Source organism: Salvia splendens, chromosome 14 (genome assembly GCF_004379255.2).
Source record: "Salvia splendens isolate huo1 chromosome 14, SspV2, whole genome shotgun sequence".
Classification (NCBI taxonomy): Eukaryota; Viridiplantae; Streptophyta; class Magnoliopsida; order Lamiales; family Lamiaceae; genus Salvia; species Salvia splendens.
The window spans coordinates 27410773-27477723 of record NC_056045.1 but is presented as its reverse complement, the minus strand read 5'-3'; the positions used below and the strand labels follow the sequence as shown (position 1 = coordinate 27477723).

General features: G+C 38.1%; 10 protein-coding genes and 1 long non-coding RNA gene across 20 annotated transcripts in view; 4 read left to right on the top strand and 7 right to left on the bottom strand.

The window, feature by feature from the left end:
* The window catches only part of LOC121765704 (splicing factor 3B subunit 4-like), a 5083-nt gene extending 976 nt beyond the window's left edge, over nt 1-4107 (top strand). Inside the window, exons 2-10 of one of the 2 annotated variants that reach the window (XM_042161909.1) lie at nt 163-211; nt 330-418; nt 509-565; nt 709-771; nt 930-995; nt 1552-1638; nt 2333-2426; nt 2536-3047; nt 3827-4107. In XM_042161909.1, the coding sequence (XP_042017843.1) occupies nt 163-211; nt 330-418; nt 509-565; nt 709-771; nt 930-995; nt 1552-1638; nt 2333-2426; nt 2536-3005 (975 nt within the window). In that variant the 3' untranslated portion in view covers nt 3006-3047; nt 3827-4107. Of the gene's footprint in view, nt 1-162; nt 212-329; nt 419-508; nt 566-708; nt 772-929; nt 996-1551; nt 1639-2332; nt 2427-2535; nt 3152-3826 lie in introns of those variants that run through there. The other variant, XM_042161908.1, reaches the window with a different exon arrangement.
* A 9625-nt stretch (nt 4108-13732) lies between these two features.
* LOC121763897 (transcription repressor OFP7-like) lies at nt 13733-14787 on the bottom strand. The gene has a single exon (XM_042159993.1). The coding sequence runs from the start codon at nt 14679-14681 to the stop codon at nt 13869-13871; it is 813 nt and encodes a 270-aa protein (XP_042015927.1). The 5' UTR covers nt 14682-14787; the 3' UTR covers nt 13733-13868.
* Nucleotides 14788-18154: 3367 nt separating this feature from the next.
* On the bottom strand, nt 18155-20671 carry LOC121765973 (E3 ubiquitin-protein ligase RNF170-like). 4 transcript variants are annotated; one of them, XR_006042876.1, is made up of 5 exons: nt 20378-20667; nt 19627-19799; nt 19038-19113; nt 18710-18782; nt 18155-18595 (listed from the first exon to the last, which is right to left on the bottom strand). XR_006042876.1 is itself a non-coding variant. In XM_042162278.1 (5 exons), exons 1-5 carry the CDS (start codon nt 20508-20510, stop codon nt 18563-18565), a joined length of 498 nt encoding a protein of 165 aa, XP_042018212.1. In that variant the 5' UTR covers nt 20511-20671; the 3' UTR covers nt 18155-18562. The 4 variants fall into 4 exon arrangements, 3 of the variants coding, with proteins under 3 accessions (XP_042018212.1, XP_042018213.1, XP_042018214.1); XM_042162278.1 differs by having other exon boundaries at nt 19028-19113; nt 20378-20671; XM_042162279.1 differs by having other exon boundaries at nt 18731-18782; nt 19028-19113; nt 20378-20668.
* A 1393-nt stretch (nt 20672-22064) lies between these two features.
* On the bottom strand, nt 22065-27089 carry LOC121763584 (E3 ubiquitin-protein ligase RNF170-like). Of its 3 annotated transcripts, XR_006042452.1 has the most exons (7): nt 27013-27089; nt 24913-24981; nt 23319-23500; nt 23129-23215; nt 22834-22896; nt 22501-22552; nt 22065-22354 (listed from the first exon to the last, which is right to left on the bottom strand). XR_006042452.1 is itself a non-coding variant. In XM_042159635.1 (6 exons), the coding sequence occupies exons 1-6, from the start codon at nt 23941-23943 to the stop codon at nt 22263-22265; spliced, it is 579 nt and encodes a 192-aa protein (XP_042015569.1). In that variant the 5' UTR covers nt 23944-24741; the 3' UTR covers nt 22065-22262. The 3 variants fall into 3 exon arrangements, 2 of the variants coding, with proteins under 2 accessions (XP_042015569.1, XP_042015568.1); XM_042159635.1 differs by lacking the exons at nt 24913-24981; nt 27013-27089 and adding an exon at nt 23841-24741; XM_042159634.1 differs by lacking the exons at nt 24913-24981; nt 27013-27089 and adding an exon at nt 23833-24200.
* Nucleotides 27090-27109: 20 nt separating this feature from the next.
* On the bottom strand, nt 27110-29819 carry LOC121763582. Of its 3 annotated transcripts, none has more exons than XR_006042450.1 (4): nt 29642-29819; nt 29247-29422; nt 27404-28124; nt 27111-27250 (listed from the first exon to the last, which is right to left on the bottom strand). XR_006042450.1 is itself a non-coding variant. In XM_042159633.1 (3 exons), exons 1-3 carry the CDS (start codon nt 29793-29795, stop codon nt 27741-27743), a joined length of 714 nt encoding a protein of 237 aa, XP_042015567.1. In that variant the 5' UTR covers nt 29796-29819; the 3' UTR covers nt 27110-27740. The 3 variants fall into 3 exon arrangements, 1 of the variants encoding a protein (XP_042015567.1); XR_006042451.1 differs by having other exon boundaries at nt 27466-28124; XM_042159633.1 differs by having other exon boundaries at nt 27110-28124.
* Nucleotides 29820-30301: 482 nt separating this feature from the next.
* On the bottom strand, nt 30302-32647 carry LOC121763803. The gene is made up of 3 exons (XM_042159890.1): nt 32234-32647; nt 31577-31801; nt 30302-30512 (listed from the first exon to the last, which is right to left on the bottom strand). Exons 1-3 carry the CDS (start codon nt 32504-32506, stop codon nt 30468-30470), a joined length of 543 nt encoding a protein of 180 aa, XP_042015824.1. The 5' UTR covers nt 32507-32647; the 3' UTR covers nt 30302-30467.
* A 1197-nt stretch (nt 32648-33844) lies between these two features.
* LOC121764443 (proline-rich receptor-like protein kinase PERK5) lies at nt 33845-36853 on the bottom strand. The gene is made up of 5 exons (XM_042160457.1): nt 35635-36853; nt 35223-35309; nt 35068-35138; nt 34575-34651; nt 33845-34507 (listed from the first exon to the last, which is right to left on the bottom strand). The coding sequence occupies exons 1-5, from the start codon at nt 36851-36853 to the stop codon at nt 33982-33984; spliced, it is 1980 nt and encodes a 659-aa protein (XP_042016391.1). The 3' UTR covers nt 33845-33981.
* Nucleotides 36854-37754: 901 nt separating this feature from the next.
* LOC121764698 lies at nt 37755-38376 on the bottom strand. The gene has a single exon (XM_042160715.1). The coding sequence runs from the start codon at nt 38313-38315 to the stop codon at nt 37857-37859; it is 459 nt and encodes a 152-aa protein (XP_042016649.1). The 5' UTR covers nt 38316-38376; the 3' UTR covers nt 37755-37856.
* Nucleotides 38377-41803: 3427 nt separating this feature from the next.
* On the top strand, nt 41804-47681 carry LOC121765914 (ATP-dependent DNA helicase DDM1-like). The gene is made up of 16 exons (XM_042162202.1): nt 41804-41940; nt 42101-42180; nt 42566-42814; nt 42890-42979; nt 43129-43475; nt 43569-43758; nt 43876-44051; nt 45084-45153; nt 45237-45426; nt 45742-45840; nt 45918-46012; nt 46093-46212; nt 46555-46674; nt 46786-46884; nt 47003-47110; nt 47187-47681. The coding sequence occupies exons 2-16, from the start codon at nt 42112-42114 to the stop codon at nt 47421-47423; spliced, it is 2259 nt and encodes a 752-aa protein (XP_042018136.1). The 5' UTR covers nt 41804-41940; nt 42101-42111; the 3' UTR covers nt 47424-47681.
* Nucleotides 47682-50448: 2767 nt separating this feature from the next.
* On the top strand, nt 50449-53424 carry LOC121763677. The gene is made up of 2 exons (XR_006042461.1): nt 50449-50782; nt 52998-53424. It is a non-coding gene; the product is annotated as an uncharacterized LOC121763677 (long non-coding RNA).
* A 4124-nt stretch (nt 53425-57548) lies between these two features.
* On the top strand, nt 57549-63664 carry LOC121763278 (succinate dehydrogenase [ubiquinone] flavoprotein subunit 1, mitochondrial-like). Of its 2 annotated transcripts, XM_042159269.1 has the most exons (19): nt 57549-57749; nt 58013-58180; nt 58339-58426; nt 58992-59138; nt 59216-59356; nt 59560-59645; nt 59744-59836; nt 59945-60008; nt 60122-60265; nt 60957-61144; nt 61221-61395; nt 61483-61653; nt 61739-61808; nt 61922-62042; nt 62218-62255; nt 62757-62775; nt 62887-63064; nt 63141-63268; nt 63366-63664. In XM_042159269.1, the coding sequence occupies exons 1-17, from the start codon at nt 57672-57674 to the stop codon at nt 62890-62892; spliced, it is 1797 nt and encodes a 598-aa protein (XP_042015203.1). In that variant the 5' UTR covers nt 57549-57671; the 3' UTR covers nt 62893-63064; nt 63141-63268; nt 63366-63664. The 2 variants fall into 2 exon arrangements, with proteins under 2 accessions (XP_042015203.1, XP_042015202.1); XM_042159268.1 differs by having other exon boundaries at nt 62757-63064.
* Nucleotides 63665-66951: the final 3287 nt, after the last annotated feature.

Below are 66951 nucleotides of genomic sequence, written 5' to 3'. Positions count from 1 at the left end.
TGAGCTGCTATTCTGCATTTTTGTCCACCTACTCATTGTATTTTGCTTATTCTGAGAGCTTAATCGTAAGCTGCCAGTTTTATAGTGTTACCAACCAATATATGATCTTCGTTGCTCTTGATAGCTGAAGACTTATGGTTTACCTCTTATGTGGGCATACAGGCAGGTGAAGAGTTATTATGGGAGCTGTTTGTGCAAGCCGGTCCAGTTGGTACGTCTCTGCTTTCTTTATAGACCTTTTTCTGTAAACCTAAGTAACTTAGTAGATTCTGTTGCTTCATTACAAACTCTTTCCTTTGTCTTTATCTTTCTGTTTTTGCTTGTTCCAGTTAATGTATATGTGCCCAAGGACAGAGTTACAAGTGCTCATCAAGGCTATGGATTTGTGGAGTTTAGAAGCGAAGAAGATGCTGATTATGTAATCTTTTTTACTTCCAACATTATCAATACCACATTTTTCATTTCCTTGTCTTGTTTCCTATGTTTTGATCATTAATTCCTTTTGCAGGCAATCAAAGTTCTTAATATGATTAAATTGTTTGGGAAACCTATACGAGTAAATAAGGTATGCAGTATGCATCTATGCTTTCGTTCAGCCAATTGCATTTCTCCATTATTCTATTAGGTTATGACATATCTTACTGGTATTATATAATAAGTACTGGTGTATAAGACCCTCATTACATGATCTTATTATTTGGACTATAGGCTTCACAAGATAAGAAAAGTGTGGATGTCGGAGCAAACCTTTTTATCGGAAACCTCGATCCTGTAAGAATGATTTTGCTTTCTCTGCCAATTGCTGTATGTTCTATAAAAGTATTTATTTTAACTGGTGTAATGTTGTAGACATATATTTTTTTTTCTATGAATTTCTTTGAGATTTTGGTTGATCCACTGCTGAGTGCTGAATGGTCTTGTATTTGCAGGATGTTGATGAAAAGCTTCTTTATGACACTTTCAGTGCTTTTGGTGTTATTGTTGCTAATCCAAAGGTTTGGCCTCTATCATCTCTTGGAGTCATCCATATATTATTGCTGTTTTTGTGTGCTCTGTGTGGAGGGTGGAAATATATGTTTTGTACTATAAGACAATCGAATGGTATAAGTCTGTTATGCACTTTCTCTCTACAATGGCCTATCTGAACTGGAGTGCATGCTTTTTTTTAAGAAATGGGGATAGTGACCTCTATGTGTTATTGAGATATATATTGACTTAAGGCCACCACCATTCTAGATTTCGTGGTCCCTGCCTCTTTATGTTAAATTCTTTATTGTTGAAGTTTATTGGTCAGTTAATAGTAAATTCTTTTATTATCATTTTTTGTATTACCATTTGTAGTAAATATTTTTTCTTCTTCTTTGTTTACTTGTTCAATGTTCATAATCCTCCTATTGCCTCAAGTTGCATATTTCACTGATTCTGTTGTTGCCATATTAGTATATTACTGCCTCGTGATGAATGAGATAATCTTTTTCGAAGTGTCACCTGTGAGCGTGCAGTTTGGCTTTCCATTTTCTGCTGGGTTTTAAGTTTTGGTGCCATTTGCAGATAATGAGAGACCCTGAAACTGGAAATTCTCGCGGTTTTGGTTTTATCAGCTATGATTCTTTTGAGGCGTCTGATGCCTCTATTGAGGTAATATTTTCTGTCTGATCCTGTGCTTGTGCTGCTGCTGCCTAAGTATGAGTATTGTGCTGATCCAGTACTTATTATAATAATTGAACACAGATGTTATTTTACTGTTAAACAATTATTCATTGCTCTTTATGAATGAGCATAAGATGATTAGGTATTTCAGAATAAATTTAGTTATGCATTTTATTTAACAAATTATGTTTCCATAATTTGTAAACATTTTAGTATAAAACTTGTGGAATTCTTTGCAATATATATTTGTTATTATTGTAACATGTTTTTGCCACACTCATTTTTTATATCGGGTTAAAGTTAAGCATCCTGTTTTGATATGATAATGAATAGTTCAGAGTGGCAGAAACAATATCATGTATAGAGCATGCCAGCATCCTAAATTAAAAGCTCGAACCCTGAGGTCATCATCATGCTATGGTGTCTCTGTCTTCGGTCTTGTGTGATGCCAGTGTATAATGTTTGTTAAACATTGCTTTTGTGCTCTCACCCTAGATTCCTTGAGGTATTGGTGCTATGAAAATGATTGATTCTCTCCTAGGAGGATGTGGCAAATGTTTGCTCCTGAATTAAGTTATTCTACCTCTGATAATTTATAGAGTACTTGGGAAGTTTTTTTTCTCTTTCAAAATGGCTCAAATATTTGAAAATTTTGAATATCCTAATATTCTTCATTCCACAGACGATGAATGGCCAGTACCTCTGCAATCGTCAGATAACAGTGTCTTATGCATACAAGAAAGATACGAAAGGAGAGCGCCATGGCACCCCTGCAGGTGAGTTCTGCTTAAGACTTTGAAGCTCCTACTTCTCGCAACTAAGGCCTAATAGCCTGAGTGTTTGAGTTCATTACTGAAGCAGTTTCCCCTCCATTACAAATTGCAGAAAGAGTTCTTGCTGCTAGTAATCCTACTACCATAAGAAGTAGGCCCCACACCATGTTTGCAAGTGGACCTCCAACAATACCTCAGCAAAACGGTGGTGTCAACGCCCCAGTCGCACCAAGGCCCTTCACAAACGGCCCTGTTCCTCCACCTCCGATCCCAGCACTCAGTGTCCCGCCCCCACAGAACATGTATCAGCCTATGCAGATGCAAGCGCCATCTTGGCAGGGTCAGCCACCACAACCTGGCCACGCTGGCATCCCTCCACCAATGCAGCAGTTCAGAAGCATGCCGCCTCCGCCTCCACAAATGGCCCCAGCTCCTATGAGACCTCCACCGCCTCCATCTGGAATGGCTCCTCCTCCTGGTTGGCGACCACCGCCGCCGCCTCAGCATCTCGTGGGTGGAACCCATCCCATGCAGCATATGTCCATGCCCCCACCTCAACATATGCATATGCCGCCACAATAAATTTGACATTGCTGGAGATGTCATATGCCTCTTTAGATATTGGTACTGTTCTAACCTGCTTTTCATTATGCCATGTTCAAGTAGTTACAAAATATATTCTTGTTCAACTTTTTTTGTTGATGATTATACAGTTAGAAGTTCATGTTTGCTTTCAGCTTTCACCTTCAATTTCGAAATAACTTAGTCTATTATGATATCTTGTTTCGCAAAATACTCCCTCAGTCTGCGAATAGGTGTCCCATTTTTCCATTTCGGTCCGTCCACAAATAGGAGTTCCGATTCATTTTTACTATAAATGGTAATCGACCCCACATTCCACTAACTCATTATACTCACATTTCATTTAAAACTAATATATACAAATGAGATTCGTGTACCATTAACTTTTTTCCACTCATTTTTCTTAATTCTTAAAATCCGTGCCATAAAGAAATGGGATTCCTATTCGGAGGGAGTAAATGTTTTTTCTTTAAACTTGATCTGTTAGTGAAGCATGCATGCATATGCTGCCATCATGATACTACAGCCTCAAGATCTACTTTTCAGTCTCTCTCTCTTCATTGTCTGGTCTAACTTCTTGAAACTAAATTATTTCCCCAACAACCAATAAAGCTTGTCCATTCACCAATTAGCAGTTACTCCCTATATGTTTGTCTCCTCCTCATCAACTACGATTCATCTAGGATTTACCAATACTCTCTTAGTTTCCTTCTCAGTTTTTTCTTTTTCTCTATGCTAAATTGTGCATTTTGTTTATCTGCACTTTTTTTGTGATGTTTTTATTCATACTAATAGATTTTATATGCATGTGAATTGCCCAGTTGTGTCCTTTCTGATGGATATATGCTGTGGCCAAGTTACTACAACTATTCATCAATCACTTTACTTTCAAGAAAGACAGGTTAAAGTGACATTGCTGAAGCTCACAATTTAGGAATCTTGAAATACTTGTCCTTTTCTTTTCAAGTCCTAATTGCTATCTTATTGTAGTAAGCTTTTATTAAGAGATTCATTTAGACATTTCCACCCTTCTTGCTTATGCGAAGTTTATGGCCTTGTTCGATTCCACTATTGTCTATGATTAGGTTTATGTTTATTCTTATCTCTTGTTCGACTGGCATTTTTTTTTTCAAATACTTGACATCTGACGATATAGCTCGGCACATTTTCATGGTGCTAAGATTACAATGTATTTCACGATTATCGATCAGACCACACTCCAATTACTAATTTAATCCTAGATTAAGTCTATTTTAGCTTATGTTATGTAGTAGTGGAAGTGGAACAGTTGATGTAAATAAGTAGCATTATACACGGGTAAGTGAATACACTGGTAAAAGAAAGATATGGCAGCAATCACAAATATAATTGGCTGTATTATTAAATTATTCCTGTTAATCGAGTAATAGAAACAAACATATAACAAACTCCCATATGAAAACTTTATTATTTCCACACAAAAAACAGTGCCCTAATGTCAGAATTTAGATTGAATACTATGTGAGAGATTGCATATGTAAATAGATAGATTTGGGAAAGAGGATAGAAAGGTAGAAGAATCTCTGATAGCGTGAGAAAAGAAGCGCTCTGTTGGGTCTTTTCCATTTGTAGCAAACTGAATTTTCATCAATATTGAAGATTGCAAATGATGGATCCGCGAATTTCTGACGTTAATAAATGCTGGTAGAGAATGAAGATTGTGACACAAAGAAATTACGTGGTTCGATTTACTGAGGTAAATCTACGTCCACGGGAAGAAAAGGGGGCAGAGTTGTATTGCTTGATCTGTTTTCTACAGCTTACAAATACAAACTTGCTATTTGCTATATGGTCTTTTATCTCTAGAGAGCTTAACCTTCTTCTATCAGATCTAAGTTCTATTTATATCTTGAACTAAGATCGTGGCTTGCATCACCACCCCAAGTCGTGGATGTCGTGTAGGTCATGGCCTAAGATCGTGGATGTAGCGTAGGTCATGGCCTACGATCGTGGCCTGAGTTGACACCACGTGGTAGTGGGTGTGTTGGACATCCTGTATGGGTCCACTAACTCCTTGTTCGGTCGAATACTGAGACCGAACTGCTTTGGTTGCCGATCTGAGAGTAGAGCTTGATGCCGACCTGAGAGCAGAGCTTGATTGGATGGCTTTTACCGAGCTGTAGGCTGAGGCCGAACTCTTTGGTAATGCCGAACTCATACTCCTGCTTTGGTTGCCGATCTGAGAGTAGAGCTTGATGCCGACCTGAGAGCAGAGCTTGATAGGTTGGCTTTTACCGAGCTGTAGGCTGAGGCCGAACTCTTTGGTAATGCCGAACTCATACTCTTCCTTGGGCTTTGGGCTGATGGGCCGTCATTGCTGTTGGGCTTGTTTAGTACGCACCCCATCACTACCCCCCCCCGAAAAGCGAAGTGAATCACTTCGGCGAAGCGAGTCACTTCGGCATTCTGGAAAAGGGTACGGGGGAGGCTGAAGTCAGGGGACGTGCCCTGCGCGTGACTGCATTAAATGCGGCATTAAATGCGACAGTAAAATCCGGCCGTCGAATCCTGAAAAGGTGGGATATGAAACGGTGCGATGATTTGAAATCTTTTCCAAATCTGATAAATACCGCCTTTCTTCATCATTTGAACACCTTTGCTATTGGCTTATTCTGCACTCTCTATCTTTTGCGTGAAAAATTTCCTTCCGCTTTCAAAAATTTCCTCAGGATTTCTTCAAACTTTCAAAGAGTAAGAACCATGTCTGCTTCTTCTTCGTCTGAGTCTGGTAGCGGTAGAAAAGGGGGTAAGGGGTCTTCTAGCCGGAAAGAATCCGGGGAGAAGACCGTAGAGTATTTTCACAGTATCTTGAGTAAGGATACTGTGATATCCCTTTACGAAAAATACTCTTTTCCTGAACATGGCACGTCTCCAACCTCAAGAAGTTCCACTTGTAAGAGACAAAAGTCCGGTCAGTCCGTCTGGTGTCTCGTTCGGTCATAGGGGTATGTGTTTTTATTTGTTTGTTTTTTACTTGTACCTTTTACTTGTCGTTTTAAAAAAAAAGGTTTAAAGTTTTTTTTCGTCTTTTTCATTTTTTCTCTATGTGTTTTGTCTCTATGTGCTTGTCGTCTCTTACAAATGGTACCAAGGTATATCGTTCTTTAAAGACTGATCCCCTTTTTAGATCGATTATTAAAGACTATTGTGAGTCCAAGCTTCTAAGGAGGATATAAGACCACAATTCAGCTTAACAAGCAGTCCGTCTGAAACGAACTGCAATAAGCCAACGATTGTGAGTCCAAGCTTCCAAGGAGGATACAAGACCGCAATTCAGCTTAATAAGCACTTCGTCTGAAGCGAACTGCAATAAGGGAAAGTCCGATCCACGCGATAAACCTCGCCGAATTAGGACGACCAAGCTCGGTCAAAGAAGTTTACCTCATAAGGCCGGGGACGACCACGTCTAGTCAAAGAGGTTTACTGCATAAGACCACTTCGGTTAACTGGGAAAGTCCGATCCACGCGATAAAACTCGCCGAATTAGGACAAGGGAAAGTTCGATCCCGGCGACAAAAATCGCCAAATTAGAACACAAACCAAGTCCGGTCAAAGATGTTTATTTCATCAGACCAAAGACGAGTCCGGTCAAAGATGTTTATTTCATCAGATCAAAGACGAGTCCGGTCAAAGATGTTTATTTCATCAGACCAAAGACGAGTCCGGTCAAAGATGTTTATTTCATCAGACCAAAGACGAGTCCGGTCAAAGATGTTTATTTCATCAGACCAAAGACGAGTCCGGTCAAAGATGTTTATTTCATCAGACCAAGGACCAAGTCCGGTCAAAGAAGTTTACTTCATAAGACCAAGGCCCAAGTCCGGTCAAAGAAGTTTACTTCACAAGACCGAGGACGAGTACGATGAAATTTTTTCGCTAAGCTGTAAATACAGTGTTAGAAGCGAAAACAAAATTTCATTTTTCAAATCTTGTTCGGCATACAACTTAGCTACCCTACAAAATGGCGTTACGCTATTACAAAGGACTATTCTACTGTCCAGGGTTGCTGAAGTTAAGCCACCTATCTGCAAAATCCTCTGGAAGCCGAGTTCGGTTGTTCCGAGCAGATGAAGAATAAGCAGGTCGACGAGATGCTATCCTCGACCCAACGCCTCTTCCCCGAGCCCGAGAAGTCCTAACACCTCGGCGATGAAGAGTCTCGGCAATAAGCATCTGCTGATCTTGCTCGCTCATAGTCACAACTCCTCGGCGAATTTCAGTCCGTCCCTGTCTTGACGATTCCGGTTGCTCCTGAGCCCGTTCTCGTCTTGACGTTTCCGGCTGTTCCGGAGTTCGTTGTTGGCTGGGAGTAGGATTTTGAACAAGGGAACCAGAGGTTTGATCTGGAGTGCGGGCATCTGTTGGCGCGATATGCCGAAGGAATCTTTCTATGGAGGGGCGCCGAGAAAGAACAATGTTGTACCGAGAAGCCCAACGCCGCAGTGATGTCACAACTTGTTGGCAAGCCGGGCTCTCCAGCACATTGTTCATACGGAGTACATGATATTCCTCCCACAGTTCGTCAACTCGACTCTGAACATCTGATATGGTCATTCCCCCGCGCACACGGATGTAATCCTCATACGCAGTCCTCTCAGCAATGGCCGTATTCAGCTCGGCCTCCAGATCTTTCTTATCGGACTCTAAGTCCTTGATATCGGCCTCCAGCTTCACTAAACGAGCCAGAAGCTCGTCATTCTTCGTCTGATCGGCTATAGCTCTTCTCTCAGCTTCGTCCAAAGCCGAAGAGTACAGCCGTTTCCAGTGAAGTATCTCCATCTCCTTGGGTACAAAGCAGCTATATTAGTTCGGCAGCTGTACCGAGCAGATAGTAAAATACAACAGGAATAAAGGCAAGTACGAAAAGCTATACGAAGACAAGTGTAGAGAATTTTTCATTCACAAGGAAAATTTTTTACACTAGGGCTTCAAGGCCATTTTACAAGGAAGAAACTAGACTAAGAGAAGGGAGACGAAATCATACTCCGCCAGCTTCGTCTCCGGCTCCTCGGTCTGGTACAGCTTCTTTCTCCTGGGCTACCTCAGCCTCGGCCTCGGCTCCTGCCGGCCTCGTCTCCGCCTCCTGATCGGCTTCCTTCTCCGGATGCCCGGCCCGCTCGACTTCGGCCTCCAGCTCCAGCGGCTCGGCCTCACCCTCTCCGTTGTAAGTCGAAGCGGGTGAAACGGGTCCCACGGAGGCAAAGATAGCCTCCAGGTTCTCGTCCCGATCAGCTCGACAACTCCGGACTTGGTCTGCAGAAAGCAGGACCGAGGATGAAGCGAGCTCCTCAAGGAGCGGCAGATTCTGAAGCCGAGCTGCTATCTCTCGGCTGTACAGAGGCAGCACGACGTCGGCCCCCTGCTCGCCCTTATCGGCAATTAGCCTTACCAGACTACCGACAAAGGCCGAGAACTGGCTGCTCAAAAAGAGTTTCTCCGTGTAAACACGGAGAGCCTCCCCTTGGGCAACCACGGCAGCAGCATCCCTCCTTTTCGTCTGCTCCCGCTGGATGACGAGCTGGTTTTTGGCAAACTGAGCTTCATCCTGGGCCGAAATCCTAGCAGCTCTGGCCTTCTCAAAGTTAGCCTCAGCCTGTTCGGCCCGATGACAAGCAGCCGCCAACTTCCTCTGCATCTCAGCATAGTCATTGGACGCTTTGGAGAGTTCGACGGCGACGAGCTTGGAGAGCATATCGTTCCTCTGAAAATGAATAAAGAAAAAGTCAACAAAGGGACCACAAAAAATACAGGAAAAAAGCAAGGCCAGAAAATCAAGAAGAGAATTCACCTCGGCGAAGTCCGTGGGCCATAAAAACGGCTCACAGATATGTTCCGAAGGAGGCGCCAAGACCACGTCTTTCTCTGGCGCTCTCGGGGGCTTCTGGGCCTTCCCCCTCCCCTTTGCCGAAGTTGACTCCGGCTTCTTCGGATCCGAAGAGGTTTTTTGCCTTTTCGGAGTCCTCTCGGCATCAGACGCCGAGCTGGTGGTTTTCGGCCTCTCCGGCTCCTTGGACTCCGAAGATTTTCGGGTAGCCTTGTTCAGCATGTACACTGCCAAAAAGCAAGAAAGCAAGGTTAGTTTTCTTCGTTAAAGCAGTACAACATAAAGGTAAAGAGAAATCCTCACCCTCGGCCTCTTCGTCCGAAGACGAGATGTCGAACACGACGTCGCCCTTGACGAGCTCAGACTCCGTGTATTGTTTCCTAACTACGGGAATCTTGTTGAGCTCGCCATCGAGCTCGTCCAACGGTTCAGGCCGAGGGTGACGGATAACGGACTCCGGCCCTCTCCAGGGAAAACTGGGAGCCGCTGTCCTATTATAAAAAAAGAAGCGGTTTTTGCCATTTCGGCCACTTGGTTTTGCAGAATGCCCTAAAAGGCTGTAAGGGATCAAGTAAAACCAAGATCCCTTCCTTTTAAACTGGAAAAAATTAAGGATTGCCCTCAGAGACAGATCCTTATCTAACCTACGGAGTTCGGCAGCAAAAGCCGACAAGTGCCTCCAAGAATTCGGAGTCACCTGACCTAAAGGGAGTTGAAAAAAATCAAGAAGCTCTACGAAAGGTGGGGGAAGAGGGAAACGAAGCCCGCATTCTAAGCAGGCTTCGTAAACGGTGGCATAACCCTCCGGCGGGTCGTTAGCCCTATGATCATCATCGGGAACCACCGCCTTCCCCCCAGGAAAAGAGTATTTTTCGTAAAGGGATATCACAGTATCCTTACTCAAGATACTGTGAAAATACTCTACGGTCTTCTCCCCGGATTCTTTCCGGCTAGAAGACCCCTTACCCCCTTTTCTACCGCTACCAGACTCAGACGAAGAAGAAGCAGACATGGTTCTTACTCTTTGAAAGTTTGAAGAAATCCTGAGGAAATTTTTGAAAGCGGAAGGAAATTTTTCACGCAAAAGATAGAGAGTGCAGAAGAAGCCAATAGCAAAGGTGTTCAAATGATGAAGAAAGGCGGTATTTATCAGATTTGGAAAAGATTTCAAATCATCGCACCGTTTCATATCCCACCTTTTCAGGATTCGACGGCCGGATTTTACTGTCGCATTTAATGCCGCATTTAATGCAGTCACGCGCAGGGCACGTCCCCTGACTTCAGCCTCCCCCGTACCCTTTTCCAGAATGCCGAAGTGACTCGCTTCGCCGAAGTGATTCACTTCGCTTTTCGGGGGGGGTAGTGATGGGGTGCGTACTAAACAAGCCCAACAGCAATGACGGCCCATCAGCCCAAAGCCCAAGGAAGAGTATGAGTTCGGCATTACCAAAGAGTTCGGCCTCAGCCTACAGCTCGGTAAAAGCCAACCTATCAAGCTCTGCTCTCAGGTCGGCATCAAGCTCTACTCTCAGATCGGCAACCAAAGCAGGAGTATGAGTTCGGCATTACCAAAGAGTTCGGCCTCAGCCTACAGCTCGGTAAAAGCCATCCAATCAAGCTCTGCTCTCAGGTCGGCATCAAGCTCTACTCTCAGATCGGCAACCAAAGCAGTTCGGTCTCAGTATTCGACCGAACAAGGAGTTAGTGGACCCATACAGGATGTCCAACACACCCACTACCACGTGGTGTCAACTCAGGCCACGATCGTAGGCCATGACCTACGCTACATCCACGATCTTAGGCCATGACCTACACGACATCCACGACTTGGGGTGGTGATGCAAGCCACGATCTTAGTTCAAGATATAAATAGAACTTAGATCTGATAGAAGAAGGTTAAGCTCTCTAGAGATAAAAGACCATATAGCAAATAGCAAGTTTGTATTTGTAAGCTGTAGAAAACAGATCAAGCAATACAACTCTGCCCCCTTTTCTTCCCGTGGACGTAGATTTACCTCAGTAAATCGAACCACGTAATTTCTTTGTGTCACAATCTTCATTCTCTACCAGCATTTATTAACGTCAGAAATTCGCGGATCCATCAGCAAACAAAGTGAAAATCTAATCTAAAAAGAAGAGAAGTATACACATGTTAGTAATTAGAGTCTGCATCTCGACCTCTCATCGTCTTCAGTAGTTCCAAATTGAGAAACATCCACACTCATACTGTTTTTTTAATATAATCATTATGTCCACTAAATATTGTCCACGTTTGTCATTTCGGCCTATCCATAAAATATTGTCCACTTTAGTTTTTTTTCCTTTTCGTAAGTAGACTTCACTTTCTATTAACTCATTACACTTGCATTATATTATAAAACTGATATTATGCATACACTCTATGTGAGACACTTGTCCACTTTCAAACCTCAACCGAAGCCAATAATGAACTAAATGGCAAATTCAAGAAACTAAACTTGTGAGTTCAAACGCTGTCATTAGCGGCTCACAGGGCAAAGGTGGTGCGAGAGTAGTTGATAGCAATGAATACAACGGAAAATGAAAGTGATCAGGGTTGGAGTGGTGCTTCGGCAGCTCCAAAGACCAAGTTTAATGGAATTTTTTGTCATGATGGATCGACAGTGAGATCGGTCAAACCACCGACACTATCTGGATTCGCCATTAAATTCTATTTATATGGTGTTATAAATTATAATATCAAATAGGACTATAACAGAACAATATAGAAGGACCAGGGAATCATTTCATAAAGCCTCATCGATAGCAAGAATTAAATGATCACATACCTAATTAATCTCAAGAAAACTTGATTGATTGATACTATAGTTAAATGATGATTGTGTAATTCATTGTCGTCGTTGACTAGGTCAAAATAACATACTACTACCACTACTACTTTGTTTTAGACATAGCAACTATAGTATAGCACATTATCTTGGAAGTTTATTTAGACCACTAGCTAGGAAAATTAGAACGAAAAAAAAGAGTAATTTTATTTTGTCATATTATGACTAATCATAAATATTTTATCTAATTCTATGAGAATGTGCACAAGATCATATAATGCAAATGTAATTAGTATATTACTTTTGAATTTAAATATATGTCTCAAAATAACAATGTGTTTTATATGTGTAGTGAAAAATTTAAACTCGACCTTTTTATTCTTGGTCTCAAAAGTTGGTAATTGGGATACATAGTCAACCTGATGTTACACAAATATACTTATATTGTAGTGACAAATAGGCAACAAAAAGATTATTGTAATGATATGGGGAAGCGAATGATTTCCATAACATGTGCAATGGGTGATTATTCATTCAAACTTCAAAGGTCATAAAAAGTGGTTGATTTTAAATAATCACTCCCCCTATCAAATCATGCTCCAAATAAGATTTGACCAAAGCTTGGTTTGATACATAAAAAAGGGTATTGTTCGATTAAATAGACAATGTCGATATTAATTCTAAGATTATATCAACATACAATACGTTTTGATTTATAAGACTTGGTCTTCCCTATCATACACTCACAAGAGATGCAATGTAACTTCCGAATTAATGCATTGGTGCAAATATTAAGAATCATTACTATCTTCGTCCCTTATTAAGTGAGTTGTTTTTTTTATAAAAAAAATAAGGAAGTAATGTTTAGTTAGGTAAGTAAAAAAGAATAAAGTATGAAAAGAAATAAAATTGAGAGAATATGAGACAAATTAAAATAAGAAAATTAATAATGTTAATTTCGCAAAAAAGTAAAATACTTATTCAATTATCATGAAGGGAATGGAGGGAGTAGTGTGTATGGAACTATCGTATGGTTTGCATAATTGAGATGGAAAATATTCTCTCCATTTTTTAGAAATAGCAACTATTTCCATTTTGGATCGCTTCCTTAAAAATAGAAACTTTAAAATATTTCTATTTTAGGACATGGACCTCATAATCCACTAACTCTACTTTCACTACTTTTTCTCCTAATTCATCTTTCTTACTTTACTTCTTTTTTTTCCTCTCTCTTATTTTACTAATTTTTTCCACTTATTTTAACAATTATGCATTAAAACTCCTGTCGTTTCAAATATTTAGTAATTAATATAGAGAGTTTGCACGTGACATAAAACATACACAGTAGGGGTCTACTCCATTCAAATCGAGTCTTTTCATTACTTTTTCCCCCAAATCCATCACATTGCTTATTTCCGTATAAAAAATTTAGGCACGTCTCAAGAAGTAGAAACATTTCTCTAAATTGGTTGATTAATAGTGGTTTGCATAATTGCCCACCAATTTTCTTGATTTTGCAAGCGCTAATCCATCTTTTTGTGATCAAATTTTCGTTAATCCATCTTTTCGTAAACTAAAGAAAATTGTTTATTTTGGTCTTTGCAAATATTCTTTAAGTTAATTAAAGGAGTTTCGTACGAACATTAAACATGTAAAATTAAAACCATCTAAAGCATGTCATATTGAAAAATTGGCCATTGGGTTTAGGCTTTTGGTGGAGCAATGTGTTTTAATAAGTTTAATATAAGTGTAGTAGAAGTAGAGATGTCGCTAGTTCAAGAACCGCCAATTTTGGTTTGAAATCCGATGTTAAATATGAACAACGTAACCAACTCGGGTTCTGATTTAAAAGGTGATATTTTAGTGTTTTTCGATAATCCCACCATTTTAATTCTTTGTTTTTTTTTTCAAATTTGCATCACTATCGACTATTAACTGCCAATTATTGTTCTACTAATATTTTTGGGTACATGACTACAATTTGAAAAATGGAACCATCGGTCGGATTGTTATCGTACTGACAATTCCGATTAACCCATGCATTGCAAAAAAAAAGGTTAACTAAATTAAATTCTTACTTATAATACAACTATATATATCTAAAATATCTTACATTAGCCGTAGAGAGTGATAGCGACATATATATCTAAAATATCTTACATTCGTAATACAGAATTACAAATTCAAATAAATTTAAAACGACGAAGCGACTCGCGACACTCGGCGCCGGCGCCGGTAATGCCCCACAGGCGGCGGTGTAAACATCGCGGCCCAAATCTCGGAGAAAGCCTCGACGATAACCCCATGGTAATTCCTTGAATTCAAGGAGAGAAAGCACTGCAGCAGCTGCTCCAAATCCTTCTTCTCGAACATCTGCTTCTCCACGATCATATCTACCATCGACCTCCTGAAATCCCCCAGCGGATCCTCCGATTTCTTCACGACCGCGAAGCTCTCCTTCACTTTCCCATCCACCGTGCACGGAATCAGCTTCTTCAGCATCGACAGCCTCGCCGGCGCCGGCGAATTCCCCTCCGCCGCCGTTCGATTCGACGATCGCGTTGGTCTCCGGCTCCGGCGACGGGAATTTCTAGGGTTTGCGGCGTGCGATTTCTCTCCGATCGGATGCAGATCGGAGGAGGATCGCGGAGATGAGGAGACTAGGGTTTCGGTTTCCTCGGTGCTGAACCAGCCGCTGTCGGCGGAGGAAGTGCTGAGGCGGAGGCGGAGGCGGCTGGGGATGTATCGTTGCTTCTTCTTCTTCGAGCGGCGGCGGATCTTCTCCGGCGGTGGTGGCGCGGGGATTTCGACGACGACGTGCCATTTTTCTTCGTTTTGGCAATTGAATTGCGGCGGGTGGTTGGCGGGGTGAGGTTGGGGGAATTCGGAGGGGTGTGAGAGTGAAGGGGTGGGATCTGTTGGGAGATGGGAAGGATGTTTGGAGCGGCAGGATTGCAGAGTGGTGGCGATGGCTCTGCAAATTCTGAGCTTCAAACGCTTCGCCATTGCTGTTTTAAGCTGCTGTAGAATGCAGTGTAATAGGCTTTATATATACATGAGGGAGAGGGAATTGAATGTCTCTCTCTTTTCATCTACTCTGTTTTCTACTTTTATCTTATTGGTTGGGATAAATACACCATACATACAATATGTTTCACCAATATTTTAAATAAGTACAAAAAATTTTAAGTTAGCAATATTATACAAAAAGTTTGATTGATATTTCAAATTAGTACATCTGTCAAATAATAACTTTTTCTTATTTTTCATCCTTCACTCCACTCCAAATTATTTCTTAGTACTATTTTTTCATCGTATTTGCATGATACTCCTGGAAATAAAAATCGTGATGAACACCTAAAATGAATAATCCCTGCATTAGTGAAATAAAAATCATGATAAACACCAAGAATGAAATTCCATTTTTATTAGAATAATGATTAAAAAGAATAATATTTGAAGAATGATGGAACACCATTGCTGCTGGTCTAAGTTGAACAGCAATGAAGATGGATTTTTTTGCCACATCCTGCCCCGTTGTTGTTGTGTGCATTTCTTCTTTTTTGTCTTGTTGCTTTGGTTTGCCTTGTTGTAGAGTCTCACTGTCGATTTTTTCATTGTTTCAAATATTTAGTATTGAACTGAAGCAGATGCAGCGTAGCATTACACTCCTCTATTCAGAATGAATTGTTGGCCCCAATGCTTTCTGATCTAAAAAAATCCCATCATTTTTTTCTTTGCTTGTTTCTTGTTTCTGATACCGTCGTCTCCATTGCTTCTCATCTTTCTTTGAAAATAAGTTCTCATTGGATTTGATAAATATAAAAATAAGAATTTATGGGATGCCAAACATGAGAAAAGTGGTCTGCTTAATACTCATTAACGGTGTTAGTATTATTTGACGGAATGTACTAATTTAAAACACTAATCAAACTTTTTGTATAATATATGCTAACTTAAAACCTTTTGTACTAATTTATAACGTTGATGAAACATTTTATATGCATGGTGTAATTACCCCTATTTGGTCACATTTTCTAATGTCTTGACAAACACTGTAACTCGTTGAATTAACAACTAGGTTCATGGACATGTGTCGGTCACCCATTGGCTGGCGGATTTGCATGCATACAAGGAATTGAACGTGCTCAGGGTGGGTCGTGCTTAGAGCAACCACTAAGCAAGCTGATATTGGTGCTTCGATAATCTAAAAATACGAAGGAATGAGAGATTGTTTCTTTCATCATTTCATATTTACAAGCGTAGAAACAATGTAAACACTATGTATACATTAAAATGATAAAACTTTATTATATAAACATGTAGAACAATTTCTTAATGTATACTTATGACTAAAAGTCATAACTTATCTTATGACTAAAAGTCATAGCTTATCTTATATCTTGTTCTATTGTCTTTTACTCAAAAGTTGAACTCATGATAATATATCTTGGTTCCTTTCCACAATATCAAGATTACATTGTTTTTATATCCTTTATAGTTTATATTACATAGAGAATTAAAGAAAGAGTAAATTTAGGGGGAAAGGATCTTCCAAAAAAATATTGTTCTTATATCCTTTATAGTTTATATTACATAGAGAATTAAAGAAAGAGTAAATTTAGGGGGAAAGGATCTTCCAAAAATTTAATCATTAGTATTGCAAACACGTAGAAGAATTCTTTCTACTTATATTATATTATATATATATTCATTAAAACATAGAGAATGAAACAAAGAGTTGGTAGATTGAGGAGAAAAGAATCTTCGCCGTATGTATGATGGTTTTGACAAATGTAGACAAGAATTTAAGCTTCCGTGCTTCTATTTCCATATAATCAATTTTGTATTATGTGATGTAATATAAAAATGAACCATTCAGCATCGTAAAAGAGTAAAAGACCTTATAAGAGGACAGGTTCATCCGAACTTACATAAATGAAATATGATGATCATTACTAAATCGATAAACAATAAGAAAAATACTTTCTATGTCCTTAAAAAAATAGACAACTTTTGAAACGGCACATGTTTAATGCACAATTGGTAAAGTAAGACAAAGATAGAAAGAAAAAGTTATTGAAGTATTGTTAGTAGAGAAAGAAACTCATCTCATTAGAGAGACAAAAGTTTTTAAAAATAGAATTGGTCTATATATTTCACTACTATTCAAATTTCAGCATACTCTGATTGCACGTTGGTATTGATTAGTCTGAAAATATGATGTGAAAGTTGTGAACTATTGAATGAACATTGTAGATATGTGTACTTACACACTTATCTTTATAATTTTTCAAATTCAAACTACAAAATCACTTCAAGTTTAAACTTGGGACTATAATTTAAGGATAACCCTAAAAACTACGCGATAACATGCACGCTCGTATTTGGCTAACTAGGGAGCGGAACTCATGTGCAAACGTTCGTACGGTCTAGACAGATCCAATATTATCATTTTTATATGTTAGCATGGTGCATCCGTTCGCACGGATTTTGTTCATTACAAGTTGTCCATGGGCCACATTTTGCCTGTCTCCAATATTTAAAATTGTTGATAAGTCAATTTTATGTATGTCCCAACAACAATACAAGTAGTACTATTTATAAATTCTTCAATTTGGTTTTGGAACCATGTTGTTTTTGTACCTTTTCACTATATTGGTAAAGAGTTAATGTATGCATATAGATTTACTCTCCTTTTTGTTGGTTATTATAAGTGCTAACCACATAGAATCTTTCGATTTGAAATCTTGCTCAAACAGTTCAATCTGGAATTACCCTATTCACTACGTAATAAAATAAGTTAAGCTAAACATAATTTCGAACTAATCAAAATTTAGCCAAACTTCTTATATAGTCTTTTCTTTTGCTCTCTCTCAAGCATTAATCTATGTAAGATTTTTAGTTCTTATCTCAAGAATGAATCTATGTTAGATTTTTAGTTTTCTGGACTTTACATGAATATGATATTGAAAAAAATATATATGCTTGAAAGTACATATTGTGTATGTTCTGATAATTACAAGAAACTGAGTATCTTCATGTTTAGTATTCAAATTAGTTGCAAGTAAATAATGTAAAATGGTTTAAGTTACTAACAACTAACTAACCTAACACAGTCAACTGATATATTGATGAAATCTAAATTAAGAGTAACTTCTAACTCATGCATTGTTGAGGAGATAAGGCTATTGCATTTTATATGTTGGCGCAGAAATGCTCCAAAAGATGAGTTGCAGGTAGACAAGACAAAGAACATCACTATCCACAGCAAGCATTTGAATTCTCACATTTTCCTACAACAGAATCGATTATCGATCTCCATCATATTCAGCGAAATGCCTCAAATTCTATCCCGGCATTCTTCTCCATCTCATTCAAATAGCAAGTATAAGCAGAGCACACAGATAGAAAGGAAAAATCGAGACACCTAATTGCGTACAAAGGTATACTATAATTGTGTTTGTTTAGAGTCCTAGTTTTGTCAAGAAAATTCTTATAAATGGATATGAATTCATGAATTACTCATATACAACATCATTTGAAATGGTTGAGTAACTAACAACTAATTAAACTAATCCATGATCATATCAATCCAGAAGCTGTAAACAGTCGAAACTGATCCATACAGATACAAAAAGAAAGATCAAGAGAGCTTCAATAAAGTAGCTAGAGCTTTTGGTATTTGTATATGGTTTTCATTCTCCATCAGCATAGCAAGACATTTCACAAAACATACTAGCATCCTTCTGAAATCTTGCTCAAAAACACATTTTCCAGTAACAGAATCCATTATCGATCTCCATTCTATTCCGCCAAATGCCTCAAATATTCCCGTATACGCCGCCTATACATGAAAATAGTACCAAGTACAAGCACAGCACATCTCACCATTTGACATAGTCGGAATTCAATCCCTTCTGTCAAACAAATCAAGCTGTAAGTAGCCAAACTACCAACTTGCTCTTCAAACATGTAGCTTACACTAAACTATGAAACAAACGAACAAGAACCATAATACGATACAGTCTAACCTGAAGCAAAGAGGAACATACCATTTGACCACAAACGGAAGTCATATACTGCATCAGCATATTGTATAAGCGTCTGTACACAAGGATTAGAAGGAAAGCAAATGCATTAGAAAAAAAACAGTTTCTTTGTAGTCATACATTATCGAACTTTGCAGATAATGTGCTTTTAAATTTTCATAAATGCATGCCTGCATTTCAGTATATTTTTTAACAGTTGTATGTATACTATTTTGGCAGTCGTGCACTGATTATATACTGGCATAGATCATAAATTGTAAATGCGCGTAACAACGAGTTAGAGAAGCAAAATAAGCTCACAGAGACGAACTTGCATAAACAAACGGTAATTTGTCAATCAAAATATCCGGCATTCTTCTCACGCTCTGGAGCAGATCTACGTCTTTCTGCAAAATAAATTGAAACAAAGAACGTAGTTAACTTTTGCCAATTTGTCTTTAAATAGCAAGAATGAAGCAGATCAAAGTTGACTTCATGGAGGCCCCAAACCAATAGATATATACATATAACTTGAGTCACAGGGAATGATACAACAGTTTAGAAACTAGAATTCTAGAATTTGTATGAATGAGAGAAAACCAAGGCACATCCTCACACATCGCATACAATTCAACTCAGTGCAGTTTCATATACAAGAAAGAAAACTGTTGGATAGAAGTAGCTCTTGCTAAAGTAAAAGTGACAGCAACACAAGACAATGAAACTTACAAATGCATGTAAAATGGCAATGATTCTTCAATTAGCAGATAATCAGATCAGTAGCACTATAACAGTTAGCTTTGGATATATCCATCTTGAAGAAACATGTCATATTGTGAACAATTGTCTTGTATGAGAGACTAAACAGAAGCACTGAAATAATTAAATGAACGTGCCATGAAGAAGCAAAACCACCCGACCTTATGTTCACGATTAAATTGCAGGATCTCTCCAAGGACCTCAGCAACTTGTCTTCCTGGCTGAATCAGTACAGGTGAATGGGGAACAAGATTATAAACCTGGGATTCACACTCAGAACACTTGAACTTTCGGAAATCATCCATGAGTATTGAAAATCGAAGAACGCAGGTGCCTGCAAAAGGGCAAATATCTTATGTTTATAATAAGTCCGTAAGTAGGTTTTCTTGTGGATGAAATGATGGCATTTAAGCAAAACAATAAACCAATTGGAAAGTAAGAAGCACACGTTGTGCAAAACAGAGTCTCACAACAGCATGTTTCAACTAGCTCAATCTTGTATGATCTATCATTATACTCCATGCTGATTCAGGATTGACAGCAATTTGGCCAAGAAACACATAAAACCTAATTCATTTCCTCTCACATTCAACTCAACTGCTAAACCCTAAAATTTAAAATTCCAATTTCACATTGTGCAAAACAGAGTCTGAGAAAAGTAATCACAACAGCATGCTTCAAGTAGCTCAATTTATCTATCATTCCTCTCCATCTTGTTCTTAATTGACAGAAAATTGACGAAAAACAAAAAAAAAACTAATTCATTGCCTCCCACACTCAACTCAACTGCTAAACCCTAAAATTTAAAATTCCAATTTCTTCAATTCAAGTAAGTTAGAAGCAGAAAAAAAGGAAGGAGGAAAGAGAAACGAAGAGAGAGAGAGAGAGAGAGAGAGAGAGGGAGAGACTTGCCGCAAAGCCAATGGCCACAGTTAGTCCGGCAAGGAAAGTGGAAGTCATTAAAGCAGAGGTCGCAGCGCGAATGTTCCGGCGGCTTATCCTTGGTATATCTCAAATTCTTGCGGTTTCTGAACCAACCCAGCATCGTCGTTTCTTCTCTTCCGTTTCAACAATTTCTCAGGCTGTTAAAGTTGTGTATATTTCACATTTATTGATCATGCTTTTTTCAGCATATACGAATCGATGATCATCTATCTATCCTGCCATGGCAGAACGAATTCAGCCTTTCTATTGATGTTACGAAAATATCCCTCAGCATTTCCGCAAACACCGTTTATGTACGAAAATACCCTTACCATAGTTTGTTACTATCCATGTCTTCTATTCAAGAGGTGTCAATGGTCAACTTACATCAATATTAATTTTAATAGAATAATTATAAAAGAACAACATTCCACTATGAAAAGAAAAAAAAACAAAAATACTTAAAGATAAAGAACCTTTAAATATACATCTTTTCAATTGATTGTAAAATTCATGGTCCTAATTTTAGGGATAAACTAATAACTTTTATAAAAAATTGATTTTAAAATAAATTGGCTCTTGTAAAATAAAGTGCGAAACCAAAATATCGGCCTAGAACCGCCAAAATCAGTAAAACCTTCGATTCAAAACTGAAACCGGACTTGCAGTTCCAAAACTATGGGCACGTCTTTATACAATAGTACTCCCTCCGTCCCCTAATAGGAGTCGCTTTTTGACCGGGCACGAGTTTTAAGAAATGTAGAGAAAAGTTGATTGAAAAAGGTAGTGAAATGTGAGACCCACATTTTTATATTGATTTTATAATAAAATGTTAGTGGAGTGAGTTAGTGGAATGTGAGGCCTACTACCATTTATGGTAAAAATGAAGAGCGACTCTTAATGGGGGACGACCCAAAATGGAATTTAGCGACTCTTATTCGGGGAAGGAGGAAGTATTTTTTATTGCTCTATTTGCTACATATATGGATTGAAATTACACATTTTTAGGGGCAAAGTTCAAAAGTTGTATTGCCTGTAAAGAGGCTCCTCTTTATGGTATGGAAATCTCACTATCAAACATAAATAATGGGAAAAAGTTATCTTGAGAGTAAAATAGAGGAAGTTTCGTTTTTAGCTTCTGTGCTTCATTTAATTCTATGTTCTCCACTTCAGGAAATAAAGGTTGTCTCATTTATCTACCAACTTACAGTATGTTGTGATATTTTTCAAGAAAGTGGAATTCCTCAATGCTTGGTTATTCAAATGGTGTTTCATCATCTACTCTTATTTTGATTAATTTTCATATTCTACTTGTGTCTTTTACTAATTCACATGATTTAATCCTAATAAGGAAAAAAATGTTAACATACTTTTGATTTTTATAGGGGAATTATTTGGCATGGCTCTTTTTATCACAACAACAATAACATCACAAATATGAGACCATCCGCGTTACAAAACGATAATACGTGAGAGAAACGCTAAATTACAGCAAAATTATTAGTTAAATTACAAGTATAGTGGTAAATGGTTATGATTATTATGAACTACTACTACTACTACAAAAATTCAAATTAATTGCAATTATAAAGTGTGAAATGGTTAACTTACAACCAACTAAACTATCCCATGATCATATCCAACTAAATTCAAATTAATTGCAATTCATGCATCATAGAGAAGATAAGTCTATTGCATTTGATATATTGATGAACTCAATTAAGAAAAGCTCCAAATGATGAGTTGCTGTTGGACAAGAAAGACAGAAAATCACTCTATCCACAGCAAGCATTTGAATGTTCACAAAAAACACATTTTCCTGCAACAGAATCCATTGTCGATCTCCATTCTATTCAGCCAAATGCATCGAATTCTATCCCCATATATGTCGCCTAAACATCCAAATCAAACCAAGTACAACAATAGCACATCTCAGCGTTTGACACAGTCGGAATGCCATCCCTTCTGTTAAAAAATTAAGTTGTAAGTAGCCAAACAACAAACTTGCTCTTTCAACATGTAGCTTACATTAAACTATACAAGACTAAAATAAAGTTGAAACGAAGAACCATAATACGATGCAGTCTAAACTGAAACAAAGAGGAACATACCATTTGGCCACAAGCGGAAGTCAGTTATTATGTTGACAAATTGCTTCAGCACCTGCAAACAAGGGTTAGAAGGTAAGCAAAAGGATCAAAGCACATTTTCTTTGTAGTGATACTGGAACACGTTAGAGTGGCGAAACGCTATCAAAATTTGCAGATTTTTTTCTTTTGAATCTCACAAATGCATGCCCTCGTTTCAGTGACCAGTATTTTAAACTGCTATTGTATGCATACTGTTTTGGCACTCGTGCACCAACACTGATAAACTGACATAGATCATGAATTGTAAATGTGCATAACAATGAGTTTAGAGAAGCAAAATAGAATTGAACTTACAAAACTAAACCATAATAGACAAACTAGAGCTTTTGTCACACCCTCGATCAGATCTCCATATTTCTGCAGAATAAATTGAAACACAGAAATTAGTTTAGCTGTAGCTAAAAAATGTCTTGAAATAGCAGGAAAGAGGCAGATCAAAGAGTGAAGAATTATCTCGTCTTCTCAATTCTCCATTTCATAGAAACGAAGGAGTTCTAAGAGTGAAGCATATGTCTGTAAAATCAGCATAAACCAATATATACTAAGCAAAAGTAGTTGAAATCATAATAGCTTCAGCAAAAGAACACACCATGAAGATGCGAAATACAATCGAGTCTTCACGATTTTTCTTCCTCTCTCTGAGGAGCTCATTGAGCTCACCAAATTGTCTTCTATGCTGAATGAATACAAGTGAATGGGGAACAAAATTATATATCAATGGTTGAAATCATTATAGCTTAAGCAAAAGAACATGCCATGAAGAAGCGAAACCATCAGACCTCGTCTTCAGTATTAAATTGCTCGATCTCCCCGAGGATCTCACTAGCTTCTTCTTCTCTTCCTGGCTGAACCAGTGCAGGTAAAAGGGGAACAAGTTTATATATCAAGGATTCACAGACAGGGCACTTGCAAAGGTGGTAGTAATTCACAACGGATCTCAAAATCCCAAGAAGGCATCCACCTGCAAAAGCGCAAAGATCTCATGTAATCCCATTTCTTGAAGATGAAATCATGACATATAAATCAATTGCAAAGGAAAACATGAGAAGTGCAAAACAGAGTCTCACTAAAGCTGTCACAACATCATGCTTTTTCAAGTTTTCCTGACTAAACATATCCAATTGAACAATATGTATATCATTTCCTCCCACATTCAACTGCTTAACTTTTTATAGACAAAGGCAACAACCAAAAAAACCAAAACCCTAAAATTTGAAATAACAACTTGTTGATTTAAAGTTGAAATTGAAAGCAGAAAGAGGGAAAGAAAGGAATGCAGAGAGAGAAACTAGCCGCAAAACCAGTGGCCGCAGTTAGTCCGGCATGGAACGTGGAATTCATTGAAGCAAATGGGGCAGCAGTCATCTTCCGGCGGCAAATCCTTGCTGGTAACTCCGCTCTCATTCTTGCCTTTTCTGAACCAACTCAACATCGTCGCCTCTTCCGTTTGATCAATTTCTTAAGCTGTTGAGTTGATTACATTTGTCGATTGTAATTTCCCATTTATTGATCACGGTGCTCTTCTCAGTGTATACGTGCAGCAGTCTCACCGCCATGACAGAAAGAGATGAATATTTATGTGGATGTACGAAAATACCCCTACGCATTTCCACATCACTGTTTCCGTACGAAAATACCCCCTCTTTGTCTCATTCGAATGAGCTGAAATCACTCGTTTCCGTGCGAAAATATCCCCTCTATATTCTATTTGTTAATTACTTGTTCGTCCCTTAATAATTATTACTCTTTTCTATTTAGATTCGTCCCATAATAATTATCCTGCTTTATTTTTCATAAGTCTCACATTCTACTAATTCATTTCACTCACATTTTATTATAAAATCAATATAAAAAAGTGGGTCTCACGTTCTACTAAAATGCAATCCGTCTATATATAAAATGCAAATTAAACAATCAATATTTAAAACTCAATTTCTCCAATCTCTGCAACGATGTCATCAATTTCTTCTCTTCCTAGCTGAATCAGTACAGATGAATGGGGAACATAATTATATAGTATCGAGGATCCAGACATCACATTAACATAAAACTCAATTCAATTCAGTTTGACATGGAAGAAATAAAACAGTTGGAAAGAAAGAGAACCCGACATAAGTAAACTATATAACAGTTAGCAGTGAGCTATTCCATTCAATTTCGATACCATCCCTTATGAAGAAACATGTCAAGCCAACCCAATATTTTTAACAGTTATCTTGTTAATCCTCCATTCTATAGAAACAAAGATGTACGAGGAAGGGAATGAAACAAGAAATGACACCAAATATTTACCAAATATTTTCTTTTATGAGAGACTAAACAAAAGCACTTAAAATAATTATAGGTTTAACATAAGAAGTAACACAGCCTGACCTCGTTTTCACGATTATATTGCTCCATCTTTGCAGTGATCTTATCAACTTCTTGTCTTCCTGCCAGAATCTGTACAGGTGAATGGGGAGCAAGATTATGTATCGAGGATCCACACATCACATTAACATAGTACATGATACGATTATATCTTCCGAAATATCTCTCATATCTCTATTATTATGGAAGAAATATCTCTCATATCTCTATTATTATATTATCATATTTTTTCCATATCTTTATTATCTTGTTCACCAAGTTAGGTTATTCATAGGAGTATTATAAATATGACGTATTGTTATTCTCATTATTCAATCAACGAAATCATAATTATTGTCTTTTATCTTTATTTAGTTTTTCAGTTTAGAATTTCCGATTGTCGACAGAGCATAGTTTCTCTGCGACTTTCTTTATCTTTTTTCACTTGATAAGGGTCTTTCCCTTATCAATTGGTGCTTTCATTCGGTTCTCATCCTCCGAATTACCTCCATCATGTCATCCACCTATGCTGCCTATTACCATCACCAATTCGACTACCGTTAGCCGCAATTCGCCCACCACCCATCGCAGCCCATATATCAGTCACCACACCATCCGATTGGATCATTAGATCTGCAACAATCCTATCCACAGGATAGACACTTCCACCCACAATATCATCCCTACCAGGCCCGACAGCCCACTTGGGTGCGCACGCAGCAGAGTTCTTCAACCTATGATCAGTCGCCGCCTCACAGCCCGTACCTCGCCTATGGTGAAGCGACATACCAGGGTTCTGACCCCAATAATCCTGACCTCATGGCTCGATCGTTCTCCCCTGCCCAACTAGCCGCCGTAAACGATTACAACGAGAAGTTACGTGTGTATAGATTGGACCAAGCCGCTCTGCTCGCCCATGTGACCGCTTGGTTTGTGGAGAACACTGATGATGAAAATATAATTGAGGAGAACATTGATAACACTTCCACGATGGATGTTCCCAAAGACCTTTACGATGTTCCCAACAACATCACCGATGTTGCCATCAACACTGCTGTCGGGGTAGATGTGAGCGATGAAATTGAACAGAGTGAAGGATCTCAAGACAAGGAACGTGAGATGTTGAGGGAAAACAAGGTACTCCCGAGATCTGCTCTGCAAGTGCTTCCCCAGAACTCTGCAAGCCCTCCAACGGCGTCCATGGTCCCGGCGGTACTGCCACTGCCAGAAAGCCAACAGCTAAACCAAACTGCTACTCACCAGGGTGGTGCGTTTCGAGGCAAGACTCGATGAACACGAAAGGTGTTTGTCACTGAGGCCCGAACCTGACCCCCCGGATTGGCAGCAGCCATACCGGCCTTACAACTAGGGCGCGCACGCAGACCCGCCCAACGGACTGCCGCAGATCCGTCATAATATATGCATTCATGCTAAGGTGCTTATGCAAGATCAGATATGGAATGATCAAACGAAATTCGAAGATATATTTGATGTTGATTATTTTATTATGTACTAGACAACGATGACAAGTGGATATTATAATTGGATAGAGCAATCTTTTGCATTTGATCAAGGAGGAGATACGCAACGCTCTTCGTTGCTTATTGGTTCCCACATTGAGGACAATGGTGGATTTCAACCGTGGGGGAGTTGATACGATTATATCTTCCGAAATATCTCTCATATCTCTATTATTATATTATCATATTTTTTCCATATCTTTATTATCTTGTTCACCAAGTTAGGTTATTCATAGGAGTATTATAAATATGACCTATTGTTATTCTCATTATTCAATCAACGAAATCATAATTATTGTCTTTTATCTTTATTTAGTTTTTCCGTTTAGAATTTCCGATTGTCGACAGAGCATAGTTTCTCTGCGACTTTCTTTATCTTTTTTCACTTGATAAGGGTCTTTCCCTTATCAGTACAACACAATTCAATTCAGTTTAATATGGAAGAAAGAAAAGAGACACTGACATAAGACAAGTAAACTTACAAGAAATGAGGGAAGCATATACCAATATTTACTTGTATGAGGGACTAAGCAAAAAAGCATTTTAAATAAGTAAAGCTTCGACAAAAGAACATGCCATGAAGAATTAAGCAAAACCACCCGACCTTGTTATCATGATTATATTGTTCGATTTCTCTGAGGATCTCACCAACTTCTTCTTCTCTTCCTGGCTGAATCAGTGGAGGTGAATGGGGAGCAAGATTATATATCCAGGATTGACACATAGGACACTTGCACAGTTGGACCATGAATCTCGATAGTCGAAGAAGGCAGATCAACTAGGAAATGGTAGAGGCCCTTCTCAAGTGCTCCCTTGAGCATGATTTCCTTAGTGCACATGTCCTTAACAAAACAAAAAGTTGGATGAAATTCAAAGAAAACTGAATTATCCTTAGCAAACTGTGATACACTAAAAAGATTTTTGATAATGTTAGGAACATGGAGAAGATTCTTAAGATGAATCTTTCTAGAAAAAGTAGAGGAATGAGAACTAACCACATATTCACCAATATTTGCAATAGGAACATACTGACCATTACCAAGAACCAAGCTTTTACCTCCTGTATATTCTGAGCTTATGTTCAGATTTCCAAGATCATTGGAGATATGATGAGTAGCTCTAGAATCCGGATACCAACTGGAGGAAGCAGCAGAATCATATCCAAACACATAGGGATTTGCTGCTGAGAAGTTGGTTGTAGGAGATCTTGGCACTGACCGGACAATGTGAGCAGGAGGATTGTAGTAGTTTTGCTGCTGCTGGGGTTGATTTGCTCTTAATTGCACTTGAGGGGAGTGTAGTTTTGCTCAAATCTGTGCCAACACTTAGCAGCTAAGTGCCCTGGTTTCTCACACAGTTGGCATATGATTTTATTGCCTCCCTTTCCAAATCCTCTGCCACCTCTACCTGCTCTTTGATTCCTATATCCACCTCTTCCTCCACCTGTGTCAAACTTGTTGATGTAGGATTGTAGATCTTTCTTTGGCCCTGACTGTTGCTGCACCAAGTGGAGTGAGGGTTGAGATCACTCAGTGCTGGAAGAGTTTGCTCTTGTTGTCTCCATTCTGGACTCAAAGCTGAGAAGAAATGAGGATACATCACCAATCGCCCAAGGTTCAGATCTGGAGGTGACAGCGCATACAACTGGATCATATTCCTAACCCAAGCCTCCAAGAATGTGTAGAATATGCTCTCCATCAGAGACCCTGCAACCAACTGAACTGAGAAGGTCAAAATAGTTCCTCATTTTACCAAGATATTCACTCATTGAGAGTGCTTCCTTTCTGAGACTTTACATCTGCTGCCGGTATTGCATAACTTTTGCAGTTGAACGGCTAGCAAAGTTGGTCTCTAGTGCTCCCCATATGTCCTTTGCGGATCTGAGACCAACAACAAGAGAGAGAGCTCCCTCAGACAATGAAGAGAGCAGCCATCCTGCAACTCTCCTGTCTTGCCTCTGCCAAGCAATGAATGCTGGATTAATCACCAGAGATCCTGCAGCTGGATCAGCAATCATTTGTGGTGGTGGGCTCTAGTGAGAAATGACTCAAGCCAGTATCCATACACATCAATATCTACTTGTTGCTGCCAAATCAAGAAATTCCCATCAGTTAACTTCACTGAAATGGGATCCAAGCCACTTAGCTCAAGTGGTTGAGGAGGGAGGCAAGGATACCGCGCCATCCCAGAGGTCACGAGTTCGACCCCTGGGAGGCGCATCTTGGGGATTAATTTCCCCTGGGGGGTTCTTGAGTCCTGGCCTGGACCCAGGCGCTAGGGGAGATAGGTTAACGACGTCTCCTTGATTGGGTTGATATGTTAATTGGTCTGGACCCGTGCTTGGGGAAAGGTTGGTTGACTCGTTCCTTCCCATCCTGACAACGAAGCGCAGTTCGGTGGTTAGACGCTTCACCTCCGACCATTAGGCCGGGGGTCCGAGTCACTTCGGGGGTAGATGGGGAACCATCGTCGATCCTCCTTTAAAAAAAAACTTCACTGAAATGGGAGGAAGTTGAGAGAAAAAAGGCAATGCTGATAAGGGAATAGAAGCGGCATTGGAATCGTTTGATTCTGCCATTTTGAAGATAAAAGAAAAGGATCAGAGGGAATAGAAGCGGCATGGCATATAGTGAACAATTCTGTTATTTATTCTCCATTCTGTAGAAGCAAACAAGTACTAGGAGGGGAATGACACAAGAAGTGAAGGAAACATATGTCTGTAAAGGCAGCATATACTGATATACCAATATTTACTTGTATGAGAGACTATAAAAAAGCACTTGAAATAACTATAGCTTCAGCAAAAGAATATGCCATGAAGAAGTAAAACCAGCCGACCTCGTGAACACGATTAAATTGCTCGATCTCTCCGAGGATTTCATCAATTTCTTCTCTTCCTGGCTGAATCAGTACAGGTGAGTGGGGAACAAGATTATATACCCAGGATTGACACACAGGGCATATGAACAGATTGAAATTTGCATTGAATCTCGAAAGTCGAAGAAGGCAGCTGCCTGCAAAAGCACAAAGATCTCATGTAATCCCATTTCTTGAGAATGTAATCATGACATTTAAGCAATATAAGAAGCACAAATTGTGTAAAAGCAATTGTGTTCATTTCCTCCCACATTCAACAACCAAAACCCTAAAATTTAAAATTCCAATTTCTTCAATTCAAGTTGAAGCAGAAATAGAAAGAGTCAAAAGAAAGAAACGCAGAGAGAGAGACTTGCCGCAAAACCAATGGCCACAGTTAGTCCGGCATGGAACGTGGAAATCATCAAAGCAAATGGGGCAGCAGTCATCTTCCGGCGGCCTATCCTTCCTATATCCTCCGCCGCCATTTCTGCCTTCTTCTAACCAACTCAACATCGTCGTCTCTTCCATTTGATCAATTTCTCCGGCTGTTAAGTTATGTATATTTCCCATTTGTGTTCATGCTATGCTTCTGTATATACGTACTGTCATATCACGTGAGCATGAGAGAGCGGGATTAATCTATTTGCGGATTTACGAAACTACCCCTAATCATTTCCGCAGCACCTCGTTTCCGTACCAAAAATACCCCTACTATATTTTCTTGTTCATTTGTTCAGCTTGTAGAGCTGATGTTATCGTCATTGTCCGCACTGTTTCTGTCTTCCGACGCCGATAGCATATTATTCACTGCGTTCGTTCTCGTGAATTTATATCTGAATTGGATATTAAATATGCCTTTAGGGTAGAGATGTTGTGGTTGCTTTTTAGTCAAAGAATTAACTTAGCACTGATGATGTGTGCTTTGTTTCTTGTTTGTGTATAATCAAGTGAAATTGAGTATTGTTGCCTTTTCTAGATCTTGCCATTTAAGTATGTTTGCTATAAGTCTCAATTTATAAACAGAAATGTACAACTTTTAACGTGAATTAAAGATTGAGAGAATTTTCCTCAAATCATATTGAACCATGGTATCATAAATAAGAAAACCCAAAATTACAAAGTTGTATGTTTCCAAAAACTCTTCCTGGAACATGTTGCAGCCTCTGATTTCCTCAGTGATTTTCAAGTCTAATTTACCTGCTAGGATTGCTTTTCCTTATCCTTTATATTCAAATTCCGTAAACCCTGCAAAATAAAATCGCACATTGTGATAACGTATTCATGGATGAACATCAAAAACTTGTTTGGTATACAAAATAAAATCACTCAGAGATGCATAATAGAAGCAAATAACTTTGACATATACAGCATCTTGAAGCATATTCTATTTTGTTTCTATGTTTTTGTGTCGAACTTTCGCAAGAACCACAAGCAAACCCAGTATTTTTCTACAGAAGAGAAAGGAAAGCTTGCAACCCAGTATTTTTCTACATACCTAGCTGAAAAACATTTGTATAAATCAATCATTAGCAATCCAGAAACAGGGTACAATACTGACCAGGGTAAGGAATTATGTCTCTACCTAAGGCTCTAACTTATCTTTTTCTATCTTCTGCCATTCTTTTTTCCATCACATAATAACCTAACAGATCATCTATACATAGAACATGCATATTTACCTGTTGGTTACGGTCATAGTTTAAAGTGAATGAAAACATTCATCTTTTCAGAAGACATAACTGGTTTTTTGAAAACTAGCTTAAGAATTGTAGTTAGGCAGCTTAATCTAAGTAGCCAAGGCTGTGAGCAACTCCAAAGTTCAGGAGTCAAAGTCATGTGCAAATTACCTACTGTACTCAGGATAATATACATTCCCCCAAGACCAAATTGTGAAACACTAGCAGTTATGACAAGTATAAAGCATTCTGGTAAAGTTCATTGATTCATTGTCACCGCAAAATTAGCAGGATCCGAACTAAAGTAAACCAAGGGTGTCCCTAACTATATAACAATTGTATCAAGTAGTAGAAGTTTAGATATTTTTAGCTAAAAGACATTCACCAATTCAGGATATGTTCCTTACTGCTCAAGGAAGATCTTGGGGTTAGATGACTGTCATATGCAATTACATGTTTTAAAGTTGGACAATTTCTAAATATTTTTCAAAAATAAGCACAATCTGACCAAGGTGGTATGGTGTCTCAGTCTAACTAACTCATTGTCAGAGTTCAAAAACACCAAAAGATCCAATCCAACAAGAGCAAATAAGTAATGTGTGATCATAAACTACTTCAAAGCAATGAACTGACCAAAGACAGCGAAGAATATCGTGGAGGCGGGGAGAGATCCAGGTAGCGAGCTGACATCCTAGCAATCTCCGAAATAGCATCCTCCATAACTTCAGGCACCTCACTCGTCAAATCCTCATAGGCAGCCACAAAGGCTTCCTGCCAAAAACCTGCCAGTTTCATCCTCAGGCTGTTGGTATACACATCCCACATGTGCCTCACCATTTTCTCCCTCTCCTCCATATCCTAATCAAAACATTGCAAAACGCATTCAATGCTCAATCCCTCAACCTCTAAAACAACCTCTAAAAGTATTAATTATCTAAAATCACAGCTCAATCACACTGTATTAATTCTCCAAAACCCTAAATTTCAAACTAAGTGGATAGATTGCTACTCATTGGATAAACTAAAATTGAACTCATAGATTTTATTAATGTTAGATTGCATAGGGATAAAGAAGTTACGAAAATCGCATTCAATGCTCCACCCCTCCACCACCAGAACAACCTCTACAACATATTACTAATCCTCTACAATCACAGCTCGATCACACTGTCAAAACTCTCCAAAACCCTAAATTTCAAACTAAGTGGATTGATTGCTACTCATTGGATAAACAAAAATTAAACTCATAGAATTTATTAATGTTTGATTGCACAGGGATAGAGAAGTTACGAGAACGTCTAGATCATCGGCGGAGGGTGAATGGTAGTCCAGTGTGAAGCTGTCATCGAGATCTCCGGCGGACCAGCGGAGGGAGACGGTGCCGGTGAGCATGGACCAGAATGCGAGCAACAAAATCACGGCGAGCGCCCAAAACTTGTAGCGGCCGCGGCCGAAGATGGAGGAAAAATCCGAAGAAGCAGCATCCTTCCTAGACGACGATAGGGAAGATACGGATGAAGAATGAGTGGGCGTGGATACGGGTAGGGCGTCATCGTCTCTCATAACTAATTAAACCAAATGCAGAAAAAGTAATTGAAGAATTCAGATAAAAATGGAAGCAGCATCGATCTCAGTCATGAAAGGAAAACGGCCGCTGCCGGCGGAGCTCTGCCTCTGCAATAGATTTTCTTTTTTTCCTTTTCCTTTTTTTGGCGATTTTATTTTATTAATTAATAGGAGTTATATTAATATTATTACTACCGTATGATGGGATTCTGAATTCTAATTTAGCCCAATTATTAAAATTCGTAATTACTAGAATTGGAGTATTGCCATGTCTAATTGTCTATTGCTGTTATCTTTTGTTTAATTAATTTTTTCCTTTAAATTTCAATTAATAATAATATATCTTGATATGTCTCTATAATACCAATACTCTATATGTCACGACTATTCATCTCATCTCCATTTATGTGACTAATTGTATAGTGGATAAATTTTGATTGGACTTATGTCATACTCACTATTGTCTTATTTAAAGAATCTAACATCACTTAAATTTGATAAATTAGATTGAGATAATTTTAGTAAGTACTCCATCTGTTGAGTTCGGTATGGGTTTCGAGAAATAGGAGTATAAAAGAAAATGTGTGGAATTGCGTTGACCGTTAGTGCTTTTTTATGGAACTGTAAAAAAGGGACTATTTTGGCAACATTTTCATTTGTTATGGACCTATTTTCAAAAAACTCATATTTTAGACCAAACTCATATTTTGATCACAACGTTTAGGACAAAAAATGACCTTTACTCTTAATTGTATCATGTATTTGTACTAATTATACCATATGGTATGTTGAATACAATAAATTCAAACACGCTTTTTTACCATCCTGTCCTTGTGGCCTCAAAATCGAAAAGGTATAAATGTCAAAGTAAAAAAAAAATCAATACAAAATATATCAATTAAAGTACACAAACTATATACAAATATCAAAACATATTACCTCGATAGTTTTTCAATTTTTTTAAAATAAATAATTATGCAACGTGACGTGTTTTGACTTTTGAGTATAAGTCAAGAAGACGCAACATATATTTATATTGATTTTGTTTGAAAGTGGAGTATTATTTTAATTTCTTTTTCTTAGTTTAAGAAATTGAAATACGCTCAGATGAAATGATTCAGTGATTAAAATTGGTTGGATTATCACATTTTCTTCATGAAATAGCTTGAATTGGTATCAGTCACAGCAAAATTACATTAAATACAACTGATCAAATATTACTCTCATAATTATCCGAGACAATTTATGTCTCTAGCATGACCACTTGACGAAATTGGAAGGAAAGACGAGTAAATGGCCGATATTATGTATGATAACCGGTATTCTTGTGATCAGTTAAGCAAGCATTTCTTTTCATGGTTCATAATCTGATTTAAGTTCGGCTCCCTTTAGCAACGGGACGAACATAAACTCAACGGGATTCCCTTCTCTAGTTTGTCTGATTCGAGGGGAAAACGTGCGACGACACGAAATCAATTTCGTTCCATCTCAGAGGAATCGCCGCCGTATTCGCTGCTGGTGAACTCCTCCGACGCCATGACCATCTTCTTGAACTTCATCATATCCGCATTGTACGCGCGCGTGTCGTACGCATCTGAGCCCCCATTAGGGTTGAACGCGCCGCTCTGGCCAGGCTTGACCCCATCGTTCAGGTCATCGAGGGACGAGTCTCCCTCGAGGGCCCGCACAATCTGGCTCATCTTAGGGCGCTTTCGCGCCGAATGGCGTATGCTGGCCGCCGCGCATGCCGCCATGCGAGAGAGCTCGCTGTGGTCGAATCTACCCTCAAGCCCCGGATCCACCACTTCTTCGAAGTTTCCGTCTTCGAGTGCCTTGCTGAGAAGAGGCCGAGCCCAGTCTACTAAGCTATCTTCCATCATGTTGGTGAGATCGATGGGTCTCCGGCCCGTGATAATCTCCAACAACATTACCCCGAACGAGAAGACGTCGGATTTCTCCGACAGCTTCCCGCTCGAAGCATATTCCGGCGCTAGGTATCTGAAGTCATAAATATTTAATGTCATGATACTTATGTTTATAGGATTGTAAGAATCAGATAGCTCACCCAAAAGTTCCCATCACGCGTGTAGAGACATGAGTGTGGTTATCGGTAGTGAGTTTAGCCAAACCGAAATCAGCCACCTGCAAAAACCCACACCATCATGAATAGTACTTGCATAGAGAGGATATATACACGCCAAATTTCTCGATAAAAACATGAAATCTGATCACATTCTGGCCGGTCTCATAACTTCAGCGAATAGTCAATGAAATAATGAAATTTAAAGTTTCTCGCAAATACCACGCGACAAAGTTTTTAGCAAGATTGTATTTAATATGCCAACAGAGAAATCACGTGAATAATGACATATATTCATAAAGAAAACAACGTTATAGTAACTGTACGAATAAACACTTCTTCCAAATGATATTGAAAGTTGCGGGAAGGATTAGATTTGGACAAATTTCATGTTCTTTACGTGATTTTCCCACATATGTATATAGTATATGATGATGATGATGATTATGACGATGATGATGATAATGATAATGAGTACCATTGCTTCAAAGTTGTTGTCAATAAGAATGTTCGCAGCTTTGATATCACGATGGATGATCCGCGGGCTACCTACAATCACAATAATCAAAATACCAAGATCAGTGAACATATGTAGACAAGAAAAGATAAACCAAAGAGGAAGAAGAATCACACAATCTTCATGGAGATAAGCAAGCCCCTTAGCCATGCCAACTGCAAGACGAAGCCTTGTCCCCCAATCAAGCCCAGCTCCACCTTTATCTGCAACCACACATACACATATACATATATTGATATGATCAAAGATACAACATCAAAGTATAGATCGTGATCAATTAAGAACTGGAGTATCTTAAAATGAAAACTTGAGAAGTTGGCAGCAACAAGACATATCAGTTGGCGACAGAAACCCTATTAGCTGTCAATTGATATTAGTTGGCAGCATGAACTATATCTGTTGGATTGAAAGTCAGCAACTGACATATTTTATGTTGTCAATTGATAAGTTCTCAATTTAAGATAGTTCTCAATTGATCACAACTCTTAAAGTACATAATGAAGAAGTGGAGAAAATGCAAGAAAGAACCATGAAGATGAAACTCGAGCGTCTTATTAGCAACAAACTCGTAGACGAGGAGTTTGTTGCCATTAGCAACAGAGTATCCGACGAGAGAGACAAGGTGGCGGTGGTGGACGCGGCTGATGATCTCAACCTCCGCCTGGAATTCTCGTTCGCCCTGCCCGCTCCCGCTCTTGAGGCTCTTCACAGCGACAATCCTCCCATCCGGCAAAACACCCTTGTGAACAAGGCCGTAACCGCCTTGGCCCAACACGTTGACCTGAGAGAAGCCATTGGTGGCGTTGGCAAGCTCCTCGTAGCTAAACTGGTACATACCTCCCACGTTCTGCGACTGTATCGCACCATGTTGCCCTGAGTTATTATAACCCGAGTTGAATTCACCACTCGTGCCAGGGGCCCACCCGCCTCCCATGAAGCTTCCCGCGGGGTGGAGCTTCATGTTCGGATCCATAGGTTGTTGCTGCCCGCGCCACAGAGACGGATCTTGGTTGTAGTATTGGGCGTTTGGTACATAATCAGATTTCCTTTTTTTCTTCTTACACAAGAGGCAGAAGATGATAGAGAGGAGTACAATGATTACTCCTACTCCGGCTACAACTCCGATGACGACAACTCCATTAACATTCTGAGAGTCTTTGGAAGATGGCGGAAGAGTTTCGGTTGAACCGGCTGAGCGAGGTAGGGGGAGGTTGGGAGAGAGAGAGGGTATTTCTGGAGAGATAGGTTTTGAATGGGGGGAAGGGATTACGGGTGAGGAACCAGCGGCTCCTTGTGTAGGGAGAGTTTGGGCGGGAGTGGCTGGGGTTGGGTTTGATGGAAGAGACGGTGTTGGAGTAGTGGAGGATGCCGGCGAAGGAGGAGATTCTGATGATGGGGGAGATTCGGATTTTGCGGGGGAGGGAGGGGAAGGGGGAGGGGATGAAGAGGCGGGGGGCGGAGGGGAAGATGTTGGTGGTGATGGAGGCGGCGAGGTTGGAGGGGATTGGGTGGGAGGAGGAGGGGGAGGGGTGCTTGTTGGGGGTGAAGGTGGAGGCGGCGTTGATGTTGGAGGAGAGGGCGGGGGTGGAGTTGATGTTGGGGAGGGCGGAGGCGGTGTTGATGTGGGAGGAGAGGGCGGCGGCGTGGAATCTGATGGAGGCGTTGTTGCAGGAGGAGAGGGTGGAGAGTCCGTTGAAGATGAAGATGATGGGGGAGTAGCCTCCGATGACGATGAAGACGACGACATAATGCTATTTAATTAAGAAACTCCACCTTCATTGATCATTGCAAGATGATCACATACATGAATTCGTTGTGTTTCTGTAATAGCCAAAAACTAATGATTTTTTTCTTCAATCTTGATGGTGATCATGAAATTGAATGGAGTCCCTAGTTTCTTGGGATGATTGAATTTGATTGTGCTCTGTCTCTATCTCTCCTTTTGGTTTTTGGCTTCGGAAGATAGGTTGAACGTCTTCAAAGGCAAGACAGAGAAAATATGGCAAATTGAGTTAGTTGCTATCTTACAAGGGGTTGCCTCATTTGTTTGCCTTCCTATAAAACAGCCTTTATCTATCTTTTCTCTTTCATGATTGGAGGTAATTAGTTGCCTATTTTGTAGTTATCAAAATATATCACGACTTATCTAGTCAAAACTAGATAAGTGGATAACATAAAAATGTTCCCGCATATAACAAAAATAAAATCTCATGTAATTTGTTAGTTTGCCGAGTTTATTGCTTTGCTACTCCAATAGATTAAATTTTGCATTCCTTTAAGCAATAGTGGATACAAAATCATGATGTCGAACGCAATAAAAAAGGTCTTCATTGATATCATAAGATAGAGGCGGTACAACGATCATCACTACTAAAGATCATTGAGGATAGCTTAAAAAACTAAATACTCCGTATAATGAAATATTTTGGCTTTAATAGGTTGACCGTGGGATCGATCAACCTTGATCACACCTGAATATACCATTAAGAAATGACTATATCTATTGGATAGATAATTTGTTTTCTTTGTAAAAGTAGATTTGAACTCTACAATGAGTTTGACGTGATAGAAGACACCTAACACAATACTACAATAATAGAAACCTTTCCAATATGACTTCCAAACAAACTTCAATTCAATGCTTTAGATTGATCCAAATAAGAAGCAAATGCACTAGTATATACACAATATCCTACTAAAATAATGAATGACAAATGGGAGAAAGAAACACAAGATTTAGTAATTAATGATTAACCAAAACATTGATCACTAGGAAGCGGGCCGGGAATGGATCCTTGCTCAACGAATTGCAGCCCAAACACAACAACAATAGCCAACAAGGAGAGATACGAGAGGCCCTCAACAGCCCCCAAGAGGCCAAAAGGCCCGTTGGGAAGGCCCGAGCCCGTCTTGGTCTTGGTGTAGAGCGACCACGCCACAATGCCCACCACCACCAGGTAGCTCACTCCCTCCAGCGCGCCTATAGAGCCCGCCGGCCCGGGAGGAAGCCCGCATCCGGTGGTCTTGAGGGTGTAGAGGGACCAACCGATCACCGGCGTCGGCACTAGTCCGCCCACGATGGCGGCTGCCTCAGCGGCGCCGCTCTCCTTGGCCATTGCCCGCACTTTGAGCACCGGCAGCCTCCTGAGTTTGGTGAATTTACGGCGGCTGATTGGATACGGATGGCAAGAGGTGTGTAGCACCGCCATTGGAGTGGATTTACTGCTGAGCTTGAGCTTTATTGATTGAGTTTTCTTATCGTTAGGCTATCCAAGGAAACGGTTGTTAAACGTAAACCACATAATTTCAGCATTTTATACTTCCTCGCCAATAAAAGTCTTTAATTTGGGTCCAGATTTTAGAAATGTAAATAGTACTATAAAACAATAGATAGAATAAGTTTAGTAAAAGTTAGTCATACTTTTACATAATAATTAAATTTAGTTAAAAGTTGTTTTTGATAATTATATTTATAATTTAACTTTTATAATTAATATATTTAAGAATTATATTGTATTTTTTATTTTTTAAAAGTTTTAGAGAGAGAGAGAAAGATGATTTAACATAAAGTGATTAAAAATGAAATGAAAAATATTATTTCAGACACTCAAATTATAAGAAAAATATTATATCCAATACTAGAGAGAGATAAATGAAAATATAGTGAACTGCACAAAAGGTCCCTAACTTTTCACCTTGTAACAGCAGAGACCTCTAACATTTAAAAACGTCATCACAGATATCTAACAAAATATATAATCACAAACCTTGTTTTTTTTGCCATTTTCCGGACGAAAATGCCCAAATGGGCTGAAGCACAGTTTAGTCTCTTTACCTACGAAACCTGCATTTCTGCAGGCATACGCTGCACAAGTCTGCACCGTTGTCAACTCAAGGCTGAACATACTTGACTAGATTGTATTCCTCAAATAATAATTAAATACACTTTTGACTTTTAAGCTATTTGAGACACTATATGGATTTTACTATATTTTAGAAAATATACACATATATAATAATCCAGCTGCGTTACTTTTTAAATTTTTATACATCCAACAATTTAAATATTACTACGTTAGACGAGTTCATTGTACATATTGAAAGTTTACGTTAGACAAGTTCATTTTACATAGTAGTATTAAATTAAATGTGATTAATGTCCATCTATAGATTAAATTATATAAAACCAATTTTTTAATATATTTAAAAATGTAATAGGAGTAACTAACAAGGAAATAATATAAATGGTTAAATAAAATTGGTCGATTATGTACCTATAATTTATGTATGTTTATCTTTATTTGGATAGAAAATATAGAGATAAACTAGTAGGAGTAATATTTAAACATGCATCTCGAATCCCTATTTTCCTCATTATGGAGCAATTATTATTTAGTAAAAAGAGAACAAAATCTTTGATTCGTTAATTATGTCTTATTAAACGCGTGTTAATAGTAAAAAAAATTACAATATTGATTCGATAATATATATTTTTGCCCATTTTAATAATATGATTGTGCTACATGGACCAACATTCATTTATGAAAATGATCGCATTATAAATACACAAACAAATCACAATCACATGCAAAATTGTCACATAAAACTTAATTTATTGCTACCGCCTAAAAATTATACATATTGAAAGTTTACGTTAGACAAGTTCATTTTACATAGTGGTATTAAATTAAATGTGATTAATGTCCATCTGTAGATTATACTGTGTCAAATACCCCATATTAGACTTCTGACCTATAAATAAAAGTAATACTAATCAAAGTGAAATTGATAGTCATATGGTGGCCGAAAATTCTTGCATGTTAAAACATCAAATCATCAAAACAGTTTGAGAAGAATATCACCATCAATTAAATTTTGAACTACTACACTTCGATCACATTATTTAATTAGACAAAATAACATTTTATGAATTTAATATATTTGCCATGACGGTGTCATGTATGGTAAAGCTGGTAAAGCATGCAGAATCAATATAAAATATAAAATTTTACCATAAATCAAGAAATTCAGGTCGCAAGAAGATAGAGAGTGTGCCAAAACGAGAACATGCTTATCAGGGAAATACAAGAATAAGACATTTTTTATTCTATTTCTGTCCTCCTTCATTATCACTGTGAGAAGAGAAGAGAGAGGACAAAAGACATGATGTTTCTGTCACATCAATTAGGATTGACATCTCATCCACAGTACATGCAGCAGGTGGGATGCAGTGGCGGCGTCACAAAAGGTCGAGTTTGGCCTTTCAAGCCCTGAGGGTGTTATGGTCCGAAAAAACCCGGTTTGTGATTATATAATTTGTTAGATGCCCGTGATGAGATTTTTAAATGTTATAGGTCTCTGCTGTTACAAGGCGAAAAGTTAGGGACCTTTTGTGCAGTTCACTCATGAAAATATCATATCCAATATCTATAAAAGTCCAAAAATACCCTCCATACCTTTGGGCATTTTTGGTGCTAATTTGTGATGAATAGTGAAAATGTATCATGAATATGATTACACCTTATTTCAAGGATTACCCATGATATTTTTAAAGTTTAAGGACTGTTTACGTGCGAAACGCGTAATTCAAAGATCTTTTGCGTAATTCACTCTATAAATAAAATGCGAGTGAAATAAAGTAAAAAAAATACTTAGTAAAATACAAATGGAATAGTTATTTGCTAATGAAGAAAAATATAAATTTGGGCGATTGATAAGACTGATTGTGGCCTAAAAAATTATCCCAAGATTCAATTTTTTAGGCAAAAATGACTAAAAACTATAAAATTTGGTCAAATTATAGTACATTGTAGTTCCTACAACTTTAAAAATTAGTCGAGAAAACCATTATATTTTGATTTGTTTATAATTATTTATGGCGAAAAATTCTGGTCACTTACATGAAATATATTAAAATATTTTCAGCTAAATGACTTTGTTTTATTCTTGAATAGCCAACATAGTTCAACTTATCGTCATTGACACAAACATATAGTTCTATGGTTGCCATGTACAATTTCACCAATTTTTTTTTCTAAATATTGAATAATTGCGAATAAATCTTAACTTTACTATTTTTATCTAATTTTATAAGTTTTGTGATATTCTTATACCAAACCTCTAGAATCAAAATCAACAAGCCAGTATCATGCTTCACACGTAATATAAATGATGTACATTTTACATAATTATGATAGTAGTAGGAAATAGGAGTATAAAATAAAAAAAGCCATACTAATATCAATTAAATTAAACCAGTTTTCACGAAAGATGATCCCAATATCCAATTTCTTTATACATAATCCCCACTTCTTTAATATCCTGGTCAAGGAATAACCAAATTGATATGTTACATATGTATAGAAGTTAAAACATGTCATTAATTCGTTTTATAGTTTTTTAAATTATATATAATTGTTGTAATTGGCGTTTGGCATCATACATTATTTTTATGAATAATAAGATCGTTATATTATATAGTATGAGATATCTGAAGTATATTTCACCAAAAAATTAGATGATGAACAAATAAATTAATTATGAAAAGGTGTTTTTGGAAAAGTGGCGAAGGAGTGGCTTTTTAGAAATAAAGCGGAATTTGTAAGGGCAAAATTCCAATAGGTTATTTTCCCGCCCATCGCGTCTGCAGACAATAGGCAGTCACCTTGTTGAAATAAATAACTGTGCACACCTTTATTGAATCCAAATTCTGTGTTTCTTTTTTGCCTCTCTCCATTCTTTCTGGTCTCTTCCTCCCTTGAGAGAGATCGACAGAGAGAGTGTCAGAGAGAGAAGCTAATTTGAAATTGATTTGCATTCATTTTCATATACTGAGTAAGCAGTTGCAATGTTTGTGTAGGGCTTTTGTTAATATTTGGGGATTTTATTTGTGTTTTCTCATATGTTGTGCAATATGAAGTTAAAAAGGGGTTTTTCTTTTTGCCTTGTGTTTTTTACACTTTCTGACTTGATATTGTTGTTTTCAATGACTTAGGATTGTGAGAAATGGCGGCCGAGGACGAAGTGGAGAGCGATACTGCCGCAGATTCTCCTACCTCTGTTCTTGAAGATGAGGTATTTTCATTCACATTTCGAGTATACTTCAGACATGCTTGTTTACTAATTTTTGATTCGTTGAGCTGATTTTTGACGCTGTGCTGTGGTTTGTTGGGATGGAAATACGATGCTACCTTAGGGTAATATATTTCAAAATTGTTCTTCTAGCTACCTCAACTCCATTTCCCCTTTTGCACCAAGTTAGCCTAATTGATCGGAGAATGTAGGAAAATTGATTTATCACAAACTGTTCTTTTACTCTATTATTATTATTACTTGCTTTTGCTGTAGAACTGGTTGCTCCACGGGGAGTGACTTATTCTTTTGTGCCACGCTTTAGAATCCCTTGCGCTTGCGATTGCCAATAATGACACTGATTCTTTTATCATATTTTAATTTAAAGGATTGCAAAGGGAATTCAGGTGTCAAAGGGGAGGTGGACGATGTCAAGGAAGGATGTCATCCACTTATTTCAAAAGCCATGGAGGAGGAGGAGGAAAAGCTGCTGGAAGAGAGGCTTAAAGAAGAAGAGCAGAAACCTATAGAAGGAGCTAGTCTAAATGACACCCAGTTCACGAAATTGGATGAGCTTTTGACTCAGACCCAGCTTTACTCGGAGTTTCTACTGGAGAAAATGGATGATATTACAAAGGTTTCCTTATCATGCTGATTTTTTTCGATTTGTTAAGGTACCTCCGCTAACATAGTTTGTATTGCGATATGTTAGAATGGGCTGGATGATGATGAGAAAACTGTTGTCAAAGGAGGAACGAGAGGCCGTGGTACTAAAAGAAAGGCTGGTGCAAATTATAATAATGTACATTTCCCCACCATACCCTGAGTTCTTCAGTCTTATGTCTATTTAAACTGTCATATTTTATTCATATGTAATTGGTCTTGCTATCATTTTGATTTTGTCACTTACAAGCCACATCCTAATGCAAAACAACTCCTGTAATTTTGTAGAGGAAAGCAAAGAGAGCAGTTGCAGCTATGCTTACAAGAGGTAAAGATGGTTGTTCTGCTGAAGATTCAACCCTTGCAGATGCAGAGAGAGATGAGAAAGAGCAGGAAGAATTGGTACCTTTGTTGACTGGTGGAAAGTTGAAAACGTATCAACTTAAAGGCGTAAAATGGATGATCTCATTGTGGCAAAATGGATTAAATGGGATCCTCGCAGATCAAATGGGTCTCGGTAAAACAATTCAAACCCTTGCGTTTCTTGGTCACCTCAAAGGGAATGGATTGCATGGTCCTTACTTGATTATTGCTCCTCTCTCAACTCTATCAAATTGGTTGAATGAGATCGAGAGGTATGCGATTATTCCTTCTACATGTGATGATTGACTATTCTTATTTTTTCTCATGATGTTAATGTAATATACATGGTTTGTTGAATTTGTTAGGTTTCTACCCTCAGTGAATGCAATCATTTACCATGGTGATAAGAATGAGAGATATGAAATTGCAAGGAAGCATATGCCTAGAACTATGGGTCCCAAGTTCCCTATTGTCATTACCTCTTATGAAATTGTAATGTTTGATGCAAGACGAGTATTGAGACATTACAGCTGGAAATACATTGTTGTTGATGAGGTATATGCCATTTTTGTGACATTATTTTGTTTTTTTAAACCAGGAGTTAGTTCTTGAAGTTATAAAAATATTGATGTGTTGCATGATTCGTTCTGAGATATATTTTGATTCTTGAAGGGGCATAGGTTGAAAAACTCAAAGTGTAAGTTACTAAGGGAATTGAAACTCTTGCCTGTTGAGAATAAGCTTCTTTTGACTGGCACACCACTGCAAAACAACTTGGCAGAGCTCTGGTCGCTGTTGAATTTTATTCTTCCTGATATATTTTCATCCCATGAGGAGTTTGAATCATGGTAAGTAACTTTTTGTTAGCTGGTAGTTGTTGATTAATAATAAGATTACTTGAATACCTTTTCTATGAAGTGCTTAAAACTATTTTTACAGTTGACCTCATCTTTGTGTGGTAAGAACTTAGAAATTGTGTCAAATATTAAGGGGTGATGATATGTTTTGAATTTTGGACAATGCACATTTCTCTTAAAAAAAATTTATGCTTTAAACCCTGTTGTTAAATGGCGACTCTCTCCGTTTACCAAGACACCATGAGTGTCCGACAATTGCCTTATAAGGCTTCCACAAAGGTTGCAACCTTTTTATTTTGAACACCACTTATAATATACTCTCACATAGGGTTAGAACGGTACGGTATACCGGGCCGAAATGGCCATACCGTACCGTACCGTGCGGTATGACCAAAAATCATACCTTTACCGTACAGTATACCAAAATTTAGATATCGTTACCGTACCGCTTTTGTCGGTATACCGTACCGTGATTTCGGTATACCACAATATGCGGTATACCGTGATTTCCGGTATATACCGCAACTGCGGTATACCGTGTTATTTGCGGCATATACCGCAATTGCGGTATAACGCGGTATACCGCGGTATATACAAAATGCATATCTTTACCGTAACTAAAACTGTCGGTACGGTATGATACCGTACCGAAAAGTACGGTATACCGAAAATTCGGTATTTTCAGTATTTTTTCGGTACGGTATTTCGGTATATTTTCCCAGCCCTACTCTCACAGTACTTATTTACAAAAATAATTACACATGGCCTGCCATCATAACCCATTATTTGCCATTGATGGGACACTTTCTCTACTGACCAAATACCTATTCAACATTTTATTAATACCTGTGTGATCTTCAATGCTGCAGTCATGGTAGACAGAGGGAGTATATATCAGTGGTATTATATTTCATGACCATAATATATATCAGATTGTGAATTTTTACTTGTGAACAACCACGTTTGACTAATCACATAAATTCCATTTCTTTCTTTATGTCTTACTTGTTATGTGTATCCCAGGTTCGACTTCTCAGGGAGGTGCACTAGTGAAGCTATCAAGGAAGAGATGGAAGAGAAAAGAAGGGCTCAGGTATGCTTTAAATGATTGCTACCTCAGACGATTTCCTGTTTGATCCTTATTTTGTTTTAATTTGTCAATTCATATATCTGCAGGTAGTGGCCAAACTCCATGCAATTTTGCGTCCATTTCTGCTTCGCAGAATGAAGTCTGATGTTGAGCTAATGCTCCCTCGGAAGAAAGAAATTCTCTTGTATGCAACAATGACTGATTATCAGAAGACCTTCCAAGATCATCTTGTTAACAAAACACTGGAGGGTCACATCTTAGAGAAATCATGTGATGGTAAAACTACATTCCATCTGGCTCACAGCAGGTTTTGAAAAACATAGATGGCAGTGCATCTTTATGTACATATATACACATTTTGTGGTTTTGTGTGGGGTAACGTGGTCTCTTGTTGGTTTTAAAGAGTAAACTGAAGTTGGATTTCTTCTTATTTCTATGCCTTTATATACATCCATGCTTCATTGCACTATGTTTACTCAAACAGAGTCTAGATACTTCTATATGTGTGTCCTATTCTTGCATGATTTTACTTGCTAATATTTTTGAATCTATTGATAGTTAGCAACCTGCTCACTTTGTTAGCATTTGCAGCTACACATGGTTTCAAAGGAAAGCTCAATAATCTGATGGTTCAACTAAGGAAGAACTGCAACCACCCTGACCTTTTGGAGTCCACCTTTGATGGTTCCTGTATGTTTTCTTCCACCTAAAATTTCTTGTCATGTCAATTATGAATGATATTCACCTTTCAGTATCCCGTTTGGCAGATCTTTACCCACCCGTGGAACAGATTGTGGAGCAGTGTGGAAAATTTAAATTATTGGATAGACTGTTGGCTAAGCTCTTTGCTCAAAAGCACAAAGTATGTCAGAGCTTGTTCTTTGTATGGATTGAATGTGTATAATCTATTTGTTTTTCATTTAACTTTCTTTGTGCTTTTAGGTTTTGATATTCTCACAGTGGACCAAGATCTTAGACATAATGGATTACTATTTTAGTGAAAGGGGATTTGAAGTTTGCAGGATTGATGGTAGTGTTAAATTATCAGAACGAAAACGACAGGTACAGCTATGAAATAGAGAGACATATTTTGTGGTGTTCCATCTTTTTCTTGTTATACAATTGCTGTCCATTGTCCTTTAACAATTTAGTTTTATGTTTCATATGTTCATTTGCTGCTGCTTGCTTACACTATTTAACAATTTACTACCAAAACATAATGGTGGTTGGTGACTTCAATGTTGATGTTTAATATGTTAAATCAATTTCAAACAAATTTGGAAGAGTATCAACTAATAGACGAAAAGAACACTGTTGGAGCTCATGTTTTCAGTATTAGCTGGTCATTTATCGACTGAGTTTGCAATTAACTTGGCTTTGATTTTTTTGGTGAATCACAAACAGATTCAGGAATTCAATGAGGTGGATAGTGACTATAGAATCTTTCTCCTCAGTACCCGAGCTGGTGGGTTGGGTATTAATCTTACAGCAGCTGACACCTGCATCTTATACGATAGTGATTGGGTATCATCTTGGACTCTAGTTTTCATCTCACATTCACTCATGCCTGACCTGGTGCTGTTATGCAAAATTTCTTTCTGAGGATTGATTGAGTGAGTTCCAATTGATTTGCAGAATCCTCAGGCAGATTTACAGGCCATGGATCGGTGTCACAGAATTGGTCAAACAAAACCTGTTCATGTATACAGGCTAGCGACTGCCCAATCTATCGAGGTGCCTCAGATACTCACTCTAGCTCTCGCACCTCACTATACATACCCCCCTACCCACCTTGGCAATATGCCCCTTTTTCTATTATCGCTATAATGTAAACACAAATTTATCGTTTCAGGGTCGGATTCTGAAAAGAGCTTTCAGCAAATTGAGGCTCGAACATGTGGTGATTGGCAAGGGACAGTTTAAACAAGAAAGATGTAAGGACGGGTCAGATACCATTAAGGTTGGTGCTACATGCAATGATCTTTTTGTTGGTAGCCATAGCATACAGTTAGGGTGTTTAATAATTTCTGTTGTAGGAAGAGGAGTTGCTAGACCTTCTTTGTGAGGTGGAGGATGAAGAGGACCGATGGATTCAGACTGACATCAGCGACGAAGATCTGGAGAAGGTTCTGGACCGTAGTGATCTGGTTGCTGGGCCATCTGAGGAAGAGGAGGGTGATGCAAAACAAAATGTTTATCCTCTTAAAGGACCTGGTTGGGAGGTGATACTCCCGACTGCAACCGGAGGAATGCTCTCCACTCTTAACAGCTGACCTGACTATGTCTATCACTCATTTTGGAGGATCAACCAGATCCTGCTCTGCTCCTGTGCCTTAATTTCTTGAAGGGATTGGTTTCCTCTCATTTTTTGTCATTATTTGGAGAGGAAAGCATTCTCTGCTTGATTGTTTTTTGTAAACCAGGATCTATTTAGGACTAAAATCCCCAGTTAAATGGCTTTGTAATGGTGATTAAAGCTATTTTCTGTGACTTGAATTTTCCTGGTATTTCATGCTGGAGCAGTTTTATAAGTCTATGATTATCTGTGTTTTCATTTTCAAAAATGTCTTTATTTGTCGACAATATACAACTATAAAATATAGATGATTGCGAATTAAATTATACTGTGATTTTTTAATGACATCTGATTAATCTAGGAAAATTTTATAAATATAAAATTATTTTATAATAGTAATCAAAATCAAAACTAATAGTACTACTAATAAAATTAAATATAATATGATAACAAAATCATGCTCTTTCGCAAGAGCACATATATGAGCTCGGATCCACCTTTATTCATTTTTAATTCCCTACTTTTTTACAAAAGCACAACACTTACATGCATGCTCTTTCAAGGGTCCCATCATTCTATTATTTAATTTAAATACTTCAATTACTACAAACAATTCCACATATTAAAATGCATTTAAAACACCATAAACACTATTACAAATTACTAAAAAATTTAAAAAATTATAATTAAAATCCTAAAAAATAAAAATTACATAATTAAAATTCTAAAATTGAGATTGCAAAAGTTGTTTGGTGTAGTGTGATTTTTTGTGTTAAATGAGATATTTATTGATGAAAGTGTGAATTTTAGGATAAAAAAATAAATTAATTAAAAGTGGAGAAAAACGGATATATTTTGGATATATTTTTTGGGAAATAGGAACATATATATTTTTTTTATTAAGATTTTTTCGAATTTAAAAAAAAATGTAAAAACAACGGCATTGCCGTTGACCAACCAGAGAATGCCACGTCAGCTGAGCGGGCTCTTGTCGTCGACAAGAGCATGCTCTTCGGCAAGAGTTTGTCCGTGCCATCGGCAAGAGTCCAACAGCAAGACTGGTGCTCTTGTGGAAGAGCGCCGGTGGAATGCTCTAATTGCCTGCATTAGGACTATATGTATTTGTTTGGCTTAGAGCATCTCCAATAGCACTGGACGTCAAATAGCCATCAAATAGCCTTCACACTGCCACATCATCAGCACTACAATTCTCCTGCCACATCAGCTTGCCACATCAACTGGACATCAAATAGCCCTCACATAGCCTTCACACTACCTATCCACATCACTAATAACAATTATATAATTTAATTTACACTCGTATCAACATACGGAATTTAATTTACGAGACAAATACGGGAAATTCGAATAATACTATTAAAATTTAGAAAGTACATTAATTTTAAAAAAAAAGTACAATAATTTAAAAAAAGTACAAAAATTAAAAAGTACAATTAAAAAAGTACAATATTTCTATATGGAAACATAAAACATTCAAGGATGTCTCTATAAAAGAGAGACAACCTAGAATGATTTTTGTCCCACATCGAATGTGAAACATAAAACATTCAAAGATGTCTCTATAAAAGAGAGACAACCTAGAATGATTTTTGTCCCACATCGAATGTGAAATATAAAACATTCAAGGATGTCTCTATAAAAGAGAGACAACCTAGAATGGTTTCATAATTCGCAAGCCCATTAAATATATATGGGCTATTACGAATTTCTTGTATAAATTTATTTGTAAAAATTGTTTTTAAATATTAAAAACAATTTTTATAAATAAATAGTATTTTTAAAAAAAATTTTAAATTCGAATTTTTAAAATTCGAATTAAAAAAAAATTAAATCCGACGCCGGTTTGGCGCCGATCCGGGACGCACAATGGCGCCCGTGAGGATCGGCGTCGGAACCGGCGTCAGCGCGGGAATCGGCATGGCGACGCCGATTTTGACGCCGATTTCGCCGACGCCGGTTCCAATGGTTCGGCGTCAAACCGGCGTCGGCGAAAAATCGGCGTCGCGGTGGTGACGCCGGTTATTGGAGATGCTCTTAGAGCATCCGCAAGGGCGGACGATGGCACGCTAGATGGCGCGCATCGTCCGCGCCATGCATCGTCCGCACCCATTGCGGGTGCGTGTCATAGGGCGCGGACGATAGTCGCGCCCTATACTTCGGTCGCGGAGGATAGCGCGGACGATGGCCATCGTCCGCACCATCGTCCGCCCCATTGCGGCTGTCGCGGATGATGGCCGCGGACGATGGTCATCGTCCGCGCCATCGTCCGCCCCATTGTGGAGGTCGCGGACGATCGACTCGAACGGTGGCTACCGTTAGGCTTCGAAGAGGTTCTATCTAGACAGACCTCAATACGCAACCAACAGGAGCATGCTCAACTCATGAGTGACATGATTGAAGAAGTGTGGGCTCGTAACCGCCGTCGCTGAGTTTGCGTTTTTTTTAATTCGCATTGTAATGTATTAATTTTTATTAAATGAAATGAAGTTTATGAAATTCGTATTTTAATGTATTATTTTGTTTAAATTCGTATGGATTTTGTAAATATTAAAAAAATTATGACGTGGTGCGCTATAAGGCGGGCCTTAGGGCGTCCCACTGCAGGTGGGGAGGTTGGAGGATAAAACTGCTGACATGGCGCGCCATAGGGCGCGCCTTAGGGCGCTCCATTGCTAATGCCCTTATAAGATTGAGTTTAATAACAATCCTAAGATGAATATTTTTAATGATTTAATGCACAATTGGTAAAGTAAGTGAGAAAAATTGGTAAAGTAAGAGAGATGAAAAGAAAAATGAGTAAAATAAGTGAGAGAAAGAGAAAAGTTTAGAAAGTAGAGTTAGTGGATTGTGGAGTCAAGGTCTTAAAATAGAAAGATTCTAAATTTTCTAATTTTAAGGAACAATCTAAAAAGAAAATAGTTATTATTTTTAAAAATAAAAGTTGTTGCTCTCAAGAATAAGTAAAATTAGTATACTCAATTTGATTTTACATGTTTCGTAGACTTTACCCACAGTATTGTCTATTGCAAAAATCATATACCTTCCGCCAAACCCTAATTTTATTGAAGATTCAATGCTGAATGAATCTGCAAAAAATTGAAATTGGAGTACTTATTGGGTGGCATCATAAGTTTGATTTGCAGAATTCCCTGCAGTTTTGGTTCAATCTGGTTCAGTTACATTCTGAGGTGATAACTGCAATTCGATGATAACTCGCTCGAAACTCGTTGAGCAACTCAGAGATTACCAGGTCCGATCCCAGCACAAGTGCCCCCCTCTCGCCGTCTTCTCTCCAAAACCCCTTCTTTCAACCTGGTAGGTTACTCTTTCTGCCCGGAATTCAGCTTCCTTTCGAATTTTTACTTCCTCTCGCGGATTAAACTTTTGTGTGTTTCGCATAATTGGTTTACAATTATGTAGCACCAGCAGAATGAAGCTAATTTTTTGTAGATCAAGATAAAATTTAGTATTTGAATCGGGCAATATGTTGCTGATGAGCTTTTTCATATCTATTTCACATTGATAGGTACTCTGTTCCCCTTTGTTATTGTCTATTTTGTGTGTAACCTAAAGTGTCTTACCCAGCATAAGCTAGCCTAGTGGATGGATCAGATCATTCAGTAGAAAATTGCAATTCAGAGTTCAGACTTCAAAATTGATAGATGTGTGGGAAAATGTTGAATATGTTAGCCTGTCTATCTAAGAAGAAACAGAGTAGCTAATTAAAATAACCAGCTCACTATCTATGGAAAGTTGGCTATATAATTTACACCCAATCTTAGTTCAGATTTTGCTCTGCTGTCTTGATTTCTTACTGTTGTGGTCGATGCAACAATATAAGACATGTGCATAACATTTCAACAGTTATGTTTCCTGAATGTTGTAAGTGACTTGTAACTTGGTGAGGATGATTTTAGAAAATATGTGTTTGCAAATCTATACTTACACTCGATATAAAAATGTGTCTGTTGAAAACATTATTAGGGTGCATGTAAATACTTTTATTACTTTAACAGAAGCAAGAGGAAAAACATTAGTATACAATTTGTAGAATCATCTAGTTTTTTGTATATAGGCGTTTATAAGGCATCAAACCTTTTATGTTTTAGTTTGGCCCGTGGATAAGTGCACTGGCTGAAAATTTGAAGATTATAATTACTACATTGATGGCCTCTCTAATAGTCTAATTATGCTGCAATGATTACAAAATTTGATCAAACTAACATAAAGAAGGCCACTGATTGTAAAGGGGTTGTGATGAAGACCCAGAGAAGGCACTTCTTCATTTATTTGTAATCTGGTTGGTTTTTGAAACAGTTAGTCATAGTAGACCGTATTGGAAGAATTATTCTTGGACAAAAAAAGTTTCTTTGGCAACTTTTGGTTGCTTATGATTTTGTTGGTCAGTTGGTGCTTTAGAATATTGAATCCCTTTCTGTACTAGTTTTTTTTATTCCAATTGTATCCGGATGACGTGTTGTATAGTTGACAAGTCACCAGTGGTAAGCGAACTGCAAACATATTATTCAACAATGATTTGGATATACAAATTTACTAGGTAAAGAAACAAGTAAAAAAAGACCTTGTTATATGAGTTTGCTCAAACACCGTGTGTATTCAATGTTGATTTCCATAGAACTCTCTACCTCTTAGTGAATGCATGTCAATAAAAACAATTTCATTTTGGTCGGCTAGCTCATTGTAGTCTTTGTTCATAGACTTCACATTATATTTTTATTTCTTTCTTTTCACTTCTGGAGAAATTTTATTCCCACTTGATGTAGCAATAGACATGAATTTGGGGAACATTGTAACCTAAGATGTGAAAAAGGAATTTGCTTATGGCAACCTCTACAACCTATTAGATTATTATACTACTATGCAGTTCCTTTGTTAATGAAGTTTGTTTTCATCTTTACCTCCTTAGTTTGATGGAGGTCATGAGTTCAACACTCGCTTTTACTCTCATCTAAAATTGACTTTATATGAAATTTGAAGTAGTGCACCTCGACATGATATTATAATGTAATTTTAATCGAACTACACAGATATGAATGAACAATATTATATCCTCCATCTAGGCTTAGTGAAGTGCATCAGTGTGCTTTGATCATGTCATATCAAGAGGTTAGGCTTCTTATCTTTCACTCACCTGGACAATATATATCTTTGGAAATTAGGTCAATTTAGAATGAGAAGAAAATAACTTTTAGGGCATATTTTGTAGTATAATGCTGATATGTCAGATTATAGGCCTAGCTAAGAAGAAAATAGCCATGATTATATCATTTCATTTAGTGCTTTTTGGCCCCAATTTTTGTACCTCTTAAGACTCAAGTTTCTTGAACTTTAGAATATACACACTACAACCCAACAGCCCAACCCACCAAAAAGACACATCCAAAACTATCCTTGTCCATTCATGAATGTAAGAAATAATATGATTCTGTCTCTTTTTCTCTCATTTATTTGACATTGCCATGCCTAATATCTCTTCAGCTTCTTCTCTAATTCATTTTTTCTTATGCAGGAATGATGTTGCACTTGCTGCTTTTTGGGCCTTTATATTTATCGCTCTCCTATTTTCATCATATATCACCCTTTACCTAAAGCATTACTGGGTTTCCTCCATTATACTATGCCTCGGCATCTTTGTTCCTATACGTTTGAGAATTCTGCGGCAGTCGCTTGCTAGAAAAAGGGACAGAAGAATGATGCTACCTCTATCCATGTGAGTATCCTCTAATTCATTGAAGCATTCGAAAAAGTTTGCCTCCAGTCGAACGGGGTTTTCAGTTGCATCGTAGGAGGCTACCTGTTGTAAGAAATATTGGATGCCTCTCTTCTGACCCTTTTGAGTGATCGAGAATTTGCAGGTGTAATGAAATAACTATAGCAAAAGTTCGATTCTTGACTTCAAATTTTGCAGCTTTTTAAAAAATTCTCGATTTTTAATCGATGAGGTCTGGCACTTTATTTCTTCAAAGAAATGGCTTCAGATTGCACCAAAAATTTGTTATGTGTCATTTAAAAAGGCTATATTTAAATTGATCAATTCCTTAAAATACACAAAATATACTATTTAATTCGTGGTTTTTCTTCCTTTTGGTTTTTTTTGTTAAAAAAGTATTCTCTTTGTCAGCCGCAAATGATCAATTTTTTTCGCCTATGGAATTTTTGAATTTAAGAAAAATGATACTCAATGGAGTACGAGATAAAAAGATAATTAAATAAGAAACTAATTTTTTTTTCAATAGAGGAAAGTCAATCACTTGTGATTAGACAACCTATAATGAAAAGTTAATCACTTGAGATGTGATAGAAGCCATAGAAGGTATACAAAGTATATCGAATTTCAGGCAATATTTTTTTGAAAAATGACAATTTAATAATATATCCATTTTGTTTTCTAGAAATTGTAACTTTGGGGATGTGACGAGTTTTAATGTGAAATTGATAAATTAGAAAAGAGTTAAAAAGAGTGATTGGAGTATTATTAGAGTATCAGCAATGGCGGATATGTCCCGCCGAACGTCGGACTGGCGTGCCGGAAGTCCGCGCGGGACGTTCGCCATTAGGCACGGATCGACTAATGCGGACGTCCGCCGCGGATGTGAGGTATCCGCTGCCTTCCGGCGACTTCCGTTGGGAAGCCCGCCATTGCGGTGCCCCGACGGACGTCCCGAATTTTGATTTTTAAAAATTTTAAACTCTATATATACGAATTGCACTTTCTCCGTCCGTATCGTGTCGAAATTTTAATTCCGTAAATTGTTTAATTTGGTGAATTTGTGAAATTTTATTATTGTAGATGTCCGTCGGGATGTCCTTCGGGATGTCCTTGGGGATGTCCGTCATTGTGCAGTGGGAGGTCCTTATGACGTGGCAGTGCAGTGGGAGGTCCTTATGACGTGGCATAAGATGTTTTTGGGAAGTCCGCTGGGACATCCGCACCATTGCGGATGCTCTTAGGCCATCCGTAATGGGGCGGACGATGGCACGCCCGATGGCGCGCATCGTCCGCGTCCGCCCCATTGCGGGTGAGTGACATAGGCCGCGGACGATCGTCGAGCCCTATACTAAGGGCGCGGAGTATAGCGCGGACGATGTCCATCGTCCGCGCCATCGTCCGCCCCATTGCGGCCTACGCGGACGATGGCCGCTGATGATAGGCCATCGGCCGCGCCATCGTCCGCCCCACTGTGGGTTTCGCGGACGATGGTTGCGGACGATGACACGCGTATTTGATTTTCTATTTAAATCTCGTTTCTCATTCATTTGTACATACGAACATATCGACTATCTCTTTACATATTCTCTCTCAATATCCAACCAAAATGAATCTCAGCGACGATACCAATAGTCTAGTTCGTATGAGTCTGGTAGTTCGACGTCAGAAGCATTAGGTGCAGCCGTTGAAGAGGCCATGGCGGCATGCTATGCGGCAATGAAGCGCGAGGAGGAGGCGGCGGCAGCGGCGACTGAGCAAGTCCATAGGCCTATTCGACATAGGACGTATGTCCGACGCGACCACCCGGAAGCTCACAAACGTCTGGTTGAAGACTATTTTGCCGATCAACCACGATGGGGCCCGACTGTTTTCCGCCGCCGGTTTAGAATGTCGCGGTACCTTTTTCTCAGCATTGTTCGGACATTGTCTTCACGTGATGAATACTTCACGTTTCGGGAGGACGGCATCGGCAAACCCGACCTTACACCATTGCAAAAGTGCACAACTGCTATTCGTCAGTTGGCATACGGCACCACGACAGACCTTTTTGACGAGTACCTCCACTGCGGGGATTCTACAGGTCGCGAGTGTCTGAAGCGCTTTTGTCGGGGGATAGTAGATGCCTATGGCGACACATATTTGAGCAAGCCGACTGCCACTGATTGCCAGGGTCTGATGCAGATGCACGAGACGGCGCACTGGTTTCCTGGGATGCTCGGGAGCATCGACTGTATGCACTGGCAGTGGAAGAATTGTCCGACGGCGTGGAGAGGCCAATTCACAAGTGGATACAAGGGCAGCCACCCGGCGATGATCCTCGAAGCCGTCGCTGACCATCGACTCTGGATCAGGCATGCTTACTTCGGCGTAGCCGGGTCGAACAACGACATTAACGTCCTCAACTCGTCCACCCTCTTCACCGAGCAATGTAACGGCAACGGCCCGGCCATCGAGTTCATTGCCAACAGACGCCAATACCATATGGGGTACTACTTGGCCGATGGCATCTACCCACGGTGGCCAGTTTTCCTAAAAACGATCAGCTGCCCAATTGGTGATAAGAGGGTTTTATTTGCGCAAAAGCAGGAGTCGGCGCGGAAGGATGTCGAGCGGGCATTTGGTGTGCTCCAATCACGGTGGGCAATTGTGAAAGGGCCGGCCCGTTCCTGGTACAAGGAAGTCATCGCCGATGTCATATATGCGTGCATAATCATGCACAACATGATAGTCGAGAATGAAGGCGGAAGTATCACCGATTGGAATGAAGATGACCGTGCATCTAGCTCGTCCGGCACGTCGACCGAGACACCCGATAGAGGGTTACCGTTAGGCTTCAATGAGGTTCTATCTAGACAGGCCTCAATGCGCAACCAACAGGATCATGCGCAGCTCATGAGCGACATGATTGAAGAAGTGTGGGCTCGTAACCGCCGTCGCTGAGTTTGCATTTTTTTTAATTCGCATTGTAATGTATTAATTTTATTAAATGAAATGAAGTTTTTGAAATTTGTATTTTAATTTATTAGTTTTTTTAAATTCGTATGGAATTTGTAAATATTAAAAAAATTATGATGTGGCCCGCCTTAGGGCGCCCCACTGCAGGTGGGGAGGTAGGAGGATAAAACTGATGACGTGGCGCGCCATAGGGCGCCCCATTGCTGATGCCCTTAGTGGAGAATGTGACCAAACTCGAAAACTTGCCAAAAATGGAAAACGGCAAATTTTGTGGGACAAACCAAAATGAGAAAAGAAGACTATTTTTTGGTGACAGAGATCGTATGTCTTATTCCATCCGTCTACGATTAATTGACATAATTTCATTTTTCGTCCATCCATGAACTTTCTTTTTCGTTCGTCAATGATTAATTGTCTTATTCATATTTTATTATTTTTGGTAATTGACCTATATTACTACTTATTCATCTCACTCACATTTAATTAAAACACTAATATATAAAAAATAAGAATCAAATTCCATTAAATTTTTACTTAATTTCTACTATATTTTTAAAAACCTGGTCCGAGTTTACCGATTAATCATGAGTGGATAGAACCTGCCTTATGATATGAGTACTAGTATATATTATGGGGAAAACGCAGAATTTATTGGTGTTCGAATGGATTATTTAAAGATTGAATTTTTAGAGTGTTATATATTTATATACCTTAATTAGTTAATCCATAATAGATAGAGTTCAATATTTAATTTTAATTTTAATTTTAATTTTAATTTTAATTTTAATTTTAATTTTAATTTTAATTTTAATTTTAATTTTAATTTTAATTTTAATTTTAATTTTAATTTTAATTTTAATTTCAGGACCACCTAGGAATAGTAGAATATAGGATTACTACATGGTGCTATCATTTCAAATGGTCTCAACTAGAAAAGTGGGAGTGGAAATAGTGGATGGGCTTTAAGCCACGTGGCAAAGCCACCGTGAGATTCCGTCGTGGCTAAAAACATGTCAGCGCGTCCATTTCTCCTTCAATAAGCGCCTCAACCAAACTAACCTAGCTTTTTTTTTTATTGTGCACTTTTTCTAAATATCTATCTCTCCAAAATATTTTTAAATTACCCCTCAATTATTTAAATCGATTAGTGGTACTACATATTTTATATTTATGCCAACCAAACTCGTCATTTCTTGCCTTATTTGTGGGACCATTTATATATTAGTTATGTGCATCCACTATTAGCATAAATGCTTTCTTAAAAAAACACGATAAATATTAACTAAACTTCACTTAAATAATTAAATAAAGGATATTAGCTAAATCTTCACATACTAGAGTGGCATTAACGTATTTAATCAGATTAAAAAGGGCATAAAAGGATAATTGGTAGCCATTTTAGCATTCTCAAGAAAACAAATCCATTTCTCCAACTCTTCTCTTTCTCTCTCAAACGGAGTTAGCCGGAGACGCACGCGCTAGATCAGCATTTGATTTCTTATTCGGTATCCAGCAGAGATGTGGCGGTGCTTTTCCCGTGCCATCCGCATTCCTTCCTCGAAGTCCGCCGCCACCGATTCCGTTCGTCGGCTATCTGTATGTTTCATTCGTCTCTCTGTATTTAATTGATCCGTTTTCAGCGTTTTCGGTGAATTTATTGCATGATAAATCACTTGCTTGATCCTTTTATTTCTGGATTTGGTTTTATTCTCGATGGATGAGCTAGGGGTTTTGATTTTGGAAGACGGAAGTGCTTCAGTTTAGCTGATAAAATATTTGTATTAGTCGTTATCGGTGTGCTTAGGTTTAACTTGCTGGATTTGCAGTGTATTTAATATTTAATGTATGGTATCTAACAGAGTGGAGCGGCGCCTTCATACACGGTTGTGGATCACACCTACGATGCGGTGGTGGTTGGTGCAGGAGGCGCAGGACTGAGGGCGGCGATAGGGCTATCAGAGCATGGATTCAACACTGTTTGCATTACCAAGCTGTTTCCTACTCGTTCCCATACCGTTGCAGCTCAGGTGATAAGACTCTTTCAATTTTGAAAATTTTGATTATGATTTAACTTTTTTGCTTCTGTTTAGTTCACCCTTCTCGATGATGCTCTTGAATTGTGTTTTACATAGGCTATGAGAATTTATGTGTGCCTCTAACATCTATCTGTAAACGGTTTTTGCAGGGTGGAATTAATGCTGCATTGGGAAATATGACAGAGGATGATTGGAGATGGCACATGTATGACACAGTTAAAGGAAGTGATTGGCTTGGTATGTTGGTCCTTCGGATTAAGTCTAGTATGATTTTTTTATATTATTGAAAGCTTTAGTTTGGTTGTTATCTTCTGAAAGGATTAAACTTGTGCTTTCTCTTATGACTGGATTACATCAAAAACAATTTTCTACTTGACAGTCTTCCTCGCTTCTAAGTTAAATTTAGTATTATAGATCTCTATATGTGCTTTGTTTGTAGAATCCTCTAAAATTTAATCAACTCACACAACTGTTATATGAATCTGTATGAATTATGTATAATAGTACAATAACACACTGTTGTCTAATGTATTTTCTCTAGAAAGTTCTGCTTTCTTTGTGTATGTTCTCTCAAATTGAGTTGGTTTTGTAATGCCCCTTTTTTAAGTAGAAAGAAGAATCAATATAGACAATCCTCATTCCCCATTCCCATTCTATTCTTACTAGGTGTTTTGCCAAAACCCTATTAAATGGATACACTGCTGTTTTTTTATTGAATATATTGTTTGGGTATCTAATTTATACAACATCCATTCTGCTGTCTCTTTAATAATCTATGTGATGGGTGTTGTATTTGCCTCAGGGGATCAGGATGCCATTCAGTACATGTGTAGGGAAGCACCAAAAGCAGTTATTGAACTTGAGAATTATGGACTGCCATTCTCCCGGACAGAAGATGGGAAAATATATCAGCGGGCATTTGGTGGACAAAGCTTGAACTTTGGAAAAGGTATAATGTACCTTTAATTGGAGGTACAGTTTCCTGCATTACATGGGATACTTATTAGTGCTATCTACTTTTTTTAGGTGGACAAGCATACCGTTGTGCTTGTGCAGCAGATCGAACTGGACATGCTTTGTTGCACACACTGTACGGCCAGGCTATGAAACACAATACTCAGTTCTTTGTGGAATATTTTGCCCTTGATTTGCTAATGGGCAATGATGGTATGTTTTGACAATGTTGTTCTTCATTTATCATTTGCATGCCTTTACCTGTTCCCTTGACTGTACCTGAGACGAGTACCGGATATGCCTGCTTATAATTTCTTGTGTCTATGGGGCAATGGAGATCCTCATTTGAGTGTTCCAGATTTTTATGAGTTTATGGTTTGTCTCAATAATAATTTTTTTCTCCTGGATACTACCAGGTAGCTGCCAGGGTGTAATTGCATTGAATATGGAGGATGGAACCTTACATCGATTCCGTGCTGCCTCAACAATTCTTGCTACTGGGGTAAAATAATATCTTTGAAATGCATTTTAGGCTCACATAAGTTTAATATCTGTGGCTAGACCTGAAGAACTTTGATAATTTTTTTTTGTATATCTCAGGGTTATGGTAGAGCATACTTTTCTGCTACATCTGCTCACACTTGCACTGGAGATGGTAATGCTATGGTTGCACGTGCAGGATTGCCACTCGAGGTTTGCTTATTGTTATTTACTGCCACAATGTTGGATTGATGGAGTTTGAGAGGGTCCAAAGGTTAGGAGAATTTTCTCTGACTACTGATGTTTGGTTTCTGCTTACAGGACCTTGAGTTTGTTCAATTTCACCCCACAGGCATATACGGTGCTGGGTGTCTCATCACCGAAGGTTTATCTCTTTAAGTCCTTACTTTTGTCCCTTTACATTTAATATATATGTTGTTTCCCTTGATTGAGCTTGTTAGGTTTGCTGATATTCTTCTATTGATATGCCACTGCCAGGTTCTCGAGGTGAAGGTGGTATTCTTAGGAACAGTGAAGGTGAAAGATTTATGGAACGTTATGCCCCGACGGCTAAGGATCTTGCATCTAGAGATGTGGTATCTCGATCTATGACTATGGAGATCCGGGAAGGTCGTGGTGTTGGTATGTAATCTTAAAGCACTGTGAGATGTTGATTTAAGCTTCAAATAACATGATCTTTTTGTTTCCATCTTTTTGTTGTTTTTGTTTCCATCTCTATCTTCAAATACCTCATGTTGGTTATCTTAGTTTCAAGTATATGTGAGAATGACAAGGATGTACTTCATCTTTTCATTTATGTAAGCGGAGCTCTAAAACAATGAACTTCGATTTTACAGTGCTCACCATCTCTTTATGGTTAACTTCAGTAAATCTTGTTGAGAGAACGTTCCCATTAAAATTGCTTGTCTTTTGATGGCTAGTCCTAATATTTTAGTTACATTTAATCTAGTAATGTAGGCTTTGTTACTCCATATGATTCTGCAAAACTGGGAACCTACTTTCTGAGCTGTGGGTTTCAAGTAATCAGCTGATTTGGCCTTTTATGAACTAATTGTATTGATGGTGGATAGCAGACACAATCAGATTTTAGGTTTTAGGTATCACAACCAGAAGATCCATTCCATGCTCTATCATTTTTCTATAACTTTATGAAAATTAAATGCTTGCTTGTCTGTTCAGAAGAATTGATGTGCTGAAGCACTATTGGTTCTCATTGGAAATGTATGAGAACATACATGAAGATGAATTTGGTAATCTTGAAAACTACTGTCATATGTCTAAATCTCAAACAATGCATTCCTGTCTTCTACAGGACCCTTGAAAGATCATATCTACCTTCACCTGAATCATTTGCCTCCGGAGGTTCTTCAGGAAAGACTTCCTGGCATTTCTGAAACTGCAGCCATTTTTGCTGGTGTTGATGTGACAAAGGAGCCAATCCCTGTTTTACCAACTGTCCATTACAACATGGGTGGTATTCCCACAAATTACCATGGAGAGGTAGAATTGGCTGCATGACATTGTACTGATATCATGAATAATATGGATTTACAACTGATTGTCTGTTCTTGTTAAGGTGGTTACCATCAAAGGTAATGATCCTGATGCTATTATTCCTGGTTTATTTGCTGCTGGGGAAGCTGCCTGTGCATCTGTTCATGGTGCCAATCGTCTTGGAGCCAACTCACTTCTTGACATTGTTGTCTTTGGTCGGGCTTGTGCAAATAGGGTTGCAGAGATCCAGAAGCCAGGTGACTAAAACATTCTTGATCTGGTAAATGGACAGCACATGGTCAATGTTACTATATTTTCTGATACATGCAATTCTAATGTTACAGGAGCGAAACAAAGACCATTGGAAAAGGATGCTGGAGAGAAGACCCTTTCGTGGTTGGACAAGCTACGTAACTCAAATGGTACCCTTCCCACCTCAAATATCCGGCTGAACATGCAACGGGTAATGCAAAACAATGCAGCTGTGTTTCGGACTCAAGAAACATTGGAGGAAGGTATGTGGCGGAGGGAGTTTTTCCTGATTTAACTAGTACAATATTTAGTTCCATAAGATATTCAAGTCATTTTTATCACTTTCAGGCTGCCAGTTGATAGATAAAACATGGGAGAGTTTTCATGATGTGAAATTGAAAGACAGAAGCTTGATATGGTATTTTGTCTCTAAACCACCCCTTCTGCTAGTTGTACCTGCACTTTAGCATGGCTTATTTGCTTTATTTTCCTCTTTTGGTTAATTATTATTGTTATTTCTGGAATTTTCAGGAACTCAGACTTGATAGAGACTATTGAGTTGGAGAATCTTCTGATTAACGCATGTATAACCATGCACTCTGCTGAGGCGAGGAAAGAAAGCAGAGGAGCTCATGCAAGGGAAGATTTTACGGTGAGTGTAAATTCCTTGTTTGTCATGTTTTCCTCGATTCTTTTGATGCAGAAGTAATACGACATTTGTTGAACTGTGTAGCATGCTTCAAGGCACCTTCTTCCCTACCTTTATTGTTGTTATTTAACTCTGTTTTATATTTCTGCTAAACTGTTCCAATGGTTTTCCATTGCAGAAAAGAGATGATGAGAACTGGATGCGACATACATTAGGGTAAGCTTTTCTATCCATCTACCGTTTGCAAGATTGACAGATAAAACCTAGTATATAACTTGTATGGTTTTGTAAGTATACTTTCACTGGATTTAGAGATGGTGGAATCAAATAATATTTGATTAGCTCACTGAAATAGTAGATGTTTGAGGGAGGGTGTAGGCTAGCCTCACATGCTAGTGCAAATATTTACCAACCTGATGGTTTCATGCAGTTGCTATCCTCGATGTCTAATAGGAGTCTAATTATCCAATGCAAACTTGAACAGTATGTTTAATTTGATACGGTGCTTGGCAGCCTTGGGTGTTCTGGTTTTCTATAAAACCAGTAATATCTTTGATCTCCATCACTAGGTGACATGGTTTTTGTTGTTATACCAGTAAGCTACATAGCTTGTCTTATAATGTGGCGATTCTGCTGTGTAAACTTAAGTTTAGGACTTTCATATGCCAAGCAGCCTTTTCCATATTTATAATAACACTCTCTGTACGTGGATTGCAGATACTGGGAGAACGAGAAGGTTCGACTGGACTACAGGCCAGTTCATATGGATACACTTGATGATGAAATCGAAACATTCCCTCCCAAAGTTCATATTTATAAATCATCACAAAAATCTTTTGAATTGTAGAGTTAGGATTGAAGGTGAAAAGAATGTTGAGTACACACCGCTTGTCATATTCACTACCAAACTATATTATTGGAAAAGCATCGAGCATCAGGCTTGCAAGAGCTTCTTCTTCATCCACCTCCGACAACAAACCACAAACATCAACAGAAACCAACCTTGATAAAGATGCCAAATCTGGGTTAGTACAAAACCCACATCATATTTTGCACTATATATATATGTAATGTGTTTATTCATGTGATGTATATAAACAGGGCCAATAAACCTTTAGATGGAGGGTATGCGAAGAGGTCTGATGAACAAGGATTTGGAGCAACATATGGAGGAAATCAGTCACTCTCAAAGGATGATGAGGATAAAATTGTCCATGCAAATGTCCCTGGTATCTATATTTCTACTAATACGCATTCTTCTTCTCTCTTTCTTTTGATTTTTTTGTTTTATTTTATTTTATTTTCTTGTTGCACGTGCGAATGAAGAGTATGATAGGAGTAAAAAGAGTTCATGAGTTGAGATGATCAGATGAAGAAGGAAGTGCACAGAGATGAAGAGGGAAATAGTTAGTCCCTGATCAACATTCACAGAGATGTATCTTTTGCACAATTTTCAATTAATTTACCCCTCAAATCATTGTTGTGAATGCTTTAATTAGTTAACTACTTATCCTTTTGTTGCATCTCTTTTGTTAGAACTGGTTAAAAGATAAGGTGTATGTAATGCCAATTATTAAGTCAACAAATCCATGCATTTAATACTTGATAGGTTTCGTTAAATGTTAGCCATGAGTCATGTTTCACTCTAAGCTATCAAATATCTCTATATTCAAATTTATGAAAATCACTTCAGACATTAATAAGAAAACTGCAACTATATTTTCATGCAATTAGGGAGATCACATTTTCCACAAGTAAGAGAAACTACGAAAAATAATAATTGAGTGATATTATATTATTATCAATCAAAGTAAGTAGCAATATTTATTTTTCTGAGAGCTAGTACTAGTTTAGAATTAATATTAATTCATTATGAAAACCCTTGATGAAAATGCTAAAATTTGAATACAAATCCTTGTGTAGTTTGTGTTGGAGGGATCCAACAATTATTGAATTCAAATATCGTGATTAGTCAGTCGTTATCCATGGTAAGATCGATGATCCAAAGATAGTTCAAACTTGAAGGACACATTGACATTGTAGATAAAAAATGAGAGAGGTGAAAATACAACTCTTATAGTCTACGAGTTCTTTACAACCGCTCCTTTGAAGATACACTCAATGCTTACTATTAGTAACCTAGACACAGTGGATTAAGGATTTATAGTAATTACTAAACCAAACTACTGTCTTATTACTAAACCAAACTACTGTCTTATTCTCAAATCTCAGCTGGTAAGACGCTTATTCTAGAAGTGATTTGTGGAGCAACCTATCGTTGATTCGAGATATATAGTTGATTTTACTCTTCCAAATTAATGTTCCATTATACTATATGATTACCTTTTTCGAATTTCGAGTGTTTTAATGCTTTTCTATCTCGGTATCAGAGCGTGTTCTGAGTGATTATATTTTGAAAGCTTTGAGAGAAAGGCGATTCAAATTGAATCTTCACATAGTCTCAAAATATTTATTATATATGAGATTTATGGGGATACAAAAATGATAGTTGTATAAATTAAAACATCTACCATCCTTGGACGGGCCAACGACGATGTGGATCTGCAACCCAACAAACCTTCCTTTTGTTTGGCTGCTTCGTCTCCACGGTTTCTTGTTTTTTCTTGTGAGAAAAGAGTTTGAGAAGAGACCTCCACCCTGACCTGTTTCTCTTGCAACGGTGGTTCCCAGCCTCGACTTCGCCCTCGTCCACGAGTCGCATAGACTGCGAGAGCCTCTCGTATGAGGTGGCGCGTGCCACGTCCGACGCTACCAGAGAGCTGGCGCGCCTCCGAACCAGCGCGCTCTCCTCCAATCTAAAGCTCTCCATTCTCAATTGCAATAATTAAGTTCAATTACTCAATGCTTAATTTTGATTTTTATTATTGACAAACTGCATGGTTGTTGCTTGCAAATTATAAAATGTTTCAATTGTTTGTCTGGATAATAAATATTTTATTTTGAGATGACGTGCTGGATACTACTATATGTTATTAACGTCTGTTTTAATTTCTAGAAATTTGATTTGGAAGAAAAGATAACCAAAAGAATGTAGTGCAAATTAATGTAGTTAGTTGATGAAGCTCACATGTAGTCGTGTGATGTACTACAATCTCCAGTGTAATTTTAGCACTTTGGAGATGAATTAAGATATATCGTCACGGGCCATAATTTTAAAAGAAAGGGCAATCGAATAAGATATAAGACTAAACAGGATCTGTAATTATGAACAAGAAATTGAATGGGATCATAATGAACAATATTATCATACAACAAATAATGCTTAAGATGTATACATGGTAGTTACGGGAAGTGTTATATTGCTAACTCAATACTTAATTGCTAACTACAATTAAATAATAGTCATTAGATATTCAAATCAATGGCCTAGATCATTAGCCTTAGAATGTCAATAGGATCAACAAAAAACATTAATAAGAGTATTAAGGTCAATTTACAACAAATTAGTTATAACTAACTTTTGAAAAATATCCAATAACTTTAAAACACATATAACTTTCTCAATTTAAATTATGTTTTCGCACAACATATATCAAATTAAAGATAATTTCATAAGGATTCTAACGAGATCTTACTTGCATATGTCCCGATGTCAAAATTTGAAAAAAATTTCAATATTTTCGTCAATATAAGCAATGTGTTGACATTCTCAAAGCATTGTGTTGACATTTTCATCCAAAATCCTAATTTGGTAGTTTTTTTTTATCTTTTATTATTTAATTAATAAAAATGAAAATTACACGTGACAAATTTTATACCACAAGATTTCTAAAATCCTATGGTCTTAAATTAGTTGTAGCTAGCAATTAAATGATGTGTTAGCAAATGATCACTCCCCCTGATAGTTATACTATTAAAGATAATGAAAATATGACTCATACATATCTCTTCTTTTTTTCCTTTATTTTCCACCGAAAAGGTGTCGCTTTTGTATAGAACTCAACTAATCCATCACTATAGGTCTTTTATATCTTTAAGTACAAATGAGGTTAGGTTGTTTGGTTAGCTGTTATATACTCCCTCCCTCTGTCTCATTAAAAATAAAACGTTTTCCTTATTAGGTTGTCCCATTAAAAATGAAATGTTTCCTAAAATAGAAATAATTTATTTCTACTTTTTCATCGCTCTTACTTTACTCTCTTTTTTTTAACTCACAAAACAACACTGCATAAAATCCCATGCCGAAAAGCAAACGTTTCATATTTATTGGGACGGAGGGAGTATAAAATAGACCTTAATTAAATTGAGTGTGCTTATAATTAAGAAGCTTATGTTTTATTAAATTCTAGTTGGTTGCAACTTTTGCTGTGTATGATTAATATAGAGCAAGACAAATAACTAAACACAGGTTTGATATTAGCTTAGCACAAATCTTGAAATGAGGGATGATGGGAATAGAATAATCAGTCAACTCTTCATGATTAAACACAAATTGTAAAACATCCTCAAACATATATGATGGGGTGCGTACTAAACAAGCCCAACAGCAATGACGGCCCATCAGCCCAAAGCCCAAGGAAGAGTATGAGTTCGGCATTACCAAAGAGTTCGGCCTCAGCCTACAGCTCGGTAAAAGCCAACCAATCAAGCTCTGCTCTCAGGTCGGCATCAAGCTCTACTCTCAGATCGGCAACCAAAGCAGTTCGGTCTCAGTATTCGACCGAACAAGGAGTTAGTGGACCCATACAGGATTTCCACAACTTCCAACACACCCACTACCACGTGGTGTCAACTCAGGCCACGATCGTAGGCCATGACCTACGCTACATGCATGACCTCCACGACATCCACAACCATCATTAGTGGTGATGCAAGCCACGATCTTAGTTCAATGTATAAATAGAACTTAGATCAGATAGAAAAAGGTTAAGCTCTCTAGAGATAAAATATC

What these genes read in the sequence shown, in the direction of transcription:
- LOC121765973 (XM_042162278.1), bottom strand. Translation starts at nt 20,510, where the DNA reads ATGCTGGGTTGGTTCAGAAACCGCAAGAATTTGAGATATACCAAGGAT. An exon ending in AATTTAATCGTGAACATAAG is followed by an intron (nt 19,114 to 19,626) that starts GTCGGGTGGTTT and finishes TTTATTTTGCAG; the next exon opens with AAAGACGTAGATCTGCTCCA. An exon ending in TATGTTCCTCTTTGCTTCAG is followed by an intron (nt 18,596 to 18,709) that starts GTTAGACTGTAT and finishes TTTGTTTGACAG; the next exon opens with AAGGGATTGAATTCCGACTA.
- LOC121763278 (XM_042159268.1), top strand. Translation starts at nt 57,672, where the DNA reads ATGTGGCGGTGCTTTTCCCGTGCCATCCGCATTCCTTCCTCGAAGTCC. An exon ending in TGCAGAGATCCAGAAGCCAG is followed by an intron (nt 61,396 to 61,482) that starts GTGACTAAAACA and finishes CTAATGTTACAG; the next exon opens with GAGCGAAACAAAGACCATTG. An exon ending in ATGCAAGGGAAGATTTTACG is followed by an intron (nt 62,043 to 62,217) that starts GTGAGTGTAAAT and finishes TTTCCATTGCAG; the next exon opens with AAAAGAGATGATGAGAACTG.
- LOC121763584 (XM_042159634.1), bottom strand. Translation starts at nt 23,971, where the DNA reads ATGTTGAGTTGGTTCAGAAAAGGCAAGAATGAGAGCGGAGTTACCAGC. An exon ending in CTGCGGCCACTGGTTTTGCG is followed by an intron (nt 23,501 to 23,832) that starts GCTAGTTTCTCT and finishes GCGCTTTTGCAG; the next exon opens with GTGGATGCCTTCTTGGGATT. An exon ending in AATTTAATACTGAAGACGAG is followed by an intron (nt 23,216 to 23,318) that starts GTCTGATGGTTT and finishes GTATTCATTCAG; the next exon opens with CATAGAAGACAATTTGGTGA.
- LOC121764443 (XM_042160457.1), bottom strand. Translation starts at nt 36,853, where the DNA reads ATGTCGTCGTCTTCATCGTCATCGGAGGCTACTCCCCCATCATCTTCA. An exon ending in TGCTTATCTCCATGAAGATT is followed by an intron (nt 35,139 to 35,222) that starts GTGTGATTCTTC and finishes TTGTGATTGTAG; the next exon opens with GTAGCCCGCGGATCATCCAT. An exon ending in ACAACAACTTTGAAGCAATG is followed by an intron (nt 34,652 to 35,067) that starts GTACTCATTATC and finishes GGGTTTTTGCAG; the next exon opens with GTGGCTGATTTCGGTTTGGC.
- LOC121763582 (XM_042159633.1), bottom strand. Translation starts at nt 29,795, where the DNA reads ATGGAAGAGACGACGATGTTGAGTTGGTTAGAAGAAGGCAGAAATGGC. An exon ending in CTGTGGCCATTGGTTTTGCG is followed by an intron (nt 29,423 to 29,641) that starts GCAAGTCTCTCT and finishes GTGCTTTTGCAG; the next exon opens with GCAGCTGCCTTCTTCGACTT. An exon ending in AATTTAATCGTGTTCACGAG is followed by an intron (nt 28,125 to 29,246) that starts GTCGGCTGGTTT and finishes TTCTCAGTTCAG; the next exon opens with TTGGTTGCAGGGTCTCTGAT.
- LOC121763897 (XM_042159993.1), bottom strand. Translation starts at nt 14,681, where the DNA reads ATGGCGAAGCGTTTGAAGCTCAGAATTTGCAGAGCCATCGCCACCACT.
- LOC121765914 (XM_042162202.1), top strand. Translation starts at nt 42,112, where the DNA reads ATGGCGGCCGAGGACGAAGTGGAGAGCGATACTGCCGCAGATTCTCCT. An exon ending in AATACATTGTTGTTGATGAG is followed by an intron (nt 43,759 to 43,875) that starts GTATATGCCATT and finishes TGATTCTTGAAG; the next exon opens with GGGCATAGGTTGAAAAACTC. An exon ending in TCTTATACGATAGTGATTGG is followed by an intron (nt 46,675 to 46,785) that starts GTATCATCTTGG and finishes ATTGATTTGCAG; the next exon opens with AATCCTCAGGCAGATTTACA.
- LOC121764698 (XM_042160715.1), bottom strand. Translation starts at nt 38,315, where the DNA reads ATGGCGGTGCTACACACCTCTTGCCATCCGTATCCAATCAGCCGCCGT.
- LOC121763803 (XM_042159890.1), bottom strand. Translation starts at nt 32,506, where the DNA reads ATGAGAGACGATGACGCCCTACCCGTATCCACGCCCACTCATTCTTCA. An exon ending in CCGATGATCTAGACGTTCTC is followed by an intron (nt 31,802 to 32,233) that starts GTAACTTCTCTA and finishes TGTTTTGATTAG; the next exon opens with GATATGGAGGAGAGGGAGAA. An exon ending in GATATTCTTCGCTGTCTTTG is followed by an intron (nt 30,513 to 31,576) that starts GTCAGTTCATTG and finishes TTTATTTTGCAG; the next exon opens with GGTTTACGGAATTTGAATAT.